General features: G+C 36.5%; 6 protein-coding genes and 1 pseudogene across 10 annotated transcripts; 2 read left to right on the top strand and 5 right to left on the bottom strand.

Moving 5' to 3' along the window:
- Positions 1-922: 922 nt before the first annotated feature.
- On the bottom strand, positions 923-4,958 carry LOC132186404 (pentatricopeptide repeat-containing protein At1g80270, mitochondrial-like; annotated as a pseudogene). The gene is made up of 3 exons (XR_015911514.1): positions 4,871-4,958; positions 3,642-4,222; positions 923-2,745 (listed from the first exon to the last, which is right to left on the bottom strand). The product of XR_015911514.1 is annotated as a pentatricopeptide repeat-containing protein At1g80270, mitochondrial-like (transcript).
- A 2,178-nt stretch (positions 4,959-7,136) lies between these two features.
- Positions 7,137-7,895, bottom strand: LOC132172794 (MIZU-KUSSEI-like protein (Protein of unknown function, DUF617)). Its single transcript, XM_059584367.2, has one exon. The coding sequence runs from the start codon at positions 7,893-7,895 to the stop codon at positions 7,137-7,139; it is 759 nt and encodes a 252-aa protein (XP_059440350.2).
- A 1,801-nt stretch (positions 7,896-9,696) lies between these two features.
- On the bottom strand, positions 9,697-15,144 carry LOC132182794 (protein LNK3). Its single transcript, XM_059596142.2, has 6 exons — positions 14,951-15,144; positions 13,307-13,684; positions 12,619-12,880; positions 11,084-11,200; positions 10,841-10,989; positions 9,697-10,457 (listed from the first exon to the last, which is right to left on the bottom strand). The coding sequence occupies exons 2-6, from the start codon at positions 13,672-13,674 to the stop codon at positions 10,160-10,162; spliced, it is 1,194 nt and encodes a 397-aa protein (XP_059452125.1). The 5' UTR covers positions 13,675-13,684; positions 14,951-15,144; the 3' UTR covers positions 9,697-10,159.
- Positions 15,145-16,611: 1,467 nt separating this feature from the next.
- Positions 16,612-19,859, top strand: BUG22 (cilia/flagella-associated protein). 2 transcript variants are annotated; one of them, XM_059601741.2, is made up of 6 exons: positions 16,612-16,720; positions 17,327-17,401; positions 17,482-17,513; positions 18,049-18,290; positions 19,270-19,509; positions 19,603-19,859. In XM_059601741.2, exons 2-6 carry the CDS (start codon positions 17,349-17,351, stop codon positions 19,609-19,611), a joined length of 576 nt encoding a protein of 191 aa, XP_059457724.1. In that variant the 5' UTR covers positions 16,612-16,720; positions 17,327-17,348; the 3' UTR covers positions 19,612-19,859. The 2 variants fall into 2 exon arrangements, with proteins under 2 accessions (XP_059457724.1, XP_088369618.1); XM_088513492.1 differs by lacking the exon at positions 19,603-19,859 and having other exon boundaries at positions 18,049-18,294; positions 19,270-19,418.
- Positions 19,860-27,165: 7,306 nt separating this feature from the next.
- THO1 (nuclear matrix protein-like protein) lies at positions 27,166-45,128 on the bottom strand. Of its 3 annotated transcripts, XR_015911575.1 has the most exons (23): positions 44,974-45,128; positions 44,380-44,475; positions 43,600-43,683; positions 42,754-42,828; positions 40,820-40,913; positions 40,023-40,168; positions 39,825-39,896; positions 38,362-38,434; positions 38,168-38,233; positions 38,018-38,064; positions 35,673-35,744; positions 35,427-35,552; positions 35,260-35,325; positions 35,117-35,158; positions 32,456-32,572; positions 32,268-32,350; positions 30,408-30,474; positions 29,641-29,712; positions 29,440-29,490; positions 29,096-29,155; positions 28,857-29,006; positions 27,876-28,214; positions 27,166-27,778 (listed from the first exon to the last, which is right to left on the bottom strand). XR_015911575.1 is itself a non-coding variant. In XM_059577734.2 (22 exons), exons 2-22 carry the CDS (start codon positions 44,380-44,382, stop codon positions 27,954-27,956), a joined length of 1,827 nt encoding a protein of 608 aa, XP_059433717.2. In that variant the 5' UTR covers positions 44,383-44,475; positions 44,974-45,128; the 3' UTR covers positions 27,166-27,953. The 3 variants fall into 3 exon arrangements, 2 of the variants coding, with proteins under 2 accessions (XP_059433717.2, XP_059433718.2); XM_059577734.2 differs by having other exon boundaries at positions 27,166-28,214; XM_059577735.2 differs by lacking the exon at positions 44,974-45,128 and adding an exon at positions 44,672-44,748 and having other exon boundaries at positions 27,166-28,214.
- A 1,827-nt stretch (positions 45,129-46,955) lies between these two features.
- Positions 46,956-52,353, bottom strand: PNT1 (mannosyltransferase family protein). Its single transcript, XM_059578040.2, has 5 exons — positions 51,673-52,353; positions 50,728-51,000; positions 49,456-49,638; positions 47,733-48,274; positions 46,956-47,442 (listed from the first exon to the last, which is right to left on the bottom strand). Exons 2-5 carry the CDS (start codon positions 50,996-50,998, stop codon positions 47,128-47,130), a joined length of 1,311 nt encoding a protein of 436 aa, XP_059434023.2. The 5' UTR covers positions 50,999-51,000; positions 51,673-52,353; the 3' UTR covers positions 46,956-47,127.
- A 406-nt stretch (positions 52,354-52,759) lies between these two features.
- RBR1 (retinoblastoma-related 1) lies at positions 52,760-60,629 on the top strand. Its single transcript, XM_059599483.2, has 19 exons — positions 52,760-52,950; positions 53,348-53,519; positions 53,663-53,767; positions 53,864-54,006; positions 54,120-54,216; positions 54,351-54,397; positions 55,174-55,369; positions 55,674-55,737; positions 55,945-56,124; positions 56,236-56,429; positions 56,550-57,429; positions 57,679-57,841; positions 57,992-58,064; positions 58,402-58,578; positions 58,664-58,783; positions 58,857-59,001; positions 59,105-59,217; positions 60,038-60,153; positions 60,257-60,629. Exons 2-19 carry the CDS (start codon positions 53,397-53,399, stop codon positions 60,405-60,407), a joined length of 3,087 nt encoding a protein of 1,028 aa, XP_059455466.1. The 5' UTR covers positions 52,760-52,950; positions 53,348-53,396; the 3' UTR covers positions 60,408-60,629.
- Positions 60,630-62,101: the final 1,472 nt, after the last annotated feature.

Genomic DNA, 62,101 nt, shown 5'->3' with positions numbered 1-62,101 from the left:
TAGAAAACAACTGGATTATCCATCAATTAGGATTTAGTGTCTGGTTATTTCTACTCAATTTTTTATTATATATGAATACAATTAGTGCCAAACTTTGGAACAAACAAATAACAAAAGACATAGTGCCCAACTCTTTGTCGCTTGATTGTTCATAATTACAATTTTGAGAGAGGACTAGTTTGTCATCTCAATAATGTGTTTGATAGGAATAAGATTATGGTGAGTAGTTGAGTTGGAATTTAGGATTATTTAAAATTAAGATTATGATTAATTAGGAGTTCTTACCAATTTGGGCATCATTCTTTTGTATTCTATTTAAAGACTTTTATGTTCTTAATAAGGGAAGCATTGAAAATATCAGTGAATTTGTGGTATTCTCTTGCCCTTAGTGAAGTTTTGTGGTCTCCCCTACTCGAAGTGGAAAAATCTGTCACCCAAATAATCCCTTTAACCTAGTGGTAGGTCGTTTACCCATAGCCTGCAAACCATCACAAAACCAACCAAACCACAATCACTGTAACACACATCAAAGCAAAGAAAAAACAAATCAGCCCAGCCTTATACATCACTAGCAACGAATACCCTACATGCCATTCACTTCTCTATGTTTAAGAAAAATTTCAGAAAAACCACAAAAACCTACTCACATCCGATTCCCTATAGTGTTTCCCATTGTGTAGGGAACTAAAAAGTGGTTCCATATACATTATTTTAATATAAACATTTATCTTTCTACTCTCCTCTTTCAACTTTTTGTCTTTAATTGGGGATTGTGTTGATATTTTGTGAAAAAAGTGAAGGTATGTAGAGAACTTGCATTTTGTAAATAAATAATATTTTAATAATATAGGAAAAGGTAAGGGAAGTTGTTGTGAAATATATTTTCATAAAGAAGGAAAAAATAGTTTTGCAATCTAAATTTAGAAAAAATCAAAGGAAACTACTAGTGCTCTTATACACTAGATTCCTCACCACACCAGCCATCTCAGCCAATGGCCATCTACGGCCATCTACGATGGTTTTGATTTGATCTTTGATAACAATAATTCTGCTAATTAAATAGCATATATGAATTGAATTATGCAAAAACCACCTCAGCAAAAGATTTTCCAAGAAGCATCCACCACTTACTGAGGAATTTTCCTGACCACATTTTAGAAAATTCTGATCCATTTCTTATATTGCTATACATGCCTCCTACAAACCTACTACATTGTTTACATAACTTAGAACTTGTTCAAGATAGCGTTAGGAAGCTTAAAAGTATTTTTAGTACCAAAAAAGCTGTGCCCAAACAAAGAGCTAGTTTGTTTAATAAAAATTTCCAATCGTACTTTTGACTTGTTTTTACTCTAAAAAAGGTCAAAACGCACTTTTGAGAAAAGCTTAAAGATGAAACTTTTTTCTAAAAAGCTCTTTTTGGTTTTAAAATTTATATTCTCCAACACAATGCCAAACAGGTTCTTAAACATCCTACAAGCCTACTAATATTGCAAGACCAGTAAAGCCAACCTTCATTAATCAAGCAAATCTGGTAGCCAATTCTTCTTCCTGAACGCATCTGCTTTTGCCAACTGTGCTGCAAATGCTTTGTTTAGGAATATGTTTTCTGCCTTCATCCTCTCTCGAAACCCATAAGCAGGAAATTTGGCAGTGATATACGCCTGGATCAGAATATCAAATGGCTTGAGTCGGTCGGTATACCCTAACTGCTTCATTCTGTGGAACAATTTCTCAGTATTATGTATATCACTCAGCTTTGCATACTGTTCCATGATCACCATGTACGTGTTGAACAGCGGTCTCGCCTGGCTCTGCTGAGCTGCCTTGTACAAAATGGAGTCGGCTTTTTTCACATCCCCCGATGCCAAATAGAGCCTCACTAGTGCATCCCAAGTGAAGGGGCCAATCCTGCACCCGCTATCTCCCATCTGCTTCACCAAATCCTTCCCCTTGGTCACAAGCTTATGGTTAACATAAACTTCCAGAAGTACAGAGTAATGCCTTGGAGACAGTTTCTTCCACTTTTGAAGCATCATTTCAAAGATTGCTTCTGCGTTTTCCACTTTACCCAGCTTGCCCCAAGCTTGTATACCAGTAGAGCACTCCCACAACGATGGATCCAATTCGCATTCCTTCCAAATTCTAGCCACATTATCAGAATGGCCAAGAGAAGCATGGAGAAGAAGCAATGCGCTGCGAGCCTCAATACTTTCCTTCAACTCTCCTTCTTCAATTTCCTTTAGGATAGTTAGAGCTTTATCTTTTAACCCCCCAGATATATAGTGTTTAGCCATTGTAGCCAGAACATTGATGTCAGGCAGCACTCCTTCAGCCTTCATAGTCTCAAACAATTGCTCCGTCCCTACAATGTCATTGGATGCACCTTTGATGTCTATTAGGAGCCTATATGTAAAAGAAGAGATGGCTTGACATTTTCTTTCCCCATTAACAACAAGATATTGGCTACCCTTTTCTTGTCAAGCTTCTTGTAGAGAATGATCATTTGATTGCAGGCATAAACAGTGATGGGAAACTCCAGATCCCTCATTTTCTTGAACAGGGCCTCTGCTTTCCTCATGTTACGAACATGGACAAAGCCAGCTAGGAGGGCTCCGTATACTAGTTCACCTCTAAAGGACTTTGGAATATCCTCAATGTACCTCTCTGCCCTTTGGATACCTTGCACTTTAACAATCAAATCAAGATGACAAGCATGGTGATGTTCAGTAAGGTCGATTTTAACTGCAGATCAAAATATTATTTGATTTAAAGTCTGAATTGCAATCAAACATTAATCCCATCTACATGGGACAGGGTCAGCTATATGAATCTTTTTCCACCATATCTGGCCATAAATTTCATGACACTGTTTGCGATGCAGATCATTGTTACCATCACTAAGCTAAAAGGTCAGGCACCGTGTAACAAACTGACACTAGGAAACGGCTATCCACGGCAAGAGATATGGTGTTGAAACGCTAAAAATTACAGAATGAAATTCACAAAATACAAAATTAGGAATTACATATAAGACTCGCCAATTCCTAGAATGGTGGTATCTATATTAGTGGTCCATTGGTAATGGTGTCATTCCCTAACACATTGTGAAATGTTTATATAGATTTGAATTCCCAGAAATAGAATTTAAATTATCTTGTAATAAATTCAGGGGCAAACCATTTTGGAATAAGAGTAATTTTTCATATGGACATGAGATACTCTCTCATATCATAAGTGCACTTAAGAAGGTGTATCTACAACTTCCGTGGTGCAATATATTTTACACCCAGGGTAATAACCCAACTCAAACTTTTCAAATGTGGGTCCAAATGATGATTGGATTAATGAAACAAATGCATGAGAGAAGACTATTTGCATCACATATAGGGACCAACAAGAGGGAGGCCTCACATTCATTACACAGTTTATAAAATATCTAATTTGAATCAATGCTAGCATACCACCTACCAAGTTGATAGACATCATTACGATAGACAATGACAAACTTATTAAAGACATCTTCATTTCAACTTTAGATGTACAAAATGTCACAGGCAAAGTGCAAGCAAACATATGCATTCTAACAAAATCGCGACACAAGCATTTACATAATCTATGTGAAAAAAAAGAAGTTAAACAGTGTAAATTTTTATTCGAGGAAATATTAAGAATAGGTACCTGTAATGCCTTGCCATACATCCGACGCTTCCGAAGGTTAATTATAATTCTAGAAACCATTAATTGATCCAAATCATTCCCTTCCTCAGCCCACTTATTAAGAACACTGGCAACAGAGTAGCTTGGAGCATCCATTATAGCCTTGCACAACCCTAAATCCTTTTCCTTGTCTGAATCTTTACCACCCACACCTTTCTCAGAATCAGATAAATCATCATCCAGAAATCCTGGTTCTGAAGCTACTTCTTCCCCATCTTCTTCCTCAGCATTATTTTCCTCAATTACATCAGATTCCAAAAACCCATACTCCACATCCGGGTTCTCACCACTACTTCTTGCATCTGCCTGTGAACAAAGACTACGACTAACCACAAAGCTTCTATCAATAACATTTGTGTGGTGAAACACATTAACTGAAAGGACTCTAGTAGATATTAATTCTGCAGGACAGCACATAATAGCTGTGTCTCCTCTCACATTACTCGAAGTGTCTGGTTTAACATAAAAACCCCTTGAAGCCTCAAGGCCATACCCTTGTTTCCTATGAATAAAGGAACGAGATTCAACAAATTTTGACAGCTAAAGAAGTAAAATTATCATGATAGAAGGTGCAACTGTATTAAAACTCTGAGGAATAACATGGGTATCAGTCAAAGCTACCACAAGCAGCATAACCAGCGATTGCTATATAAATTCAAAACCATATAAAAAATTTCTTTTATTTTAACATCTTTTATCAAGGGGTACACACACGCATATAAGGCATAACACAGATCGTTGGAAGCAAGCCCTAGTAGGCAAATAGGCACGCTTTGTTTGGTAGACGAAATTGAGAGAGAGAGGGGAAAGTAGCATACCCTATTCAGCAAATGACAATTCCAGAATTTGATCAAAATCCACCAAAGCAATGGGGGTTGTCTTACTTAACCCAATACGAAAATCAAATATACAAGCAAAAACCAGAAACAGGAAAACAAATTCAGAAAAACAAATGGGCAAGTACTGCAACAAAATGAGAAATTTAAGAACTTTTTCTAATGGGTGCTACAAGATACAAGTATTGAGCAGTAAGATTACATTTAAACAAATATCAAGTCTTCAAGTGAATGGCATACGAAAACCAATAGCTGGGCAGACAAATCCAAGTTATGTATGTTGCAGAGAGAGAGAGAGAGAGAGAGAGAGTTACTTGAAATGCTGACCCGCTCGACGGAGAGACCACATTCTGAAGGTGGGAGATAAACCTTGCATCGACAAGAAGCACTCACCACTGAGCCTAAAACCCTATAGAAATGCTTTATATCACAATATTATGTTATGTTATATTATATTATGCTGAAATTGTAATGCCAATTTTTTTTTGAAATATTTGTAATGCCAATTTACCATTAAATCAGTCTATTTGCAAATCTTATACATTTATCATTTAATTTGTAGATTCACGTAAATTTTACATAAATTTAATGGTAGATTCATCGGTTCACTATTCGGAAATAATTAAAAAATAGTTAAAAAAATAATTTTTATCATTTCTAATAAAATAGTGGTAAAATAGTTGTGTGATTTATAAGATTACTTTAATACCGAAGGTAACTTTATTTTAATTTCTCAAGTAGTAATTTATGTGAGTAGTAAAAATTCGTTAAATTTAATGGTTAATTACTTTTCTTTTCTTTTTTCTTCTTAAATTATCACTTATTCACGCATCGCATTGGAAAAAAAAAAAATACGCACGTTATTAGTCAAAATTGTTAAAAGGACATGAAATGACGAAAATATCTTAAGTTTTGAAACTATATTTACTCTAAATATCCTTTGAGTTAAAAAAGTTAAAAATTAATATATATATATATATATATATATATATAAGCCACAAAAGGTGAAGGGGGGAGTCACCCCCAAGTGATTTAGAGTAGTTGAACCACCCATCCCATCCATGTGATTCGAGGTGGCTCATTCACCCCTTATATGTTTAGAATGTAGCTGATCTACTTTCATGTACTTTAGGAATGGCTCGAAACCCCCTCCTCCATGTATTTGAGGGTGATCAATTTACCACCTTATGATTCTTATTACTAGTAATTCAAGAGTGGCCAAGCCTTCCTCAAAACAATGCTTGAGGGTGGTTGTTCAACTCTTAAATATATGCTTCGGATGGCTCTCTAAACCTGCCATCCCTAAACATTTAAGTTGCATGTGACCAATTTGACCAAATTGGTTCGAAAATACTCGCTTTGACCATTGAAAACTCATATTTGTCATTCATAACTATTAATCTAGTAAAATAAACAAACAAAATATGAAGATTGGGGTAGCCGAACCACTCCAATTTCTTTTGGAAAAATCTAAGATAAATCTTTGAGTCAAAGCATCAATTTAAATAATTACTCAAGTTTTGTTTTGTTTTCATTCAGTTTTAATGCCATAAGCCTTATGCAAATTCGAAATGGGTCATTCCATTAAATTTTTGGGCAATTTTGCAATGTATTTTGGTACCACGTCGCATTAAAATAATACTTGTTTACTTTCATTATAAAACAAAGGAGAACCCTTGGGGGCACCAACCATCGTTGGGTGCCTATTTACATTTAATTTTTTTTTTTTTTTTTTGACATGTTCGTACAAGAGGGGGAAAGAAATTAGAACTAGTGATCTCTACTTCATTAGCTGTGGTCCCAAACGATTGAGCTATAAAATGTATGTCCTTACTATTTAAATAGCGGACTGAAACCCTTTTTAGAATCATTCAAATTAAAGAAATGTTACACAAACTCGTTCTTTTACACTCTCAAGTACTTATTCCCTAATGTAACAGATGCCACATCAGTTTTCTACAACAATTTTTAATCTCATCTGCTTACTATTTTTCTATTGCCACATTAAAAAGCAAGCACTTAAAAGTGTAAAAGATGAAATTCGTGTAGCATTTTTCTAATTTAAATTATTCAAAAGAAGGTTCTAATCCACCATTTAAATAGTAAAAGCACACATTTCGTACCCCAAAAGTAACTCTTTACCATTGGGACACGAAATAAGTGATCATCCAGGTAGGTATATAATTCATAAAAGACATCTTTTATTATTATTCATTTTTCAGAATTGCTAAAATCATATATGCCAACTGGGGCATCTTTCAATTAGAGAAGTAACATCCTGCCTGCTTGGCCCCTAACACAACAACCAGCTTCAACATTGTACAAAGTAAGGGCTGCTTAATTTGCAAGCATCCATGGCCATGCATAGACCTACCCTAGTTAGGACAGAAATTTCCTACAACTCAAATTTTCGACAATACAATTTCTATAAAATGCCATGTATCCCTAGCTCAGGTTAATAACATGTGCTTCTCGTATTCTTTTTTAGTAGTATTACTCAAAAAAAAAAAAGCGTACTTCTCACGTGCGTTTAAAGAACACATGACATTTTTAGAAATTGGGTTGGACGAATTCTTCATGTCAAATCCTAACGAAAAAGATGCTTAGTTCCGGCCCGCTGTTGCCATCGGGGTTCATCATGTAGTAAGTCTCAGAGTCCTTAGATCCAACAACCCGCTCGAAATGCGCTCGCATGTACATCAACTCACCCCCGTGACCCTGATGATCATCCGACGTTACATCACTAGGAAGCACGCCTGCACCCATTGACACTGCATGCAGCATTTGCATGACACTCAAATCATCATCCGTAGGTTCCCTCTTCACAGCGTACCCTGATTTTCTGCCGTTGCAATACAAGGACCATATAGGCTCGTCGATGATCTTGGTCTTGTCGCTGGGATGCTTCTCACATTCCAGAGCAATCCTGACAAGTCCCATTCCCATGTCTTGTAGAAGTTTCCCTGTCGGAATTGCAAGCTCAAGGAGGAGAATAGGTAGAGATCTGGGGGTTTCTTGGATGGCAAGGTTCACCCGGGCCTTCCGGAACCCAAAAAGCGTGCCCGTCATTCGTTTCCCTCCGTGGATGTGGCCGTCATGGAGGCGGCTGCCGTGGAGCGAGATGGGGATTTTGCAAGACGGGATGTTTACTATTGGGAAGGACTGGAACACAGATCGAAACCGCCGGAGGAGCCGGCTGGATTTCGATGGATTGTGTTTATGTGAAGGTTGGAGGGAGATTGGCGGCCGCCGAGCAGGAGTCTGTGGAGACGCTTCCAGTTGAGGCGATGGTGGTGGCCGTGACCGTGGTGATGATTCTGGCTGTTGTGGCACCACCATATGGTTCCTATAGAGGCTGGTCTACGATGAGATATGTGGTGTATGGTATATATGAAGAGGAAGTAGTTGTGGGATGCACGTAGGTTCATGGTCTTGGTGGTTTTTTATTAGGGTGGAGAAATATTAATATATTTCTTGTTTTAATACTGACTTATGGTTAGGCTTTAGTGTAGTTACCTTAATTACCTAAATATAGGTAAATGAAAGGGATGTTATTAGTTTTAGCTGTTTCATATTATTACCTTGTATATCTAATATCTTCTAGACTTTCAGGTTTAAAGCCCACTTGAAGCTTTGTTGTAGCCTTGCATATATAGTATTGGGTGACATGGCTCATTTAGTCATTTCAATCTGGCAACTTGACAATTGGACTCGTCTGTCCGAACAGGTCAAGATATGCAAAATTCACTTATCCAAACACAGGTGGATACAGTAATTATGCAACCCAATAACAGGAAATCCAATCGTTGTAAAGTAACTTCTTCTCGCTCCAAAAAGTATCTTAAAATATTGTCATGTTCTTCTGCAATATTCCGGAGTTGGAAAAATTAAGGTTGATTTGAACGGTTCTGACTAGCCGCCCTAGATAAGATAAACATACCGAGCGTGATACAATTGACAAGAATCCAATTGTTTATTTGTTCAAGTCAACGTCATACAAGTAGATGAATATAATCCAATTGTTTATTATTTGATTAAGTCAACGTCATATATATATATAGGGTGCATCTTCGAAGGTGTACATGTCATTGTGCCGCCGGCGGAGGTTTTTGTGGATAGGCACTAAACCAGCCTCAAACTGCAAGCTAACGTCAACCAGTGGGGCCATGATGCTGCCGGCGGAGACTTCATTTTCCCTCTTTTTATATATATTTTTTCATTTTAAAGATTATTCTAAGATATAAATATTCCGATTTGTTGGGAATGGTATATAATGATGTAACGTGTAAAAAATAAAATAAAAAATATATTTATTTTTTATGTAGCAGTTATCATGTACACTGCTGGTTAAGTATGCCAAGGGTGGTATAAAGTAGCTTAGTAGCAGCACAATTTGTTGCTACTAAAACAAAATCTTGGCAGTGAAATAAACTCTTCTCTATTTTACTTAAAATGTAACCCGTAATAGACTAGGTTGAAAAAATTTATTTGTACTCCGTTCAGAAGAAAACTTTATCCTAATCAAAATGCGGACTAATAGAGGAAGGAATAGGTTGTGTTCCCTTTTTTCTCTTATGAAACAAAGGCCAGAAACATAGCAACTCAAATAAGATACAATAACTTACTTTCAATCCAGAAATTTTTTTTATGCAATTTTGTCCAATATCACACAAAAGAGGATGTTTACAAGAATATTATTATTCAAGCAATTCAAAATAATTCTATAATTTTTTTTTTTTTTTTTTTTTCTAAACCCCTCCATGGCAGGTCTATTTCGTATACCTATCATTGTCGGGTAAACCTCAAACCCGTGCAAAATGCTCTTTCCAGACAAATCAGGTAATACTATAACTTTGCCGGCAGACTTGCCCCAAAGAATTATGTACACCCAATGGAATTCGAATATTATACCTTATGAAAATGCCACCAAAACTAAGACCTTTATTACTTGAGTCAACCTCTTAGAGTTACAATTCAAAAGAATTCTAACCCCAATAGACAAGGACCGATTCAATTATTAATTAAGATTGCCATGTCACCATTGTACAATAGTTGTAATATAAAAATATAATTTCTAGCATTACTCGATTAATAAACCATCCAAATTAACACCTGTCCAAGTTTTCAGCTAATTCAAAAGTAGTACTCCAACTTCCAAAGTAGCATAACCATTTCATAAACAATATATATCCTTACTCCTTCCTCAGTAACGTGGGATAACATCAACAAAACCCGAAGATTTTCTTTTCTTGCCAAGTAAATATAAAGGAAGAAAAGACCTATACAATAAGACCTATAATGTATCGAGTCAGTTTAACTAGCTTGCATACTAACTACCAGCTTGTGAAATAAATAGAAGGGGTATATACATGCAAATAGCAAAAGGCATTTCAGAAAATTGTTTCATGCTCTTTTGGTAGATAAAGCTCTGGTTTCATGGATCCTTGTCTTCATGACAATCTTCAGGGAAGATCACCTTCACCTACTATGTCATAGAACCAAACTCCAGTACGAAAGATATCCTCCTCTCTGCAGCACATCTTTAGTAGTAGTTTTTATTTATTTTCAGTGTTCTCTATAGTGTTCCTTGAGAAACTTTTTGCCTACGGATCTCTTTGAGCAAGGGTTGGAACTTCAGCATCATCTGGTAAAATTGTTTGGTGTGAGACTTGTTGGATTTTGGGTTCATTCAAGCTGAAGTTCAGTTGTCCAGTAGATTTGACAACTTTTGGCTTGGATTTTACTGGTGGTCGCGTGTCTCCACTAACTTCTTCATTGGAGTTTATTGATGCTGCATTGGAAAATTCTCTTCCACTAAAGTCAATTTCATTGAACATGAGGTTTGCAACGGCTCGGTCAACAACATTTGTCTCTGATTCCATTGCTTTCTTACTTTCAGACCTGAATACGAAATTTATGTTGTTATCAAGAGCGGTCAACCGCAAATGCAACCAGGACAAGGACACACATATTTCATATAAATTGGATGGAGAGTCGTAGCAGGAAATGGGGCGTAACAACCGCGTGTTAATGTATCTAGCATTGCAATGATACACAAACACAGAAATTGTCCTAACAATGTGGTTAATTTTAACCAATGTGGAAGTAGGGAAAAAAATAAAAAATCTAAAACACAAACTTAAGTGGGGATTAGTCCTATTGCCACAGATGATGCCTCTGGTTTGTAATTTGATTGTTGGAACATGAATGAACTGAATAGCTCAAATGGAAATTCTTGAACAACTTCAACATAATAATAAAGAACTAGTGAATTTATAGTGTACCTCATTGTTGTATCAGGAGCTGTCCATGGAGGGGCCTTTTCCATTGCAAGATATCCATCTTCATTGTGTGTTGCCAGGAGGTGTTGTTTTGAGTTCTTAGCAAGGCGGTACAAGGCATCCCGAAAGCAAATCCGGGTTTTCTCTGTTAACTACAGAACAGTCAAAAGGGAGGAACTTAGATAAGCAATAATGATATTTCCCATACAAATGCATCTAAAAAACTGTTTTGAGTTTTTGGTTCACCTGTGTCATCACCATTTCAAGCTCTTGCAATACAGATTCTTCAGCTGATGTTTCCTGACCCAAATCTCCATTTGTGCTAATCTGCTCAGAAGAGACCGTGTCTTCTCCAAAGTGCCCCTTAAAGAAAATTAAGGTCATTGCCTAACCTTGTGTGAAGTATTAAAAAAATCGACTTTTGCAGTAAAAGTAAAAAGGGTAATAGTGGAGAGAACAGGTAATTCTAGAATATCATTTCCTAGCAGAAATACTCAGACAGCATTTAGCTTTCTGCAAGTATATTGCCACATGCTCTATAAAAGGAACCTAGCACATCACCCTGATTATACAAAACCCGGTAGACTCATTTCAAGTTCATGTCAAATATTTCTGCTGAAATATAGAATACAGTGTAGCTTAATGCCTATCAACTATTTTAACATTTGTGTCACATTAAGAAATTCCACCTTAGAGCAAATCTAAGAACAAGCACTCATTTTCGAATAAATGAAAAGTAAAATAAATATAAGGAAATTTGAAGTTTCACAAATTTAAGGACTGAAATGAAGAATCGTCAACCCAAAGAAGAATCCAACCAAGAGGCAAGGAGAACTTAAAGCTCAATTTTGTTCCTATGAAAATATGGACTTTTGAATAGAACTTTAAACAATAGAGCATCATCAATCCCAGTATTTGAAAGTGCATCCTACATGGATACCAGTTTCTTGAAAGGGTGCCGTCATAACAATATTAGGAGAAAAGCACAACACTGTCTGAATTGATGTTGGAAGCATATATGCTAATGAGCCTTCACCATCAAAAAGTGCTCCAAAAAGCATGATGAATGCAAACTAAACCTCCAAAATAGAAATCAGATTTATGTTCCCTACAGTCACTAAATTAACTTAGCCAACCCAAGGTAGTTGGATCAACTAGTTTCGTTGGGATTTTATAATGTCTAACTGACTTCCACAATCTTAAGTGATGGTATTGAGCTTCTACAATGAGATATCAAATTGGTTACTGGTATTTGAAAAAGAGAAAAGTAACTAAAATTTTGAAGATGTTCTTTAACCTTCTCATCAATTTGCAGTAAAGTAGGTTAAAGTTTTTAAAACGGTAATCGATATAACAAAACATTTGATCATTAAATGTATAAGATTCATTTTCATGCAAATAACACCCTGAAAAACAAGATCTTGAACCAAAGGGCAAGATGCTAATGTAAACTCTCAGAATATCAAAAAGGGAAAAGAATCAACATAAGATAAGAATAAACCCGCCAATGCATGCATGAAACAAGAACAGTAAACCAATACCTGAGCAATGCCAGAAGCAGAACTAATGCTATCTATGAAGTACATTCAGATATTGATGTTCAAATTACAAATGCATAAAAATCTTTCATTAATAAGGCTTGTCTAGAGACCAGCAGTCCATGCCTGGAACCAGACCACTAGATAGTTCCAATGATTCAACTACGCATGCTGGTCCAGATTTTGTACCACAAACGTTAACAATTAAATTAGCACTCCACACAGCAGATGGAAAAATCTAACCTTTATTGGTGGGTGATCAATTTGCTCCAAGTTGCATGGAATAAACTGCACAGCAGTCAAATCTCCATTATCCCACTCCACTAATGGAGACAAGGCATGTCTTTTGAGATACTTTGAGTTTCTTGTAGTATTGTTTACATCATTCCACATACTCTGTGAATCTAGATTGTCAATTGGCATCATGCCACATTGGGATTCAGGAGAAAAGTAAAATGACCCATCTAGAGATTCTGCCTCTGGCAGATCTTCAAGTAAGGAACTCCTGCATTAAGGGAAGACCAGAAGAGGTTAAGTCCTAAAACAAGAAGAATACATCATTTAAATACACCAAAAGTGCAGGGCTTTGGACATCTCATGGACATTGAATGGCTCTATTGCATGGCAAATGGTATGTACGTGACATATAAATGTATCTTTCAAAGTCAGACCATTAAAGAGCACTGGAGCCCTTGCCACAACCGATGGTAGGAATTCCAGTTTTTCAAATATAAATGATCATATTGATGATGTCATGGTTTGAAATGGTCCAAATTCTAATTGATCTGTGCAGTATAAGAAATAAGCACAATCAATTGCCATTGAGCTTCCTAAAATGCCATTGAATATTGTGTCAAGTTAAATCAGGTGAGAAATTACATCAATTTCTAAATGAAATAAATCAAGGTAATCCCAGAAGTTACGCTTGTACAAGAAAATGTCATTCAGATGTTCAAATCCTGCTAAGTCATTGAGCTGGCAGTCTGGCCGATCACGGGAAACTGCTCTCTGGTGAAAAGACTCCTCTGACAATCCCTCACATACGCTCGAACCACAGGAATGCTCTTTATCATGGAAAGCATCATACTCAACTTCATTATGCATGCGTTTACCATTATGGTTGAGTTGTTGTTGAGCCAAATTTGCATCCATGAAAAAGCATTTGTTAGATGACCTGAAACCGTCGGATTCACTTATCCCCCATTTTGACCAGCTATCTGGTGATGGAAGCCTATCCGATAATTCTTGATATTTGGGGACCACAAGCTCATCGATTCCACTCCCAAAATACCAATCCATGAGATATGATCTGAGATTTAAAAAATAATAATAAGAAAAATGGGAAAGGAGCATAAGATTAAATAGCCATAGCAATCAGAAATGTATCATATTCTCAAATATTCCCAATTAGTTGCCATTACAGAAAAGAAAACGATTTTTTGTTCATGCATAAGAACAGAAAATACAATACTTGAGAAACCATGTATTAAGGGTGCTAAAAAATAATCTATTATCAGATGGTAATTCTAAATATGGAAGCTTGATTTCTTCTCTTTCCCTACCCTTTCTCAGCTATCAAACAAACCTTAGTTTAACTAAAAAAAAATTATAGCACTGCATCATCAAATAAATTAAGAAAAAGAATTCCAACAAAATCAGACTCTGAAAAGGATCAAAATTCTGCCAAAAACAGTATCATGGTAGTGCAAGGGTGGCTACAATCTCTTCATCTCGAAGTTCTATGGTCCTCTTATCATCTCTAAACTACATAATTCTCTGTTACACTCGGTTTTTAAATTTGTTTTGTGATACCTTTAACACATGATTTTTAAATTTGTTTAGCATAAGATTAAATAGCCATAGCAATCAGAAATGTATCATATTCTCAATTAGTTGCCATTACAGAAAAGAAAACGATTTTTTGTTCTTGAATAGGAACAAAATATACAAAACTTAAGAAACCATGTATTAAAGGTGCTCAAGCAGACTCTCAATTGGTAACCCAACTAAAATCAGGCAACACTTAAACAACTACTAACGAGGAGAACCCTAGAAAATGAGCCTAAAGAACGGAGTTTAAACCTATTTCTAGAACCAGATAGAAAAAGAAGAGCTACATGAAGTAGCCATCGGTAAGAAATCTTAATATTCAAGGAAATCAAGAAGAAAAATACTATATTTTATGCTTTGAGTTCCATTATTTTCCAAACCACAAATTGAATAGCTTACCTCTCCTAGGCCAAGCATTTGTATTCCGGTCAGTTGAGTGAAGGATAAAAAATAATCTATTATCAGATGGTAATTCTAAATCTGGAAGCTTAATTTCTTCTCTTTCCCTACCCTTTCTCAGCTATCAAACAGACCTTAGTTTAACTAACAAAAATTATAGCACAGCAAGCACTGCATCATCAAATAATTTAAGAGGAAGAATTCCAACAAAATCAGACTCTGAAAAGGATCAAAATTCTGCCAAAAACAGTATCATGGTACAAGGTAACAAGAATCATATATACAATCATGCACATGAACATAAATATTACAGCAACCTACAAAGAAGTTGATGAACAGCACACACCTTTTGAAGCTTGTTTTGAGAAATTGGGTAACGCCCAGTTCCTGATTCAGAGAAAGAACACAACCCAGATGAAGATAACTGAGAGAAATGAGTGAATCTGTGATGGGTTTTTCTTGGTGTACGAGCTTAACAGTGCTTTCAGCTGAAAAAATAAAAACAGAGGCGGCTGAATTTTGGAGGCCAAGTTTATATTTTTAATACAGAAATGAGTCAAATGAAGAGAGAGAGACTAGTAGATGTGGTTTGTGGCTGAGGAGTAAGGATGAGAGTAGTGGCTGAGAACCCCCCATCTAAAACTGTACTATCATTGGCCCACGTGGCAGTATCGGGTCCCACTTGATTGAAATCAGGATCATTTGGATTTTGGCATATTGTGCCGAGACCATGTCGGCTTGCATCGTATAACTTTTATGCCCTAAAATACCCTGGATTTACATTTAATTGGTCCACCACCTGTGCAAGCCACGCGGTTATTTTGGTCATTTCGAGGTGACACCTAGAGCTTTCTACTGCATTTACGTGTCGATTATCGGCTCCATACACGTAAACCCCTGGTAGACACGTGGGTGAAATTTGGGAGTGTAGGACGGCGAAGTTAGCCGGGCAGATGAGAAGGGCAAACAGTGGGGAGAGACAAAAAGGTGGTACTTGGCTAATATGAGTTTTAAAGATAAGAGGAGTCACCAGACAAGTACAGCTGTACAGAGTACTAGAAGAAGATAGCCACAAGATTTGTAACACATGTGGACCCACATCACATTAGATGGATGTATGCCACATACGCATTTTACTATTCGTATTCCAATAACATAGACGCCACGTTTAGCAAATTAGCAGACAGAAATACAAATAGTTTTTTTTTTTTTAATAGTTATTTCTTCTTGTTTGATTTGTTTATTGTTTTTAGGCATAACGAATGACAATTCTTCTTTTTTTTTTTTTTTTTTTGAAAAAAAGGTATTCTCTTATAAAATGAATCAAATGATTTACCTGACACTTTTATTTTATTTTAATATTAAAAAAAAAATTATTTTAGGGGTGGCCAACCACCTCCACCGAGTAACACGAGAGTGGTTGTGGCCGCCTATTGAGCATCGAGAGGTTTCTACAATCACTCCTAATAGTATAAGGGTAGTTGTGCCACCCGAGAGTCTCTTTCAGTCTCTTACATTACATTTAGGAGAACACAACTTCTAACATTGTTCATGTACCAAATATACTGATATTAGATGAGGATTATCAAACTCTTGCTCTCTTTGGAGGATTATACTGATTTTAATATATATATATATATATATATATATATATATCAAAACACTTTTCAAATCATTAGGAAAGATACTGCAATGAATCAGATTATCAAACGGATCAGGATCTCTTACAATTGGAGAATCCTTTTATTACCCGCCCGACTCTGATCATTGGGTTGGGTAAGGACTATGAGAGAGAGAGTCTCTTGCCCAAATAGGAGGTCAACAGTCCAAGTAGGTTGCTCAGGCAATTTTCCAAGCCCATCATTGTTGAGTTGAGAATTATAGGGAATCTAATCCTTACCAAAATTAACCGCTCATTAATTTCACTGGGCCCAAAAGCCAGGGAAGCCCAACCCATGATGACCCAAGAAAAGTTAAAGCGCAGATGCCCTTTCAAATCCTGTTTCTTTCTGAGACTCCGGCGAAGTCCGCCACAAGCAGAACCCCAACTGCCCTTTTTCTTTTTCCCGCGACACCCTTTTTCCGGGAAATCTTTTACCGAGAAACAAACTAGCTGGTATGAGATCCCACTTAACAGCTATATTATCATTATTTTTTATTTCTTTTTCTTCTTTCGCTTTTTTGCATCTTATCTTATGCCTTGCATATCAACTGTTTGCATATAGCAACTAGGGTTTCCTTTGATGGATTGATGAAAACTTGGGTCTGAGTAAACAAGTTCTGTCTCTCTCTAAAATAAATTTTTCTACAACTTTCAACTATCTTTTCAAAAGCTCAAAATTTTCGCCTTCAGTTTTGAAATTATGGTATTTAATGTAATCCAATTGGAACAACAACAATTCACTCACTTTTTTTTTTTTTGGGTGCTGAGTAAGTTTGGATGATTTTATTTTGTTAAGACATTTGTTAGGAACTTCTGGGTCGCTGGATTTTTATTTTTTTATTTTTGTTTTGTTTACGTTTTATTTCTTCTCATTCCCTGCAAACTTTGGAATTTTTACACGTTTGTGTAATTGAACCCATTCTGTCATTATTTTATAGCTCAGTTTTTTATTGAGCAACATCGCAGAAGAAAATATGTGCTGTATTTCATTCAATGAAATTCTTAAATTAGTATTTGTGATGTGTATATGAAGTTTTATTTGGTTCTGATTTCATGCAGCTCAAGTTTAAGAGGGCTGAAAATGTTCAAGAACACTTTCCAGTCTGGATTTTTGTCCATCTTATACAGCCTTGGGTATGTTGTTTTATTATTTATTTATTTGAATTCACACTACAATTTTCATACTGAAGCACTGCCTTTGTTTGATATTATAGGAGCAAACCTTTGCAGATATGGGATAAGGAAGGTGAGTGGGTTTTCTAGGTGCTGGTGTATTATATTTAGAGCTTTTTTACGGGTTGCAAGTTGCTAGCAAACAGTATGGTATAAGATGTAGCTTTGCTTCATGTAAATCGTAGTGCAAACAATGCTGCTCATTGTCTAGCTAAGCATGCTTTTTCATTAGATTCAGATCAGTTGTGGTTGGATGGTTATCCCAGCTGCATCCATGACCTTGTATTGTTTGAGAAACATTTGGTTTGATCTATGATATGTTGGTCTTTTATTCAAAAAAGATGTAGCTTTGCTTGATAAATTTCCTTGTATCAATCCGAATACATCATTGTATCTGTTTGGAGATTGGTCTGCATTATTGTTTCCTTGAAAATTTCTTGTGTATCTTAATGAGTTTGATGTGGTATTCGAGTTTTATGTTTTCTATGAAGTTCTCTGTTTGGGAGGTCCTTTTTTTGAGTCCTTGGAACACTTGTCATCTGCAGCTTGGCCCTCTTTTTCAAGTTTAATATTATAAAATTGTACCATTCGTGTCACACTTTTTGCAGTTGTCAATGGCCATGTAAAGCGACCACAGGATGAAGACATACAATCCAACGTCCTTGAAATAGTTGGATCAAATATTCAGTCCACATACATTACTTGCCCGGCTGACCCATCTGCAACACTTGGTATAAAACTACCATTTTTGGTCGTGATTGTGAAGAATCTAAAGAAATATTTTACATTTGAGATTCAAGTCCTGGACGATAAGAATGTCAGGCGGCGTTTCCGAGCTTCTAATTTTCAAGTGTGTAAGTTTGCCCATGTTTTTTCTGTTCAAACGATTCTTGAAATAGCCCAACCCTTCCCCTTTTCTTTCTTTGTGTGTACTTGTATGAATGTCTTTTTGGAGAATATTCTGGTAAGAGTGACCACTTTCATTTTTGATAGTTCTTAAGAAATAGCTTGAGAACTATTACCAGTAAATGTTTTGTTGGCTGAATAGTATACTAAAGAAGACAAGTGATCAGTAATCTGAGATCTAGATGTAGAAAATGTGGTTTTTTTCCCACTATGAATTGATTTTGCTGGTCGTGTTGAGAACTTTTGTAAAAGTTCGACTTCAATTCATATAAGATACTTTAGTTTAAACCCGGAGGCCTGTGGATTATTTGAGAGGGTCATGGAATTGGCAATGTAATATTTTGTTTCTTCATCTCTAAGTTCTATGGTTCTCTTATCTTCTCTAAACTACATAATTCTCTGTTACACTCGGTTTTTAAATTTATTTGGTGATACCTGAAATGTCAAGCTTTAGCTTGAGGTTGGACCGTTGGACAGGCTATGCATGTTAGATTTGTCATTAGACAGTTGAGTGAGGAATGATAAGATTGATGTGTGGATTATCATGTAGCTAAACCATTTTTGTTTTTCTTTTAGTTGGAGATTTCCTACTGGGATTAGTGCATTCGCCCACATAGTGCAGAAAGAATTTTAATAAGATTATTTTGGATGGTGTTCTGAAGTTATGTCACCTGTGATCCAATGACAAAATGTCCTCCATATCAGTGTCCGACACCTATCATATAGGAAGCTTAGACATTATTGATAAAGAGGATGTGCAGATTTTTTTCAATGTAGTGTTAAATAATTTGACAGTGATTGCTAATTGCAACACTGTGGCTTTGTGATGCAGAGTTTTCCTCTGTAATAAAGTAAGTATATGTGACACTAGAATTCTACAAGGTAGGTGTTGAAACTGACTATTTTTTCTTTTATTTTTGTAGGCTGTCACTCGAGTGAAACCATATATCTGCACCATGCCACTGAGGATGGATGAGGGCTGGAATCAAATTCAACTAAATCTAGCTGATCTTACCAGGAGAGCTTATGGGACCAACTATGTTGAGACATTGCGCGTTCAGGTTCATGCGAACTGCCGTCTGAGGAGGATATATTTCTCTGACCGCCTGTACTCAGAGGAGGAGCTTCCACCGGAGTTTAAATTGTACCTTCCAATGCAGCAGGTAAGATTGAATCAATTATGTGCTCTCACTAATTTTGGATTCTTACATTTTCCGTTTTCTCATTGCTTGTATAAATTGATGTTTTTATTGCAGAAAGCATGACAAATTTCATGAAAGGGCTCCACAGCCATTATATCTGACAGAGTAGGGTTTTGAGATCTATATTTTTCTACCATCCTCTCTGCCAATTTAACTGTTCTATCTTTTATCTTCTTTGTAGTCTTATACATACAATGTAACAAAAGATCCTGGGACTGAACCACCAGGGTATGTGCTCCATTGGAGCTTGGGATTTAGCACGACCAGACGTGATTTCGTTATGCTGTTGAAACTCTTTTGATCTTTGTTAATGTCCTAGTGGCATTTTGATATGTGTATCCAACCGAATGATTATGGTTAATTAAGATATGATTTTTGAAATTGTAGTTAAAATCGTGGATTTAACTTAAAATTATACAAATTGAAATGCGCTCCTTTGCTGCAGCTTGAATTTCAACCGTCATTTTTTTTATAGTCATTTTTTGATACGCACTCTCACAAGTGACATTTTTAGCTACTATGTTTGAAAACGCTCGTTTGACGTGTGAAATTGCAATCCTAGTTTCATATAGCGTAAAACATCAAGTCAAAGCTCAAGCCAGTTTTGGTGAGCTTTGCTCGATTGAGCTACTTGAAAATTTTGCCAGAAGAAAGTGAGAGGCTTGTCTGAAATGATTTAACTCCTGAAGATGAATGTCTCTCACTACAGGGGCTGAAATCAAATATTTTCAAGTTGCTTTTTGTCCAAAACCCATGCATGATACCAAGTTTCCAGATACATTGCGCTCGGATTGAGGCTGCCATTTAGCCCTGAGACTGAGCGGAATTCCAAAAGAACCGCTTGGTACTAAAATCGTCTCCTGGCTGGGAATACTTGCATTAGATGCAAAACAATGTTAGGGGCATAGATTACTCAATGTGCCCAGCCATTTTTGTAGTGTCAGAAAAATACAATACTCACTAGCTTCTAAATTAGACATTTAACACTTGACTAGCATTTTCTTATGTGCAACCAAGAACCTCCATCAGCTATAAATCAACTTCTGCATCAGTCTTTCCGTCTATAACTCTTGCCTCAACCTCAGCATCAACTTCTAACTGACCTGCCTCTTGAGCAACATCGGTGTCGGAGCTTTGCTTTTGATGTTCATCTGGTGTTGCCAGTTGCCGTGGCATCAACATCCATTTGTGCTGCTGAGGATTCAAAATCAGCTCTAATTCCTTTGACATCAATTTCACTTGTAGGTGTTATTCACATGAAGTGCATTGTGATGAAAAACGACATGAAATGAGTGCCTTCAAAAACAGTATTAATTCTCATGTTAATGCTCCAAATTATTTCCACCGACCACACAGAAGCAATATGATTGAGCGCACACAAGGCTCTATATGCACATTTGAATTACCACAAATAGCTATTCTCAATTATTGCCAGTTGAGATCTCAAACAAATTCAAAAAGAAATGTGAGATCTCAACCAACTCTTACTTAAGACATCAACTAAGAATATCAGTGCAAACTACTAACATCTAATGCACACTTAACCAACCACTAGGACTTAATGAAACACATTCTTCAATAGAATCATATATTAGCTATAACTAATCAATAAAATTTCAAGTCATACCGGTAGTAAGAGCTTGCATGCATATTACCTCATAGTAGAAATATTATCCCCATTTTTACATGACGAACAAATTCCAGTTTTCAGCTTATGGTTATAATATCCTAACAAACCGCATTGTCTGCAAACCTATACCAAAAAGAAAATTTGATTAGCTATATCAAAATGCAAAAAGAATAAAATATTAAACACATAAAATCTCAAGAATCGAAGTACTGGCATGAGATGAATTATCCTTAATTCTATAGAAGACAAACAATATGTAGGGCTAGCATAACAAAAAAAATGTTAAAGGACAACAACAACAGGCATGAAGGCACCATCTTCCACACAGTAGCACTCTCAAGTGCTGCTGGCGATCCACAAGCATACAAGTGTCGAATTCTTGGTATTCCCTAGAAGTTCTAAGAGCAATAAGAAGATTTCAAACATATATTCTCAATGGGAAGCTGCAGGTAGGTTTTGTAGATGCTAAAAAAAGCTCAGGAGGCATACTAAGGAGAGAAAAGAAAACTTTCCTTTATGTTATTCTACATTTTTTGTTATTGTGTTCATAAAATTGTCCTTTTTCTTAATTCCTAGGATCTATGATCGATATGAATGTGTCAATTGAGCATAAATTTTACTAATATTCTGTATTAAGATCTTATTCTTGTATGGCATTTTCTTTCACAATTATGTGTAATTAACAGTGAAGATTATGCTTGATTGCAAGTAGGATCCAACATTCAAAGAATTTTTTTTTAGCAAAAATTAAATTTGGTTCTACAAATATTAAGCCTCGGACGTATATGTTTCAAATTTGGATCATCACTAACTCCCACCAAAAGCAAGGAGTAGCGTGAAAAGAAAAAAAAAAAAAAAAAAAGTGGTACACACTCAGCAAACATTTACCATGGAGTAGCATAAGCGTGAGCTCATACCTGAGCCTCAAAAAGATCACTAGAGATCATCAGGCGCTTAAAAATTAACATGCTAGCACCATAAGCAATCAAACAATCATGTTCCATTTCTCCTACCCATAGTCCTGTGAAATGAATAGTTAGCAGAAAATTAGAACTCCATAAGGTAAATTTAATTCTGATATATGTCCAAGAATGAGAAATTAAGAATCTCCATTTCGAGCTCTCCCTTCTATTGGTTGTCTTGTTAGCATGACACAGGCTCACTGTCTCGAGCGTGGATTTTATCTAGGACTTGGTCCTTATGAAAGTATTGGTTACCATAGAAATGGATAACTAAAATACAAATTTACAAGCTAAATCGACGAGGCATGCTTTATGTAATTAAGAGAAAAAATGTGATACATAAAAAATATTACTAGGCCATATTATGTGGAACTACAACCAAATAAACGCATTTCTATCACACAGTTATTCGTTGAAGGAAAAAACAATCAGTAAAAGAGTAATAAACTAATCTGAATCAACCAAAAAAGTCACTACTCATTTCTATCCCACAGTTATTCGTTGAAGGATGTTCTCAATTATTGCCAGTTGAGATCTCTAACAAATCCAAAAAGAAATGTGAGATCTCAACCAACTCTTACATAAGACATCAACCAAGAATATAAGTGCAAACTACTAATATCTAATTCACACTTAACCAACCACTAGAACTTAATGAAACACATTCTTCAATAGAATCATATATCAGCTATAACTAATCAATAAAATTTCAAGTCATACCTGGAGTAAGAGCTTGCATGCATATGGTAGCTTCATGGTAGAAACATTATCCCCATTTTTACATGACGAACAAATTCCAGTTTTCAAAAAAAATTGTTGCTTTCGACTTCAACGAAGAGGTGTTTCGTACCACTCCACTTTCTGACGGTTTCCATTATAATGATTTCTACCCTGTCAATTTCACAATCTTCAATGGGTTCGTTGCTATAATGGGTTTTCCAAAGGAAAGGTAATCACTGGTTCTCCTGTGTATAGACTCTGGGAAAGAACCTCTCAATCTTTGGGTATATGAGTTTTGTTTGAATTTGGTGTCAAGGATTCCTGGACTAAACTCATTGATATTCCACTCTCATCAGACTTTCCGGAAAGGCCGTTGAGGTTTTGGGGAAATCGTGAGTTATTTTATCTAGAATGTAGAGGGAAAGTTGGTGTTGTCTGATCTGTTAAGTCATTCAAAGAAAGATGTTCTTCAAGTTCATAGGAATAGAGTTGGTGGAGATAAAATTGATCATGGCGATGAGATTTTGAATTTGGATTATATTGATGCGGATAACCTAGCGTTACAGGTTTTTCCCTACGTGTGTTCGAGCTTGATTAATTTGAACTTGTAGTTATCGTAGCACACACACCACTTGCATTACAATGTTGAGGTATGGCTACATTCCATGTCTTTTTGTTTGTTTTGTGTATGTTTTTCTCATAAGTATATGCCCTCTATAATTTCAATATATATTTACTCATATTTTTCACAAGTCTATTCATGAAATCTAATTCCTGGTCCAGACAAAGATGAAGACTAAAAGAAACTTTTTATTTTTGTCCCTTTTGTAAGTAAGTATAAAACTTCGACAAGTCAGGGCCTTTCGGACCCGTGCACCGCACTCTCAGAAGTTTTCCTACACGGATGAGGGTAAATCGCATGCTTTTTATACCTTGGGCCCTAAGGGGCTACACCTACGAAGTCTTGAACTTGAGATATAAGGAAAATGTGTTTCATGAAGATCTTGCGAATATTTATACTTTTTTAGAGTATATATATATATTGCACGTTGGCATTGCGATTTCGCAAACAAAGAGTTTAATTTCAAAAAGGATAATAGTCTTTATGAAAATCCTTATAATATTTCTAAGGAAAAAATCTACTTTACCCCCCTGAAGCTTCAGAGGTTTTTCAATTTGAACCCCAAAGTTTAAAAATTGGCAATGTACCCACCTAATATTTCAAAAATTTGATATTTTAAACCTTTCTTTATTAATTTCTGTCAAATTTGACAGAAATCTATGAAATTATGTAATTACCCTTTGGCTTTTATTTTATTTTTATTTTTTTAATTTCCGTCCAATTTAACGGAAATTAGTAACGGAAGGTTTAAATTGAAAATTTTTGAGACATTAGGGGGGTACATTGCCAATTTTTAAATTTTGGGGTTCAAATTGAAAAACCCTTAAAACTTTAGGGGTAAAGTGAATTTTCCCTATTTCTAATGATGACCTTCATTCACTAACTTGGCATCCTTTGTTCAACAGGTGCGTGAGGAATCTTGACAGGAGATATTGCTATTAGCTTGGTTATTTGGACATGCAAGAGAATTGAACTGGCCTACATGTGACACTCACAAACTAAAGTTTGTACGATTTGGATTTCCTATTGATGACTTAATTATAAGTTTCAATTTTGTATAGCGTTAGAGAATTTAATTATAAGGATCAAGAATGAAAGTGATCCTTCCTTCAGTTCCTTGTAATCATTTTCTCATTCAATTAAAAAAAAATGATCATAAATAAGTTTAGTAAACAAAGGAATATTGAACAAAGTTTTCTTTCAAATGAGTTGGAGGAATTTTTTATATTCCAGTCTCTTAAATTAATGTGTCCAAAATGCATTTTATTTTCACATACATTTTTACACGAAAAACTAAAATTCCAACCATCAATAGCAATCACATACAAATTGAACGGGAAGTATATTGAGGAGAGAAAGAAGAAAACTTTCCTTTATGGTATTCTATGTTTTATTGTGTTCATAAAGTTTTCCTTTTCTTAATTCCTAGGATCTATGTTCCATATATATATATATATATATATATATATATATATATATATATATATATATATATCAAAATTAATAAAACAGAAATTTCACTGATATTCTGTATTAAGATATTATTCTTGTATTGCATTTTCTTTCACAATTTTGTCTAATTAACTGTGAAGGCTATGCTTGATTGCAAGTAGGATCCAACATTCAAAGTTTTTTGTTTTGTTTTTTTTGTTCTTTTTGTTTTGTTTTGTTTTGTTTTGTTTTGTTTTTTTTTTTTTTTTGTTTTTTTTTTTTTTAAATTATACAAATACTAAGCCCCTGACATATATGGCTCAAATTTGGATCAACATTCCATTTTTTGTTTTTGTCAAAAACACTTTCCGTTCTGGATTTTTGTCCATCTTATACAGCCTTGGGTATGTTGTTTTATTATTTCTTTATTTGAATTCATACTACAATTTTCATACTGAAGCACTGCCTTTGTTTGATATTATAGAAGCAAACCTTTGCAGATATGGGATAAGGAAGGTGAGTGGGTTTTCTAGGTGCTGGTGTATTATATTTAGAGCTTTTTTACGGGTTGCAAGTTGCTAGCAAACAATATGGTATAAGATGTAGCTTTGTTTGATATATTTCCTTGTATCAATCCGAATGCATCATTGTATCTGTCTGCATTGTAGTTTCTTTGAAAACTTTTTTGTATGATATTTGTCTGAAGAATGTTATTTTCTTGTGTATCTTAATGAGTTTGATGTGGTATTTCGAGTTTTTTATTTTTTTATTTTTTTTTTTTTTTTTTTATAGATAAAACAAGAGAACAACTAACAATAACAAATGATTGGGCAATCCAACAGTAAGCCCCAAAACTCATTCCATCAGAATGAGTAAACAGAAAAAAAGAGGCAATGCATCAAATAAATGACGCGGGCCTATGCTTTCTTGGTACGAAGACCAAGAAAATTGACCACCAATTAAGATGGTTTGTACAGATGCACCATAAATGATGCACCCAAAAGAACCGTTGCAACACACCGGAAGGATAGTCACAACAAAAACAAAAACACTGATGGAGAACGATTCAAAGCCTATCAGTACAGAGACACAACAAAAAACAACAAAAAACAAAACCCAGACCAAACTAGACACAAGATGCATCGAACGGCGGAGGTGCACCAGAGGTGGAGACGGAGGTCGATAAGGCGAAGCACTGGAGGTGCAGCACCTGAGAGGGTGGCGCGTGAACTGCACGCGCCTGCGACACCCAGGAACACAGTGGAGGGGCGCGTGTATGGCGATGGCATCCTGAAAAGGATAGATCTGATTTTGAAAAAATCAAACCCAAAATTTCCAAGAAGGGAGCCGATTCGTCGCTGGAAGCCGCCGATGAACGGTGGATTTACAGTGGAGGAGTGAGCGATGCGATTATTGGAAGAAGAAAAAACAACTAAAGTGTAAGATAGGGCCTTCGAAAAGGCAGATAGGGCCTCCAAAGAGACAGATTTGGCCTCAAAAGAGGCGAGAAGGATAGGAAGGGGAAGAGGAAGAGGGCGGAAGGGGAAGGAGGAGGAGGAGGAAGGAGCCAAGGCTCCCTCCTCCCATGTGGCCCGGAGGAGGTAAACTATGGGTTTTTTTTTTTTAGGAGAGAGAACAGAGAGACTTCGACTTTTTGTTTGTTTTTGGTTTTTTCGAGTTTTATGTTTTCTATGAAGTTCTCTGCTCGGGAGGTCCCTTTTTTGAGTCCTTGGAACACTTGTCATCTGCAGCTTGGCCCTCTTTTTTCAAGTTTAATATTATAAAATTGTACCATTCGTGTCACGCTTTTGCAGTTGTCAATGGCCATGTAAAGCGACCACAGGATGAGGACATTCAATCCAACGTCCTTGAAATAGTTGGATCAAATATTCAGTCCACATACATTACTTGCCAGTTTTGGTGAGCCTTGCTCGATTGGATTTGGGCGACTTGAAAACTTTGCCAGAGGAAAGTGAGAGGCTTGTTTGCTCTATATTCAGAACTCTTTGACTGTTCATCAGAAGTTTAGCAGTGTACTTGGACAGCCACGGAATGTTTTGATCACGTTGATGGGCATTTCGGGAAATTTTAAGGCGCGTGTACTCATCAAAGAGCTATAACTATAAGCATGTAGTTTGGCTTGTTCATTATAGATCTCTTGTAAAAAAATAAACAGTAGAGATGGGATGATTGGGAAAGGCAATTTTAACTATTTATTTTTTCACTGGAGGCAAGAAACTCAGTTGTCAATTAAATCAAATGAAGTTTTAATTTGAACTCGGAAGATAAAAGCAGGTGGCAATTAATTGCTGGTCAATCTGAACAAGATCCTACTCCTACTGTTCGATACAAAATTTGGGTACCATGTCAAGACAAATTAGAGCAGTGCCCTAGCAGAGATTTCATGGTGCATTACACCAAGCCCCAAGGGAAGCTACAAAAGATTAGAGTACATAATGGTATACCTTTTCTCCAGATATCCTCCAAACCGTCTGGGATATTGCTCTAGCCTCTGGATGTTTGTTTCCCTGGAGTGAAAACAGCTGGTTCTGTAGTTTTGGAATACTGCAGATCCCAAGCACTCAATACCAATCGTCGCATATAGGCATACCGTATAGGTGTATAGGATACATAAAGTAAAGCAGGTCAGAAGAATTGTCTGAAATGATTAACTCCTGAAGATGAATGTCTCTCACTACAGGGGCTGAAATCAAATATTTTCAAGTTGCCTTTTGTCCAAAACCCATGCATGATACCAAGTTTCCAGATACATTGCACTTCTGCTCGGATTGAGGCTGCCATTCAGCCCTGAGATGGAGCGGAATTCCAAAAGAAGCGCTTGGTACTGAAATCGGCTCCTACAGGCTGGGAATACTTGCATTAGATGCAAAACAATGTTGGGGGCATAGATTACTCAATGTGCCCTGCCATTTTTGTGGCGTCAGAAAAATACAATACTCACTAGCTTCTAAATTATAGATTTAACACTTGACTAGCATTTTGTTATGTGCAACCAAGAACCTCCATCAGCTCTAGCATATCAGCCAACAGCATCTAAATCAACTTCTGCATCAGTCTCTCCATCTATCATTCCGGCTTCAACCTCAGCATCAGCTTCTAACTGACCTGTCTCTTGAGCAACATCAGTGTCGGAGCTTTGCTTCTGATGTTCATCCGGTGTTGGAGTGCCACCTTGGGATATATTGCCAGTTGCCGTGGCATCAACATCCATTTGTGCTGCTGAGGATTCAAAATCAGCTCTGATTCCTTCGCCATCAACTTCACTTGCAGGTGTAGCAATCTTCACCCAAAAAAAAGGAAGAGATTATTTCGGAAGAAAAACTAGAATAATGCAAAAGGTGGTTCATCCAAGAGAGTTTTATAGGAATATTTCACACTGAATCATGAGCATAAAGGATCAAACTAGACCAAATCTGAAGATCACTGGCCATCTTATGTTTCCCAACATCTAAAATTTCTGCAGTTGTCTCTAGTCTACAAATACACAGTATAAAATGCTCAAAGAGAATTTCCATTCTTTGCTTCTAATTTGAGCATCTAAAATATTTTATTGCAATCTATTTTATTTTTGAGTTGATAACAATATCCACATCAATATCTCTATATTTATTCTTGGATTCGATGTAGTTATCTCTGCCCAGCGCCACCCCCCCCCCCCCCCCCCCCCCCCTGTTTTCCTTTCTCAAAACCAGAATCCCATAAACCCATCCTCTATGCTTCATATAATCATCTTAAAACTTTTTTTTGCATTTTACAAGTCACTCCGATATTTGGCAAGCAAAATGCTTCACCTTACAGCTCGCCTTTAAAATCTAGGCACGCCTAAGCCTTAATTCATATCAATTTCATGATCCAATATTTACTGAAATAGTGATCCCAGCAGAAAACAAAATACTGCAAAGGTAACTATTGAGAAAGACACCTGATTTTCCTCAACTTGTGGTGCAGCACCCTTTGTGTCATCCTTCTTAGCACGCTTAGACTTGTCATTTGGTTTTGCTTGGTATTTGGACCGAACATCAGGTGGCAAAAGTTCTAGCGGCACAACCCCTTCTATACCATGATCGGTGAACTGCAACCAAATTTGCACGACATAATTTTTTAAGCGATTGTTTAACCACATAAAAGTTAAGAATGTGTTAATTGTAAAATTGAACATACTCTAGAAAATCCATCCAAGTCCTGACGAGCAGAAAATCGAAGACCCTTCCAACAATAAACCTGCAGAAGAAAATGATAAACCATTCAGAACAAAATACACTTAAATATTAAGTTGAAGACCGATGGTCAACACAAAATACACTTAAAATTTAAAATGCATGTTCCATGGCATACATCCAAACAAATGGCAAAGTCTTTGAAAGGATTCATTACTTTGATTAGCAGATCATATTAAATTCATTGTTATTAATAGTAGAAACATACATAACACGTCCGAGTGCAGGACCATCTTCAGAGTAACATCAAACTAAATTAAATGTGAATTTCTAAAAAATAAAACTTACCCGACTATTTTTGTGGTGATATTCAGCTTCTATTCCAGCTGATGCGTCCATCTGAAATTCCAAGAAAAAATGACTTAATTCTGATACTTGACAGATGAAATTGAGGCTCAAATACAAAGAAGAAACATTCATGATAACATAGTGATATGAAAGGGACAAAAATTATCTGTAATTTGAACTTCATGAGGCAAGGGTGCTTACATCTTCAGCCAAAGGTTTCCAGTATTCCATGATGGCAGGAGTTCGGACACGTTGAGGATCGGTCAAAGCATTCTGGACATGTTAATAAGCCCTTAAGCATAAAAAAAATAGCCCAAAAGTGTTTAACTAATTCTATGACATAAAGTACATTGACATCAAACAAAATATATCATCCTTTAATTTGGGAGGAAGAGTGGCCCTCTACAACCAAAGAGGTCATTGAGAGAGTGATCGGAGAGAGGATCCCTACTTAAAAAGATTAACATTGGGACTTTTTTTTCGTTTGGTCTTTTTGCGAGAAGGAAATCCTATTGAAAGAAGAAAAAAAACAGAGCCTCAGTACATGGTGGTATCCAAAGACCCTAATCATTGCAAGCGATATTAACGCCTAAATTGGAAACCTTCTAAAAAGTCACAAAAGAGTTTCAAAACTTGGATGAAGCAAAAGCCTAGAGAAGAATGTTTAAAAGTTCAGTGATGAAAACTTCCACGGAAATCACTGCACATGTCATAAATACTCCATCATGGTCCCCCATAGTATAGCCTAGTAATAACCACTTTCCAATGGTAATTGTCAAAATATGACAACAAAAGGTGATTACTGAATGATTAAATCACTACAATCAACATATTGCTAGAGATTAACTTGTAGGTTGCCACAGCACAACATATGGATGGTTTTGAAGTATGCTTGCACAAAGAGTTTTTTAAGGTTCGTTTGTTGCCTACTAAAAACTAACAGAATTATTCAGTAAAAGAATACAAACCGGATTCTGATCCGCCCATTTCCACAACTGAGAGAGTTCTTTATTTCCCAGTCTCCACCTTGGTCTACTGCATCATTACAAGTACTCAATTTATAAGTAAATCTAGATTGACCGTTAAACATATCCACCATTTAAAATATAAATTACAACATTTGAATGACTAAGAACAAAATAAAGGCCACAGAAAAGTTAGGAATTTCTTAATTTTGAATTTAAGCATGAGGTACAAGAACAAAATAATGGCATGCAGCAAAAACATAATGGTTGGATTGGTTTGTACTAAACAATAATATAAGTGGACAGAAAACCCTAAGAAACCATTCTCTCAAGAGCCAAATCAACACTCACATTGGTGGAGATAACAATAAGTTAATAACTAAAGCCCACAGCCAAAGCCTTCTACACGGTGCCAAACCAGAATACTAGTTGGACAAGAAATGGCAACTTCTACTCCCACAACAAAACCCCCCGAAAAGCTTCTTTAATAATCACTCCATAAAAAATAAAAAGAAGAGAAATTCTAACAAAGTATATAGACAAGATGTCAATTCTGTTGTTTAAGAATAATCAACAGTACAGAACTTGTGGACAATTAACAAGCTTTTCCATTTTTTCTTTGCTACCTTGGAAGTCATCATCACAACAATACATTTAGCTTCCCCAAAAAGAAATAAAAGACTTTCTAGTTTTTTTTTTTAAAAAAAAAGAAAACAAAGAGATTTTTAATAAGTCGTTTTTCAATTGGTATATTAACTAAATCCATATCCAATTTACTAATATATTTCCAATATTCTGCTTGAACAACATGGATATAGAGACCAATATCTTACCCTTGGTCATTCAAAACATAGTAAATATAGTTAACTTTTCTGTTTGTACTGCCATATTAAAATATAAGGATGGCCTTCTATGTCGTAAATTAAACGCCTCATGAAGTACACAAATAGCCATGAAGGATTTGCAACAAAGAATTTTCGACTCTACAGAAAGTTGACTAAGAGATCTCAAAGGCCCCAAAGTAACACTAGAAAGTCTCCTAATCAAATTCTTTGATCCTTTCGCCCACATGTGACAAGAGAATCCATGCATTGGCATAATCTGCAGCAGTAGACACAGCATAACAACATCTCAGACAAGGTTTTGGGCACCCCATCCATGTTGCATTTAGTTTTCTTTTGAAGTTACTTGACAGTCCAAAATAAAGAATATTAATCCCAGACTGTTGACCCTTTGTTTACCAAAGAATATATTAGATGGAGAAAATACAAGTTTCCTTAACCATCCTAAGTATTCATATTGTCCTCTCCTAAAATACCTAATACCCTAAGATATTTGCCAAAGTTGTAATATTCTCAAATACCTCAAATCTTGCCAAAACAAATTAAATCTTCGAAATCTTCCTAAATCTATCAGAGCTATGCGCTGTATTTATCTACAATATAACGTACAACCTTATGGTCCTTGAATAGATCAGAAACAATCAAACAAATAGAAATTACATGCTCATATTAAAGATAACCTGTACACCTTCATTACCTGTGGATTTAAAATTCAGAATTAATTTAAAATTTAGCAATCAACAAAGTAAAAAGCATGAAAACAATATTCGAAAAAGTTGAGATATCAGTGTTTTCAGCTGATTGATTCCACTACCGATGTGAAGGACCCTCCACAAAACCTCCTGCTGTCTCATAGACTCATACTGACTATTGGGGTAAGGAACCATGGATTAAAAAGAAATTATTGATGTTCCTCTCTATCCTTCTAAGTATTTCTCTTATAAAAAAATCAAATTCTAACAGCATCTATTATCATTGAAAAAATAAAGCAATAAAGAACCAGAGACAATCACTCACATACCGTTTTTTAGTTCCATCTTGTACTGTTTTCTTCTCTAATGGTTGCTTTTCAAATGGTGGGCAACCATCGCGTTTCCACCACACCTAAGTGCAAAGAGATTTGACACAAATTAAGCTAGACAGCAACCATTGTGATTTCCATAGAATATTTTAAAAGAAAGACACACACAGATTAAAAAGCACACTCACCCAATTCTTCTCACGTTCTAATATATGCTCAATTTTACGAAGAAAATCCTTCCCTTTAGGTGGAGTCATTTCAAGTAGTTTTTTCACACGCTCCTCGCATGATTTTATTTCCTCTTTCTGGAATCAACAAGAGAACATCATTAAAAAAATTAAAGTATTATAAATACATATTTACACATCTCAACATGTCTTCAGTAATATACAATTCTGAAGTATACATGCTGAAGTACTACACAAATCAGGACGTTGATGTACAAAAACAGTAGAACTTATCACCCATTTTTCAACCATCCCCATATAGCGAATGAGTGAATCTATCATTGAATTTTTGTGAGACCCATTATAGCTATTCCGTTGTTTGGTCTCCTTATTATTCTCTCCCTCTACATTTTTTAGGTTAGCAAGATAGTTTTCTGACCTAGCGGCGGCGCTGTTTAGGCGCTGTGCGCTAGGCTCTGGTCAGCCGCTATGGAACAGCGCTTGTCCATAGAAGCAAAATCCTTTTGCCTGTCAGCGAAGGAAGGGTGTCCTGATCTTCGATTGGAGGAAAAGAGAAAAGGGTTCGTAGGGGTAATTTTCGTGAGCCAACCTTGTGCTTCATGGTTGGTGGATATGGTCGAGGAGAAGAGTCAATCTCTGTTGAAGGTTGATATCGCCAAGTCATACCATGAGGGCAACAAGGCTTTGATGGTGCATGGGGGTGTTAATAAGGCAGGTAGTTTCCTGGAGGTGGCCGTCTTTGCTGAGGGAGGTCGTAAAGGAATCATTTGGCTACCTGCGGGCCGAGGAGGGAGGGGATGGCGTCGGTTTGCAAATGAATTGCGGAGGTTGTTGGGTCCAACAGCCTCTACGCACCATGTTCCGGGGACGCAGCTCAAGCTTGGTTTGGGAGAATCCATCTCTAGATGTCACCCTGGGGACTCCTTTGCAAAGGTTCTTCGACTGGCAGCTGGTTCTGAGGAGCCTTCCGTTGGGAGGAGGGTTAGATCTTCGCAACTCATTGATCTCTTCCCAGTGAAGGACTCTTTCGAGCCCGGGTACGGTGAGTATGAGTCGCGGGTGATGGTGGACTGGTTGGAGTTGGAGTCGCCAGATCCTGCTAATCTGGCTACATGTTTTACCCCGACGGCGGATCATATGAAGAAGAAGAAGAAGAATAAGACGTTACTAGGTCTTTTATGTTCTGTTTTGGGCCGGGTCCTAGCTGGGTTAGTTAAAGGACTTTTAGTTGGGTTGGGTGTTCGCGAGTTTGGGTCTTTCCTTAAGCCCAAACACGCTTGGTATTTCAAGACAGCTTGGCGCAGGGGTTTGAAGCATCGTGTTAAGTATTTGCCCAAATCGCAACAATGTGGTTCTGCCTCGCCGGGAGAGATGGATGTTCCGGCCGATCATAGGGAGGCGTGCGTATCTGAGGTATTTGCGCCGGTCGCCGGTGGTATCGCCGGGGTTTCTAGCGATGATTCCGAGCTTGCGTTGGTGGGGCTGTCGTTGGCGGAGGCGCATCCGGAGTCTCAACTGGTTTGTGCGGCGGGGTCTGTGTCTCTTGGAACGGCGACGGTCCCTGTTTTTCCGACGAAGGCTGCTCTGTTGCCGGAGAATACCCAGAACTGGTTGTTGACTCCGGTGAGTACCCATGTCTCTCCTTTGTCTCCGGTGGTGGTCTCTGCTCCTCCGGTGGGAGCTGGTGCTGTTCCGGCGAAGGAGTTTGAACCCGTTAAGACTGCTCCGGCGAAAGGGTTGCTACGTCGGGGGTTTTTAAGGTCTAGAAATGTTTCCTCTTCCTCTCTGCCTGGGATGAAGGAGGCTTCATCGTCGGTAAAGGGCTCTAAGGTTGTAGTCGAAGATTCACTGACTTGTTCTACTTCGGGAAAGCATGCGGCTGAGCTGGGTTCGAGATTAAGCGAACCTTTTCCTCGAATGTTGGAGAGTGGTGCTCCGATTTATTCCTCTGTTTCCAAATCTCAAATAGGGTATGCCCGGAGGGTGAAGGAGAATCTTGCCAAGCAGTTGCAGAAAAACAAGGAGCTGTTTGCCGACGTTGTAGCGGAACCCTCCGAGAAGGGGGTGGGGAACTATTCGGAGGAGGTTATAGATGCGGTGAATTTCGCCTCCAGTGTGGGACTGTCTAATGGTGAAGGAGGTGATGAGAAGAGTCTTTTGAATCTCTTTTCGAATATTGAAGAGGAGCGGGAGCCCTTTACCTCTAAGGCAAAAGGGAAGCGGGAAATCAAGAATTTAGAATGCTCCATCAACTATGAGGTTAGAGAGAGACTTTCTCCGAAGCGGTACTATCGCCGTCGGGGTTGTGTTGGAACCAAAAATGCATTCTCCTTTCCTCCAGAGGTGCATTAGGGTTCTGGTATTTTTTTAGGGCTGGTGGTGGGTTTGTGGGCTTCTGTGTTTGGGTTTTTTGGGTTCTTGCTTTGGTTTTTTCGTTTGGTGGTGGTTATAGTTGGGTCGGGTTTCTTTGGGGTCTGTTTTTTGGGTTTTTTTGGGCTACCTATGTATACTCTCTTGTGTACTTAGAGGTGCATTGCGCTTTTTTTTGTTATATACAATTTACTTATCAAAAAAAAAAACTTATCACCCATTAGTACGAAGATTCCATTGTTTACTAATGAATTTGATAAGAAGTAGACAAAGATATGAAAAAGCACTGACCATGCTTTCAGATGGCAAATCTTTCTCGTTCTTCCCTGGGGCCTACAAGAAAATAGGAGCTGCTAAATTATATATTACATCGATACCAAAATACAGAAGCACACACATAAGAATTTAAATTAAAACCTTCAGATTATCATTACCCTCAGATAATCAAACAATATGAGGCACTGCACAAGAACATGGCGTCGAAAACTTGGATCCTTCAACTGTGGCCCAAAAAATATTTAAATGAATATATGCCTTTTAAATCAAGATTCAAGCTATTCTTCAATTCTTACATGAATCATTATTTCTAGTCACTGCTTACCTCTAAACCCATCAGTTTACTGCTTGTAAGATATTTTATGCTGAAATTTGATGCCTCTTCCTCCAAGTTATTAGCATCCCCTTCTTCATCACTTAATGGTTGAGCTTCAAAGGTATTCAAGACAATCTATACATTTCAAAATCCAGGGAAAAAATTGAGGTAACTAGTGAAATAGGAAAAACCAAAAAAAAAAAAAAAACCAAGACGAAGTATATCAGATAACCTATCGACAGATGAAAGGTTTACCATTAAGCTGGATGTAAATTTCTGCCATTTAGCAGTAGTAGGAGTTAGAGAAGCAGGGTTGCAAAAGTATTCCTGAAAACCCATGCAGACAATCATCAGCAAATTCAGCTTATATATGAAAACATCACATATATCATCTACCTAAGCTGTCCAACTGAAACAATTTTCAATTAAGGCTATGAACCTCCATGCAACACAGATTATTTTGGTTAGTGGAAATCATACAAGCAGATTCACAGCTCTGACATATGGATCCATGAATATAATGTGCAGCTGGAAGTCATCATAAAACTGATGGAGCAAAAGGTGCCCAACATTATTTTACTTTATAATTATTCACAAACTACAAAAAAGCTCAGCTCATCACAATCAAGTTGAACAGCACCAATAGTTTGGGAAATTCGTGGAATGTTTTGAGTTTTCAATTCAGTTACATATGGAAATCAATCCAGAGCTGGAAATAATATTGAACATTCACTGAATTCAAGAGCATTGCATGCATGGGTCAGACATTTGTTTTACAAAGTTAGTTCATCCATCATAGAGTGTATTAAGTGGGAATATGCAATGGTTGAACAATCCCCTATCTCCTTCTCTTTCTTTCAAGCCAAGCAGTAACAGAAACAAAGAAATAGGAAAGGAGAATGATTTTGAAGATCTAAAGATTTACATTGCCATTTCAATAGAGGCAGGTCTACTAGCCTCAGTTACTCAAGTTGAACTTACATTTAACCTAACTGTACCTTGTGTTAAGTCAATCTTACTAAGAAATTGTAATTGGCAAAGGATGTTACTCCTAATCAATCGTCTCAACAAAAATTGTTACCACTAATCTAACCAGCTTCTGTTTCCCCCAATAGAATAAGTTCAAAACATATATTCATCCATATATGTCTAGTAAGCCTTTCCAATCTTGCAGATTGACAGCCAAACCCCAGATTGAAATCTTACAATATATGTTCACAAAGTTTCATCATGAATGCAGAATTTCCTTTTCCATTTTTTTTGCAAGTAATATTCATCATCAATAGAAAATTTCTAGAAGCTACTACCAAATGCACATTAAGATTCACTTACACGAAAAAAAGTGCACACAAACACCTCTCCCCCACCACTCGAACAATTTTGCAAGGAAAAAACAAAGAATTACAAAATCCTCCACATTCTATTATGCATGTAACCACATAGGTTTCTTTCCTTATCCTTCGGGCATCTTATGCAAATTCAATTATACTTATAGAATCACCTAAGTACAAACTTTATTTCCTTATTCTTCTGCTCACAAAGCCCCAAAAACTCTGCAGTCCAAGAAGAAACCCCCAGGGAGAAAGTATCAATGTCCTGTGAACAACCAAGTATTTAGCACTTTTAAATTATGTCCACTTTACGCACAACATGACCAAATAAGACTGCTTCTATCAATTTACATCTCAACTTCACCAACTCCAAACACCAATCTAACCCACTTTACTCCAAACATCCTAAAGGTCAAATTCCACAAGTCTCGCAATATCATAGTGAAAAAGGAGGTGATCAGAAGTTTCCCCCACTCTTTTTGAACATACAACACCAATCTATCACTATGATGTGCAGCTCCCAGAGATTATCCATCGTAAGAATTTTTCTAAAGATGTTGTCCACGTAAAGAAAGCTACCCTCAAAGTAGCCTTGGACCTCTGGAGGCTCTTCCAAGGGAAAGAATAGTCAACATTGGAGAGGAGAGCTTTGAAAGAAGTTCTAACCTCAAAAGATTGTCTTTTGGAAGGAACCCAACAACATTTATCTTCATCTCGCTGACTCCTAACAGAATATAGAGCATTGAGAAAGGAAGATGCAGTATCCACCTCCCAATCATGCACCAATTTGCTAAAGCCACATCCCAATGCACCTCGTCATTGTGAGTAAACATGTGATCAGCCACCAAAGCATCCCTATTCCTTGCAATGCAAAAAAGCTCCAAAAGGATTTCTTTTTAGAGGACGATCCCCACACCAAGTGTCGTGCCAAAACCAGGTCTGAAAGCCATCACCCACCACAATAGTAACAAAACTAGAGAAGGCACCTCATCCCCTCCTAATATGCTTCCATAGACTCGTCCCATAAGGCCCAGTAACAGCTTTAGAGCACCATCCGCCCACCAGACTTCCATAATTTTCAGTCGCAAGATATTATTAATTAGCTACTTGTACTTTAAGTTCATGATTTGTTATCACAAAAGAGTAGTTCTGGCATTATTTTATATGCACTAGGTACAAAGACTCTTCTCAATAGCATGGCAGCAAGATACGTGGGAGAAATGACTTTTCTTTAACTAAATAATCATGCTTCCAAAAGAGAAAGTTCACCTGTAAACTCCAAAAAGTCTTATAAAAGTTGAAATCAATAGAAAGGCCTGAAAAAACAAGGAAACTGATCAGTGTATAAGCACAAGGAAGAACCCTGTACACAGTAAATACAAACCAGGAATAGATTGACACTGTTTAGCACGGATGTACCATCAGGAGGGTCTTTCTCATATTTTGTTTCATTTGATGTGTTGAAAACTCCTTTTATATTCACAGCTGCAAGAATTAAATGAAATCAGCAAACTTCCAAGAATTAAATGAAATCAGCAAACTAACATGAATAGGGCAGAAAAAGTAAAAAAGCAATCAAAATAAACGAGAAAATCAGGGTTGACTACAAGTACCTGAGCGTTCAGACAATGGAAAAAAATGTGCCAAAAACATGAGAATTCTTCCACAAAACACCACATCATTCGCCTACAAATGTAAATACAAAAACATTAAAAAGAAAGGTCAGATCCACAATTACATTTCTCAATTGAAGTTCCTTTCTAATATGAAGATAAATATAACAATCCTGATTCTTGAATGACAATAGTGTTAAAAGATTTGGCTGTCAGTAATATAATTAAAATAATAATAAGATATCAGCTGTTCTTTTTAGTTCAAAAAAAATGTCAAAGTGACTAGAATTACATATTCTTGTTGTTAAACATGTCCCTCTTGTCAACAGAAGCACAAATATTACGGCTTTTGCTTGGTTGGTGACATAGTTCATATAATCAACTTGCTTCAAAATAGGTTAAAAAGATGCTCCCCTTGTATATGTGTGAAAGGTCTAACAAGTAGCAAGACAGTAAACTACCTTCCACCCATCACTCTGCATCTTCCACATACATGGTAAGGAGAAGCTGAACATTGATGACTGCTCTTCAAGAAATCTACACAACTGGAATCTAGATACCAGAGACCACCTTTAATGTATTATGGTCTCTCCTGTTGGCTTTGGAGATTGTTTTAAGGCCAAGGTTCTAAGTCCAACTTAGGAATAGATCTGGACATTGGGAAACTCCAGAGTGAAACCATCATCCTTATTTAAATACTCTTTTCTTCTTTCCTTCAAAACTTCAAACGAAGTTTTTTAACTGGAAATCACTTATTCTGTGGTGCAAATGCAACAGTGATATAGAATGTAAATAAAATAGAGAGGGTTTGAATGAAATTGGCAGAGATGATGGTGGCGGTGTCGCCATGTCAGTTGTACCAATAATTCGCTATTGTGACAGATAGTAACAACCATTTCATCCGACATGCATATATTTTATTTTCCAATAGATTTACATATTTCATAATGGAATTTTTTTGATGCAGTGAGTAAAAGCTCTGGTTGATTGCTGTTAAAGAATTCTTGTTTAGGCAGCTCATATCTACATCAAGAATTCAAGTATTGTATATGTCATTTGGCAATCTCAGATGTGTTCATATATCTGTTGGCTAAAAGGAGGCACAACCTTGGGAAACCTAGACTCATTGCGAGCCTTTCCTTTTCTGATCTTTGGATGGGGGCGCACGTTGGAAATATGATAATATATGTTGAAATCACACTATCATGGGGAATACTAATCTACATCGCATCAATTCCTATGAAACGGTAAATTGATTCATATTAATTCAAAAAGGGGTGAGACACTGTTCATCATTGCAAACTACAACACTACATGTGCATCAATAGAATGATATTCAAACACATTACAATATCAGCACAAATCTCGATATAAAAAAAAAAAAAAAATCAAAAACAAAATAAGTAAAAAAAAATGGTGAAGAAAAAAGGCAAACAACAAGAATGATGGCCCTCTATATAAACCTTTGATAGACGACGAAGAAGTTGATTGCACGTTCTCAGCATCACAAGTTTCCCACGAGCGAAAAGCTCTTGCTGTTTGTAATGCAGCCAAATATATTTAAAACAAATATAAGTCAAGGTAAGGATTACAGAGATTAATGAATCCAGAAAAATAAATACAGGAAAATAAATAAATATATCCATTGAAAACACAGTTACCTTCCCTAAAATATCTTGTTTACTCTCTATATAACCAAAAATATCTTTGCAGTTTCTCATTGTAGACATTTCTGTCAAGTCTTCCAACAGTTGAAATATCATGCCACCTTCAACATGTTCTCTCTCACAAAGATACAGCACAATGTCTGACCGGAAAAATAACATTAGAGAGTGTGACTATTAGATTTCAAAATTTTAAAGGTAGTATTAACTCAATTATGTGCCTAAAGAACGTCAAAGTCATATCAAAATGTCAAAAGATACACCCCCAAAAAGTCACAGCACAGATACAGACAATTAGAGATTTTCAAGACCTATGGAAGTCCAAAATAAGAAGCCTTCAAATCCAAATATACAGAAACACCAACACCAGCAAGCGGGATGGCTGATTACACACTAAAGAGATGTCCTACTGGTAAGTTTCAAACATATTTCACCTCATAATTATCAAAAAGATTTCCCATTTTATCTCGTTCCAAGGGGACCAAAATTAAGTAGATGAATTTCAAGAAAATTTCTTGTTATTGATTCCGCATCTTTTGTATATCAGTCCACCAATGCCTGCAATGATTGGGGCATTTCACAAGACAATAATGACATGATATGGCAATGAGTAGAACAATTCGACTCAAAATTATCTTGAGTCCATAATATAACTAATTTATCACTAGCTAAGGTTACCATTGAAAACTCTACCAATGTTGAACTAAAGCAATACATATCCAATCCATACAGCATTAGAAACAGATGATGGAACACCTCATATAAAGTTGCAGCAAGAAGAAACATGTACAGACCAAGAAGACGAGGAATATGACCCTGGGTTGTTTCCCCATCATCAATTGATTGCCCATACATCATTATTTGCTCCCCTGACTGTACTGAAGATGACTGTACCAAATACAAGCAAAACTTAAGTCAATCAAAGAAAAATCTAGCTAGTAACAAAAGTGAACTGCAATATGAATAAAAATATAATACATGTCCAGCTGATGAAGAAAACATATATTCTTTTTTTTCCTGTGGGTTTTTACTGTGCTAAACAAAGGCGAAGAAATCTGTACAGCCTACTTTAAACTACAATGGACACAGCATATTACTATATTAGCCTAATTTAATTGAAGTAAAGTAACTCAGTTTAATTGTTAGTTTAAAATTAAATGATAAATGAGTCTAGCCTCTAAATGTGCAAACACCAACCAATCAGATCACCTAATTGAAAATGCTTCCTGAATCTACTAGCGCACATAGATTGATCATTTTTACAACATCTGCATCTTTTTCATAAACAAAATTAACAAGGAAAGAAAGAAAGTACAGGAGAAAATTTAAAAGGTAACTAAATAATTTTTTTATATATATATAAGTAAATCAATCTCATTAAAAGTGCGGACGGGCACAACCCTAGCATACAAAAAGTATACATGAGCAACTCCCTATTAAGGAAAAATAGAAGAACAAAAATCCAAAAAATTAGAAAAAAGAGGACTATTATACGCCACTATGGCACTATCCATGTATAAAGAGATTTGAACATGACATGCTTTAGCTCTTCCAACAAAATTTAGTGATCATCAAAGCACCTTGCATTCCGCTCTCTCCATATGCAACACATTAAGCTCAGAGGTGACATCCTCTAGGCTTCTAAAATGTTACGACTTCCCAACTACCCTCTCCAACATGCCAATAACTCTATTACCCTTCTAGGCATGACCCATTCTACACCAAATAGGCAAAAAATCAAAGCCAATAATTCTCTTGCAATTTCACAGTAAAGAAGAAGATGATCTATGCACTCCCCACTCCTTTCACACATACAACACCACTCCACCACTATGACTTTCCTCTTCCTCAAATTATCTAAAGTCAATATATTCCCTACCACCATCGTCCACTCAAAGAATGCCACTCTCGAAGGAGCCTTAACTCTCCAGATACTCTTCCAAAGAAATGGGGAACCAACTTAACCAATAAAAGTACATTTGCCACTGAGTTTATATCTTGGAGACCATAGAAGAAGGGCATAATGAATTGGCTAAGTAAATTATTGTCAATAAAATGAATAGGTGTCCATTGTTTTTTTTTTTTTGTTGATAAGTAGGTGTCCATTGTAAATTAGGGGCTTCCCTGCCCTCCAAAAAAATAGCAAAAAAGAAGGAACATAGTGGGGAAACTTATATTAAATATATTCTCATGATGTTTTACCATATTTGAACAAGAAGAAAGTAAATATTTTTCCAGGACCAACTAAAGGTACCCATTAATCTTCTGTCTGAATTTGAAATATAATAATAATAATAATTAAAAAACAAAAAAGATAAATTTGTGCTGTCTTTTTTTTTTTTTTTTTCTATATAAGTACAGGAAATTTATTAAAAGTGCAAGGGGCGAAACCCAAGTGCACAAGAAAAACACCCAGCAATCAAGAGTGAGAAAAAAGAGAACAAAAAGAGCATACATAGAGACATAGAAAATGGTGGTAGCAAAGATCCACTAAGATAGAGATTTAGGAAAACAAGTTCATAGATCTGAGAGCTCGTTCTCACTCGATCGTCAAATTTTCAATTGTTCCTTTCTCTCCAAATGCACCACATTAAAAAGCACGCAATTTCATATGGGGAAAAAACAACCAATCAGACCCTCCATTGATCATGCACAAAAGGATATGGATAATATACAGTCCACAAGTATAACCACACAAATCATTAAAGTTCTTGAACAAGCAACATACCACCAGTTCCTGAAGCAATGTCCGAAGAATATTTTCTAACAATTGATTCTCATCTTGGGCTAGTTTTGTTTGTTTCTGTCAAGAGAAAAAATTTCACCTGTTAAGACTTCAAAAAACCAACTCTTAACAATAAAATATAAGCATGCAGTCCACTGATAGACTAACTATGTCTGACAGTTGTGATCATCTCATATGAAACACGCAGAAGCACTAGTTAAATATTAACTTGTCAAGAAGCTAATCCTATCAGGACGCCACCTAGGAACAAGCATTGAACCCAGTTGAAACAAGGGTTCTTTCATGTAGGAGACATGACAATGCAACCTAATAAAGGTTTGAAGTTTTTATTTGTCTTTCTTTTTTCTTTTTTTGTGGATAAGTAAAGCTCAAAGAAGGTTTGCACACACCACTTTTTCACAACTCCGAATGCTCAAACCAACTACTAAGGTAGGGCTCATGCTTGAAATTCGGGACTCAAATAGGAAAAGGTCACTATATCGATCAACCAAATTGAGAAAACAGAGAACCAAGAAGACATAAAAATGAAGGTTCTAATTAATTCCATACAAAGCCATATCCCCCAGATATGCATTGCCCTTCATATCATAATTCTCTCTCAAACGTCATTACATTGTTCAATTTTACACAATAATAATACCCAGATAGGCATATCTTATATATAACTAAAATTTAGAATGAAGAGTGCAAAGAAGGGAATTCGTATATTATATTTATGTTTAAATAACCATAGCAACATCAGAATGTAAATGGAAACTTTATCTCGTCAATGTCCTTTGTCCTGTATAGAGGAAGTCTTTGAATAGGAGACGTATATATATTAATTACCTGAGGTTTTACAACTTCCTGAACTGTCTGTAGTGCAAAACTTTCAGGTGGCCCAGGTTGTAGTATGGCCCTCTTGAACACTTCCTGAGAGCATTAAACAACAGATGGCATAACTATATATTGACACAGAAACCAAGATTACGAAGTAGCAGAACAATAACAACAAAGATGAAAAACTAATTATGATAGTTAATTTTGGGACCTTAGAAACAAGTATAATCTAAAAGATCAATTCCAGAGCTATAAGTATGAAACAGGAGATTAAAGACAAATATAGAAACCAAAGTTTCATCTTCCAACTTTAGGTGCAACTTCAAGGTCTAAAAGTTCAACAATAGCTTTTTCCTTCCCCAAAATGGGATATAGCCCAAATTGCGCTTCCACTCCCTTAAACTGGCGTGGTGGGTAAAAGGTCGTGGGTTCAAATCTCACACAGTGCGTGACAGCATGAGTTAAATTTCAAACCAGAATTAAAGGAAAAAAAAAAATTACTAAAGCTACTATACCTCTTAAAACAATCTAGTGGCCATGTGCTACTGTACAATTTGACAATAATTAGGTTCATATCTTGCAACTAGGTCATCCCTACAAGTGTTTTAAGACCCAAACAGAATAAAACTAGGATGGATTTGGGGAAATAATCAAGTGGTAAACCAAAAACAATTCATGAAAAAGGAATACTGCTTCTCTTCTATTCAATTTCATCAAGACTCACCTGGCTAAAGATTTTAAGCTACTAATCATAACCAGCAAGTAAAATAACCAACTAAGAAGGCTTACCATATTCAAGATTCAACCGAAAAAGCCCTGGTAAAGCACCACCAACTCTCGAACCAACTATGCTACAATTTGGAAAATGAAGCCCGCCTCTGGATTCTGGTTTTTCAGGTGCAAAATAGACATGAGATATAAATATAAATTTTGAAGAAAAAAGTAAACTTATCTTTTCTTATAATTGCTGAAATTTTGAGAATTTTTTTTACTCACAAATACTGAACAAGCATTGCTTACTCCAAAAACAGTTTCAAATTTTGGGAACAAAATCAATTAATTTTTAAAGAAAGAGGCTCACTCGAACAGCTAAAATCGATTCCAGTACAATGTAACGAAACACAATATTCAACAACAAACTTCAGGAATCAATTCTAACACTCTCTCTGGTTTCCGGGAAGGCCAAGGAAAAAGAAAAATCATTCATTTCACAAGCTCGTATACCGGAAAGACCATAAAAGACCGGAATCCGAGTCTTTTCTCGGCAGCCAAACAAAGCATAACTCGAAACAACAAGAAGAAGAAAAGTAGGGTTTTCGTGGCGCAAAATCGAAGGAAGAGAGAAAAAATGGAAGCACGGAGACAAATTGGATCGGTAGTTACCGTTCAGTGATGTTGCTGCGGTTCGTACAGTTCAAGCACACCCGATTGCAAGCAATCCAAGAGAGAGAGAGAGAGAGAGAGAGCAGTAGAGTCAGTCTCTCGGCTCTTTGATAGAATCATATAAAATTGAAAATTCAGTTAAAGGGTAAAAATTTAGAGCATTCGAGGACTGAATTTAGTTACAAAAAAAAAACTGAATTTAGAAAAATTGTTTGATATATCATATATATAATATTTTGTTAATATTTAAATCTAAAGATTATTGTAGGAAATTTTTTCTGAATTGGGTTCTATGAATTTTCTCTTTCTCTCGTTATTAGAAGATATAATTCTTACAATTATTTTTAAATAATAATGTTATTTAGTAAATTATTATACAAATGAATAATATAACAATAAAATTCAATCAGTTTAACAATAAAAATCAATCATTTGATTGTCACTTAAAAAAATAAAAATTAATAACTAATTTTTATCGATGCAACATTATTTATGTATGACCGTCGTATAACAATCTACTAAATAGCATTACATATTTTTAAAAAGTAATAATATTAAAAACTATATCCCTATCTTTTTATTGGCTGATGTGACAATATACATAAACTCTTGAATTTTTTTTTTTTTTTTAACAATGTCTTATTAAAAGTTGATGAATACTGTCACATTACTTTAGTGAGATGAAAATAAAACATAGTATATTATTTAGCATTAATCTCATAGAAGTAATAAGACAAGGTCCTAGATTTTTATCATAAATTTGTATCACCTCTGTACAAGTGATATTAATCCCAATATATATATATATTTTTCTTTTAATGATAAATGCTAGGTTTTTCAAAAATAAATTCAAATTTTTGGTTATAAAATATTGTGTTATCAACCTATACGATCTATTATTTTAGTAAGTAATGGGATGGTGACCCTTTATTTTTATTTTATTTTATTTTTTTAAAAAAAAACCTAACATTTATCCTCCTCACTATGCAACATAGGGTTCTTATGGATGCATCCATGCTACCCATGGATGAGGGATACATTTCACACATGGCTCCCATGGACAACAGGACAAGAGTAAAGGCTATGAGCATCACTTAAATTGTCAGAAAATTACACTTATCCCACCTAATCTACCATGCAATTTATAATATTTTTCAAATATTTTAAGGAGATTATTCTACTAGTTGTGAGTGCACTTATAAGTGTCGAGTCTCACATTGAAAAAATATAAAAGAAAATAGTACTTAATATACCTAAGTAAACTTTAGCCCATTAGCTTAGACTTTTGGACTAGATTTATGTTTAACTATTTATATTAATGTACTATATTGATAAAAACTTCATAACCGCTTTATCTCTCAATACAACCATTGAGGTTGCAGCGTCTTTATTCCGCTCTCAAAATAACAAAAATATTATTAAAAGTTTCTAAAAGAAAACCAAAAAATTTAGACCAAAACATTAAAAATGATATTTTATATTTTATATTTTGTTATCTTATGCCTTGTTTTTATTTTTATTTTTTCCTGTGGGAGGGGGAGATTATTTAGACCTCATGTGTGAGAATTGGCTACATTTGATGCTGTTTGTGAAGCATTGCATCACACCCTGCCTCTTCTTCTATTTAAAAGCCATGTCCATCCCAATGACATTCTTATCATCTTAAAAGGGGCACAATTCAAGTATACAAAAAATATACAAAGACACCAATCAAGAGAACTTGATTGCCGATTTCTTTTTATTTTTCATTTATTTTAAATGGTCTTTTACATGTTTCATCATATTAATCCCAATGGCATGCTTGATTCACCAATAATCAATCGACCATGCTAGTTGCCCCAATCAAGAATGCATGAATGGGGTTGGATCAAGTATATGTCCCATAAGGTAGCCCAATCAATTAGGAACACGCCTACTAATTTGAATCTCCTGTTTTTCCTCCTCGTAGGGCCAATTACTTATCTAAGAAGAAAAAAGTATACTATCCCATAAATACCTCTTGGGACATATATGATAAAACATTGTTTACAAATTCCCAAAGCAAAAATAGCAAAGAAATTGCTCAACACCACAGAGTTTCCAAAATAACATGACAATGGCAAAACCGTGATGAAGAAAGCTCCTCAAGTTTCATCACTCATGGGGCTATGTTCCTCACTCAAGTTTTATTGCATTTTTGGAACTTGTATGCTCTACCCCTTTAAACACCGGAGAGTGTCGGTGACGGCGGATAATCATGATGAGAACAAAAGTATTGGCAGCCAGAAACACCAAGCTTGCCATCCAAAGCTGTAGGAAGACATTCTTGCCTCTGAATTCAAGCATATAGCCCCACATCAACCAATGGATTTGAGCTCCCATCCATACAAATATGCAGCATATGCCTTCCCATTTAAGCTTCATATTGCTCCATGGCAGTATCAGAGGCAACAAGCAAAAGAACCACACAAAGTACTGTGCTGTAATTACCTGTAAAAGAAATATATTCAACAAATGTATGAAAGATCATATATGAGACTTGAAGTCTTGAAGGAGCTCTCTTTTAGATGATAGAAAGGTAAGTTTTCAGAAACCAAATAAACGGCACATAGATAGGTAGAGTAGTTGTAGTCTGCAACTTTATCATGCTTATATATCCTTGAAAGATTATTTTCAGGCAAGGCAAATACTAGGTGGCCTCGGCAATTCCAAAAGTATAGATAAAAAAGTACTGTAGGTTCCACCAAAAAATTGAAACATTTAGTTAGAAAGTAACATACCTTATTGAATGCTACAAATGCCACTGTCTGCACAAAAAAACAGAATGGGAGGTCCTGCGCAAAGCAGAAAATAAGAACCAGCTGCACCATGAACTGAGGCAAAAAAGAGATAAGCTTTTCTACCACTGAAATCTTCTGTTCATAATGGAGATATATGTGATAGAAATAGATAGAGAAGTTGTGTCTTGGATCTGTACGAGTAAGATGGTACAGCAGTGCCTCGTGTAAGAATGCCCGCCCATATAAGTAGAAGAAAAAACCAGTAAAAGAGAGGAAAACAATGCCAGATACCAAGCCAAACATAATTCTCTGTCTTGTAAATATTTTCCTCAATACAGTCCACATAGTGCAGTGATAAGTCACATCTGTACTACTTTGTGTTGTCTTTCCTTGACCAGCAGTCCAATAACTAAGGACTGGCTTCTGACCAGATTGGAAGATGTGTGGATCAAGAACCAAGATAATAGGAAGTGCATAGATGATAGGATAAATTCGAAAATGGACAACAAGCCCATACCAAAATGCAGCTTGTAACACGTTACCTGTAAACCAGAAAACGTTGGACCATCAAGAGTAAGATGGAAATGTATAGAACCACGTAGGTACATGAAGATAAAACTTTATTTGATCCATAAATTAAACAAAATGCCAAATAACTATTTAGAGGACTTATACTCATTCTGATATAAAGAAAAAGAATCCGGGTAGAATGAAGCTTCCCCACTTTAACCACCCCCACACTAACAATATGTATGGTTACAAAAGGGGAAAGGGAAGAGAAAGAAAAGGGGTAAGGGATAAGGGAAAGGAAAGGAAAAGGGAAGAAAATGGCAGGGAAATGTTTATTTCTTTTGTTTGGTTCCTAAGAGAAGAGAAAAGAAAGAACAGCATTTCAAGTTTATTCACTTGTACAACATGCATGTGTGTTTAAGAAATAGAAAAGCTATAGGTTAAAAGTAATTGCAGCCAATGATGACTCTTTCCTACCTTCCGTCCAATCAGGAGGGAAACAAAATTGTCAGCCCAGGTGGAAAGTAACTCTGTTTACATCCTATCTCTTCCCTCCAGTCAACCAAACGGTAGAAAGAGCTTTTCCTCCCTTACTTTTCCCTTCTCCTCCTTCCTTTCCACCCTCTTTCCTCCCAACCAAAGATACTACAAGTTTTCAAACAATTATGCACATTAAGGCTTTTGAGATTCAAGTAGGCTCTCCATCAGAAATTCTTGCTGAACAGAAAAGGGCCACTTCTCATCCTAAACACTCAAGCAACTAAAGGAGGTTAATCCTAGCAGTCTCCAAAAATATCTAATGGGTCCTAAATCTTAAATTGACTAATTAGAATCCGAGAAGCAGTAACTACATGCATGGCTAACTTCAGTTTACAAGCTTAAAACTGCTAATTCTCTAAATGGTGTTTAGCGAAACAAAATGGAAAGAAAAGGGGGGGAGTCTAAGAGATGTTTAAGCATTTAAACCAGACAACTTTTTTCAGAGACCAATTTCTCATTCTAGGACATATTGAGATAACTTGTTTCTTGCAATTGACAGCCTTTTATTTGGTCATATTTTGGTGACAAACAGAGAAGTAAGTGGAGATCTTCATAGACCCACTTTTCAGCTGTCAACACAAATAAATTAAGAAAGTGAACAGTCAGGCATATTTGAAGTAAAAAAAATGCAATCCTGTCTATTTAAAAAGCTAACATGGAAGTAGAAATATACCATTCATAAGACAGATAATGATCCACAAAATCATGGCACAAACAATGGGCTCACAGTTCCCACGGGTTCCAATGGTGAAGGTAAATGGATTGAGGAGCCATACCATTACAGAAAAGGTGCATAGTTTGTCAGGCACCCTACGTAGCTTTAAAATAGATTGGATAAACAAGCCCACAAGTAAATCTGCAATGTGACCATAGTAAACATATAGGTTAGTATGAAATTCAAAAACGCCCTTTCACCAGTCTCTATTTCATACAATACCGGGACAAACAAATCAGTGAGTAATACCACACTAATATCTAAAAGACAAAAAATTCAAAACCAACAAAAGGGCATTTGCGCACATAACATATGTTCTAAGCATACTTTTTTTTAGGAAAAAAAAATCAGTGTTGCTCCACGCCACCTAACAGTGATAACTCATGAAATGGGACCTGAACATCCTAAGAACTAATGACTATCAAGCAACCACAAAATAGTAGAGGTGAATTTAATTATTTAACTAATATTCTGACACACCCAATTATGTGATACCTAGAGATAACTTAATGCATATATTTTGCATGGAACATGTCACTTGATTTGGATGTTTGGTTATCACGTGTATATTTTTTGCATGGAACATTAGACCAGCCCAATCTGTTTTTCCCTTCTTTTTTCCTCGTTTTTTCTTTTTCCTTCTCTTGTCAACAGAAATACAAACTATGATTATGCTCCTGCTTTTCCTTATTTTATTTTCCTTTTCACTCTGTGGCCAAAATTATATGATTCCAAAGAGGGATGACAGAGTGGTGTTGAAATGCATTTTGATAGTACATGAACTTTCAATGGAAGATATTTTCTCAAGTAACAATGTGAAGGAGAGCATGTAAATGAGACAAACAGAATAAAGAAATTCCCTTACGGATGTAATGAATAACCCCATAATTTCATCTTACATACATTTTCTTATAGATGGAAACAAACATCAAGGAACATTCAGAACAAACACGTAAGTGCCACTACAAATCAATACTCTCTAACAACAACTTATATATAATTCTAGTAATGCTAGAAGTCCTCCTTATATCCCTCTTGTGTCCCTCTAAAACTGATGTAGCTTTAAAATCACCATTGAATTTGTGATAGATGATTATTGAATTTTGATCCAATTATGATTTTAAAAGCCACATCAATTTTGGAGGGAAACAAGAGGAACATGAGAAGCATTACTCAACCAAAAAACAAAAATACCATAAGGAGATTATATGTATGAAAAATGTTCCAAACCTGAAGCTGAGAAGAGAAATTTCCCCCATGAGCGATGAATGATTGAATTTGGAATCAGCAGAAAAGCGAGCAAGGGAGAGTACCGATATGTTGTTCTTTTATAAGGAGAATCCCCCAAAGCCATTAAAGAAGCAGCATCAGAAAAGACGACGTAATCAACATCCGTGTATCTAACCTCCATATGGCTATCTTGCCATTCTCCATATACAATCAGAATGACACGAAAAAGTGCAGAGAATAGAAGCAGTGAACGAACGCCTACTGAAGTCATTGCTGAGAGAAAACAAATATAGAATAAATTTAGCTCAAAAATATTATGTAAAAGGTTCAATATCATACAAGCTGTTAGAATCACTTAAAAATTAAAATCAGTTCTTGGATATCTGGTAATTTAACTTAATATCATAGCAAAAGGTCCAAACTTCAAACCCTGACTTTACATTATACTTCCCATTCAAATAAAATTATTCCATATGTTGGGTTCCATATATTAAGAAATAATCTAAACCCATTTCAAAAGAGTACTAAAATATTAATTAAATGAATAAATTCATCATTTCCTATTAATTTAAATTTTGAGTTAACACAAGTGACTGATATTTGACGGGAAATTCACACTCCCTTCAGTCATTAGTTAATATCATGTGGCATTGAATAGATTATAATCATTTCCAAAACGATATAAAGCTCCGTGACAATTACATCTATTCAGGCACTTCACAGTTTAGGAAACATATCAACTTATTTAAGCCATTTCATAATCACCATGTCTGTAAATTTCATAATTTCCCAAAACGAATGCTTTATATCGAAAAAATGTTCATAAATTATATAATATACAGAAACCTAAAAAGGACAAAAAAAAAAAAAAAAAAAAAACAGAAAGAGCTGTTTGGTTACTAAGAAAACTGAAAAGATGAGAGACAGAAAGAAACAGAAACTCACAGATCTGGTCGCATGTGACCGTTGGTAGTTGGAGTCTGTTGTTTGATTAAGCTCCAGGCAGTGAAGCGGAGTACGACGGAGGAGAGCTGCTTCTGTGAGGTTGTGGCACAAACCCACACTTTTGTGCCCTCCAATAGATAACAAACACCTAAGCTTATCTCACCAAACCAAAAGAAAACGAAAACACTGAATTATTTTTCGTTCTTCTCAAAACCAGTCGACAAAGACGCTTTCGCCATTCAAGAGAAATCCCACCCCATTGCTGCTCCGACGGCACAGCCGCTGCTTCTCCAGAAAAATACGCAAAACAATCTACTCCAAAACCACGAAGTGGCAATAAACCGAAAGATTTCCGAAAGCTACATATTTTCTGATACCTCAACTAAAATTCCAACTAACAAAAAATCAAATGCAAATTAATTTTCCAAACGCCACAATATTTTCAAGATTCACGCCCTAAGATCGAACACAGTAAAAAAAAACCACAAAATTACTCACAAAAGAAAAAAACTATCCAAGCCCATTAAATTCCTATAATGAAAACGTAAAAACCAACAAAATTATGTTTATGGGAATCAAAATCACAAAGACCATCGGTGGTGGAGCAATGGCGGAACCAGTGGAGGCGACTCAGCTTCGAGTGAAACCAAAAAGGTAAAGTAAAAAGAGTTTTTATTTATTTATTTATTTTTTAATTTCTTCAGATTTGGTTATGTTTATTTTTCCAAATCACAACTCTTTACACCCCCGAACAAAACGACAAATGGCCGCGGATAAAGACACCAATCCAGTGGGCCCAAAGCTCTCTCTCACACACGTGTGGGCTGGGCCCAGATTTTCATTTACCGAGGCCGAAAGAGGTTGACGGCCTTCCGTCAGTGTACCGTTAATCGGCACTAACGTCCGGCTTCGTATCAGCGAAATCCGTAACGGCAGGAGATTTTGGCGGTAAAAAAAGAACCTACCCTCTACGACGTGTCGCACCCCGATTGGCCCTCCATGCATGTATATGCGTACGGCATGGCCATGATGATGGTTATATGCACATGCCCATGCTGTTTTTCCCGCGCGACCACACGGAGGGTTTTCCCCCAAAAAGAGAGTCCCAATAGAAGAGTGTTTGAGAGAGAGAGAGAGAAACATAGGGTTGAGAGCTCAAAAGGTTTCTGCGATTTCGTTTTCGATCTGACGAAAACACCGTCGTTTCGTGGGGTTTCTTCTTGGCTGGATCTGTAGGGTTATTGTGTTGAGATCAGGAAGAGAGATCTAACAAAAGTCGTAAGCTTTTTTCTTTTTTCTTTTTATTTTTCAATCTTTATTTAATTTTTTTTAGTGTTTTTGAGATATCAGTTTGGTATTTTGTCGGTGTTCGCTTCGCTAATTGCTCGTTAATGTGAATTATTTGAAGAAATCATGCCCTAATTGCTATTTTTTTTTTTAATAATTTGGAAGTGAAATTCTCTTTATTTTTTTTTTCTTGGGTGGAGAAAGCAAAAAAAAGTGCTTTCTATATGCTAATTCAACCGTACCTTAGTTCTTTTTTCAGAAATTGTTTTGTGAGTTTGAGTTTCAGGGTTTTGGGGTTCAGATTGATTCAAAGAAATTTAATCTTGTGTTCTAAAAATCTATGTTTGCGGCAACTGTAAACTGAAATGAGCAATTCTTTGTTTTTTAGGTTTGATTTTAGTGCATCATTGGCTTAGATTTGATCTCCTAGGGTTTGGATGAGTCCATCTTCACTGGTGAAGATGGAAGATGCTAATCCTATGGATGCAACAACCGACAATTCCCATCTCGGTAGCTTCAGTGTGGACTCACCTGAAGCTCGATTCAATGAGTTCTGCAAGGTTTTGTTTTTTATCCTTTTGCTCCTTATTATCAATGTTATTTAAATTTTTATTAATTGTTCTTAGTTCTAGTGCACATTTTTGGTTTGTCTTATTTTCCAAAAGACGGGTTTCTGTGAATTAAATGTGGGTTTTGATGACAGAATGGATTGTCATTGGATGAGAACACTTGTTCAAAAGCTATGAAGCTGTTCAATGATACTAAACACCTTCTACTGACAAATATTTCGGCTATTGGAAATGGAGTGGTACATTTTGTTGCTCTCTTTTCTCCTGTTCATGTGGAAATTGGGAGAAAGAAAGACTGTTATGTGAGCTAATCAAATGGTGTATGTCTGTTGCAGCCTGATGAAGCATTTAGGTTTTGGTTTGCGTTTGTTCTATATTCTGTGAAAAGGCTAAGCGAGAAGAATGGAGATAGTGAGCAGCAAGGGTGTGATGAGAATGGGGTTACCTTGTGCCAGATATTGAGAGTTGCAAAGCTGAAGTATGTTTCCAGTCTTGCAGATTTCCTTTTTCACTTTTTAATTATTTTTCCCGGTGATTGATTGCTTTCTTTCTTTTCTGTTTATTATTGTCTTCTTATTTTGTGTTTTGCAGCCTTGTGGAGTTCTTCAAGGAGCTTCCACAGTTTCTTGTTAAGGCTGGTCCAATTTTGAGTGATCTATATGGTGCAGATTGGGAGAACAGACTTGAGGTATTAATGTGACAGAGAATTATGTTTATATTTTAAGAGGGCTGTTTCAATATGCGTCTATTTCTGTACAGTTTCTTTTTTTTTTTTTTTTTTTAGTTTGTTTCATGGTTTTGCATTCATTGTTCTCCAATCAGGCTAAGGAGTTGCAGGCCAATTTTGTGCACATGAGTCTTCTTAGCAAGTGAGTGTCCTTTCTTTCATATCTTTTTTTTAAAGACGTCTTTAGTATTTGATGCATTATCAACTATTTGAGGAAAAACAAATGGTATCTTCCATTGAGTACATTACATAATCTTTTTTTAAGGGAAAAAAAAGGTGTGTGCTGAAGTAGTGTGGAGGGAACTAGATAGCTCTGGATATAGTTTTTGATTTGTATTATGATTCGAAATTTCTTGCAAATATTAGGGTTGGTGGTATAATCTTGTTTTGCCATGTGAGCTTGTCAAATGCTATATTTTCAGTTCAGTGATTGGATTTTTATTTATTTATTTATTTTTATTAATATTAAGATATTTCTGTCACTCCTAGTCAATGTGTCATAGATTACTAAAATCTATCTGAGGTAAATGCGGGGTGGTGAAGACCGGTTGTTATTATGAGAGCTCTAGACATTCTATGGAGGGGACTAGATAGCTCTTTAGTTGTGGTGTTTTATTCTTAATGTGATTCAATGGAGAAGGTTATATTGACGTTGCTCAAGCAAGGGGGATCTGCATTTTTAGACTAAATAGAATGTATATTATAGTCCATATTATTTATCATATCTACTGATCAATGTGATTATACTTGTAAAAAAAATTTACCATATGATTCTGATGTCACATTTGAATTTTCATTGTGTATATAGTGAAACTTTCTTATGTTGCTGTAAGCAACTGCATTTTCATTACTTTCTCTCGATTATTTTTCTAGTTTTTATATAAATGGCATCATAATCTTATACATTAATGGTACAAGGTACTACTTACGTGCATACCGGGAGTTCTTCTTGACAAGTGATGCAAAAACTGATAATCAGTTGGCTGTTGCTACTGCTGGTTATGTCTCAGACTACCATCGGTTTGGATGGTTGCTGTTTTTGGCACTTCGTGCACATGTATTCAGCCGTTTTATGGACTTGGTTACTTGCACAAATGGTTTGGTTTCCATATTGGTGAGTTCCATTCCTGCATTACTCAATTCCATTGCCTAATAAAGCACTGGGATGGTGGTCTGGTTGTGTTTTTCATCTTTTTTAAATGAATAGGAATGTTCATTGCCGCAAGTGTAGAATTTGTAGAATAAACTGAAAACTTGAAGAATTGTTATATCATGCCGCATTGATAATGTTCTTTCGGCTACACTTTTTCCTTTGTCCTTTTAGAAAATTGTGTAGTAGTAAAGTGAAGAACAAGGTTGCGCCCCTCTACGCGTTTTGATAAGAATGTTTTCTTACTGCTTACTGAAATCTGTGACAGGCTATCTTAATTATTCATGTTCCTGTTCGCTTCAGAAATTTCAAGCTCCATGAGTCTCGCTTTGGTAAATTTCTTTTGCTATTTTTCTAGATTTTATTAGAATATTTCTTCTTTTTCTTCCCAGGAAAAGGAGGTACTTTTTTTGTTTTTTTTCAATTACTCATTGCCTTCTGCAATTTGATCCCTTCTTTATTCCTTCTTAAAATTTCTGGGAAGGGGTTAGATTTTGGCGTTCTTCATTCTGCACTGATTTTTTTGAGTTATGGTTCAGTTATGAAAGAAGGGAAATGTATGGACATCCTTGCATCACTTTGCAACATGCATAACACCTCAGAAGATGAGTTGAGGGAAACAATGGAAAAGGCGAATAATTTAATAGCAGATATTTTGAAGAAAACGCCACACCCAGCATCTGAGTGTAGGGGTGAAAACATGGAGAACATCGATGCAGGTTATTGAAAATTTTCCTACACATAACGTATATGTTTATAGCTATGGATTTTGTAATTTAGGGTATAGAGGTTCATTTAGTTACACTTCTGAAATTCTGATACTCATGCAGATGGTTTGACATATTTTGAAGATCTACTGGAGGACTCATCTTTGTCATCCAGTTTAGATATTTTGGAAAAGGATTATGGTGATGCAATTCGTAGCAAGGGTGAGCTGGATGAGAGGGTGTTCATTAATGATGAGGACAGCATACTTGGTTCAGAAAGCTTGTCTGGAGGTGCTCTGAACACAACTGGTGTCAAGGTATGTTTTCAATGGACTACGTTGTTTAAAATTAATGTAGTTGTGCATATATTTTTCACTGCTTCTCTTTTGTGTAGAGGAAAAATAGTTCAGTAGTGATATTTCTTCTGTTTTCTACAGAGGAAATTTGATTCGATAGCATCACCAGCTAAGACAATTACAAGTCCACTCTCTCCCCAGCGCTCTCCTGCATCTCATGCAAATGGAATTCTTGGTGGTTCTAATTCAAAGGTGGCAGCTACACCTGTGAGCACCGCAATGACAACTGCAAAGTGGCTTCGGACTGTCATTTCTCCACTTCCATCAAAACCCTCAGCAGAGCTGGAGCGTTTCCTGGCATCATGTGATAGGGATGTAACTGATGATGTAATACGCAGGGCACATATAATACTGCAGGCTATATTTCCAAATAGTGGTCTTGGAGAACGTTGTGTGACTGGAAATTTGCAAAATGCAAACCTTAAGGACAACATCTGGGCAGAACAACGAAAACTTGAAGCACTCAAGTTATATTATAGGGTATTGGAAGCAATGTGTAGAGCAGAGGCCCAAATATTGCATGCAACTAATTTGACCTCTTTGTTAACTAATGAGAGGTTCCACAGATGTATGCTTGCCTGTTCTGCCGAACTAGTTCTGGCAACACATAAGACTGTCACAATGTTGTTTCCCGCGGTGTTAGAGAGGACTGGCATTACAGCTTTTGATCTTAGCAAGGTCATAGAGAGTTTCATTAGACATGAGGAATCTCTCCCGAGAGAATTGAGGCGACATCTGAATTCATTGGAAGAACGACTTTTGGAGAGCATGGTATGGGAAAAGGGTTCCTCTATGTATAATTCTTTGATAGTTGCAAGGCCTACTCTCTCTGCAGAAATAAATCGTCTTGGATTACTGGCAGAACCAATGCCATCTTTAGATGCAATTGCCACACACATTAAATTTTCTTGTGGAGGGGTGCCCCCCGTGCCTTCTTTGCAGAAGCATGAGACTTCACCAGGTAGTGGTTTCTTTGCTTTTGTCTAAAACTTTTATCATTGCTTTCGTCTAAAAGTTTTATCGAGTGTGCAAAGTAGTTGCAAATCTAGCTTTAAACTCTTTGCAGTGCATAATGTTTATGCCTTACTTCCAATCTAAACTATGTCTGGGCATTCATTGAAGAAGTTGGAATACCTTCATTTTGTTTAAATAAAATATTAGTTTGATTTTTAATTAACATATATACTGTATTTTTACTATTATTATTCAGGTCAGAATGGGGATATCAAGTCTCCAAAGAGACTCTGCACAGATTATCGAAGTGTATTGGTAGAGAGGAATTCCTTTGCATCACCAGTCAAGGATCGCCTCCTGGCCTTCAGTAACCTTAAATCAAAGCTGCCGCCACCTCCTTTGCAGTCTGCGTTTGCTAGGTACTATTTGATGTAGATGTGAGCAGGAAATGGTGAATTTTTTTGTCTTTTCTTGTAGGAAGTGGTGAATGTACTTTTTGGTCTTTACGTCAGTTTATTCTATGGCTATTCTATAACTAGGGGTTCTGCATTTGATATTCATGTGTGCAGCCCAACTCGGCCAAATCCGGGTGGTGGAGGAGAGACATGTGCAGAAACTGGAATCAATATATTCTTTAGCAAGGTATTAGGCACACTTACGATGAAAATTGTCACTTGATATTAACTCAAGAGTCTAAGAGAACTTTCCTGTTGGGTGTATCATGGATATGTCCAAGGTTTTGGAGGCAATTTGTCTCCCTGTCCTGTAGAGACACTCTAAAGGCGGAATGTATCCTGTAATGCTATTGTGCTATTGAACAAACGAAGTAAAACAGTAATCATCTGTTCCTGTCATGAGTCGTACTTGTGGATTTGCCACCTGGCCTCACTTTCTGTATTTAGTTAAGAATCAATTCCTCGACTGTAGTTTGTCTTTTTAGTTTCATTAACAGTACTTATCTTGTACTTGTGCTTCCTAGATTACCAAGTTGGCTGCTGTCAGAATCAGTGGTATGGTTGAAAGGCTACAACTATCTCAGCAGATTAGGGAGAATGTCTACTGTCTTTGTCAACAAATACTAAGTCAGCGGACGTCTCTATTTTTTAACCGCCACATTGACCAAATCATCCTTTGTTGTTTCTATGGAGTTGCAAAGGTTTGCTTCGATCAACTTGTGAGAGTTTTTGGGCTGCTTTTCAATCATTTTCCTTTTTTCTTACTCGCTATGTTCTGGCCTGCAGATATCTCAACTAACCCTGACCTTTAGGGAAATTATTTACAATTATAGGAAGCAACCACAATGTAAACCACAAGTTTTCCGCAGTGTGTTTGTTGATTGGCCATCAGCACGGCGCAATGGAGTATGTCGCCTAATCTCTGTTTAACTGTTGGTTTTCTAGATAAGTTTTAACGCTCTGAATGTTTTGGAAACAGAGAACAGCACAGGAACATGTTGATATCATTACATTTTACAATGTAATATTTATTCCTGCTGTAAAGTCACTGCTGGTTGAGCTCGGCCCTGCTGGAACAACTATAAAAACTAACCGAGTTCCTGAAGTCAACAATAATAATGATGGTATGTTATTGTTTCAAATTTATATGTAATTTGGAGTCCTTTGCAATTGCCGTCCTGCTAGCCATTACCTGATATGCTTCTTTTGTCTTTCCGGGCTGGTTAGCTCAATGTCCTGGATCACCTAAAATATCTCCTTTTCCAAGTCTCCCCGATATGTCGCCAAAGAAAGTATCAGCAGCACACAATGTATACGTCTCTCCGTTGCGATCATCTAAGGTACTTGTATATTTCTTTAGTATTTGTATTTGGACGCTTTGCTCCTTTGTTTTGTTCTCTTCTTTTTCAAATTAGTCGACCTCGCATGTTGACAAGCCTGCTAGAGCAAAGGACGAAAGGCATATGAAGAAAGTATTATTCTTCATGTTGCTGCCTTGTGACCTTAGCCCCTTCAAAGGGCATAATTTACTTTTAAATTATTGATCCTTGATCAATTTGTGCTGTGTGAAGAAATGAGCATTGCTCTTTTACTGCATTTTTCCTCGACCATATATGCTTAGGTTCTGGAGCTGTCTGTATCTGTTTAGTGAAGTTTTGTTTTCGTAGTGCATGTGGTATCCTGGATTGGGCCCTCTCGAGGTTTCCCTGTTTCAGTGTTGTCCCCTCAAAAAGAGAGTATGGTTTCTTTCAGGGGTAGGCCATAAGTAATTGTGAATCATTCAGGAACATGGTTGCTTCTGTAGCCCTGCATTTCCCCATTTGAAGAAGACCATGTTACTGTTTCTTAATAGACCATGGTCAATTGGGCCTCATTTTATTTGACCTTCACTGTTCTTTGCATGCAACTTGGTATGCTAACAGGGATAACTTCACTTATTTCTTTTGGTTCAATATGATCTCCAACTTCCTTTTGGTGATTGTGATGATGATTCTTACCCAAAAAGGATTATGATTATAATGATGTAGTGAATGTGATCTCAACGCATAAACTTGACATCAAAGGAAGTTGAATTGCTGAAGTGCTCTGTTCTTAGTAGCTATGCATCCTTGGACTTATCAGTTCCATATATTGAGATTAAAATTTGAATTACATCTACAGATGGATGCTTTAATCTCACATAGCTCAAAAAGCTACTATGCTTGCGTTGGAGAGAGTACTCATGCATATCAGAGCCCTTCAAAAGACCTGAGCGCCATCAATAACCGCTTGAATGGGTATGCTTTTTCTATATGCCTTCCAACTTCTTAGGTTTGAGGAAAACCTTATCCTTCTGTGCTACATCAACCATATGCTCATCTGCATTCCTTTTTTCTTCAGTACCCGAAAGCTCAGAGGAACGTTAAACTTTGATGATGTTGACGTTGGCTTGGTTAGTGATTCTATGGTGGCCAATAGCCTCTACCTTCAAAATGGGAGTTGTGCATCCTCATCAGGTGCACCAGTGAAGTCTGAGCAACCAGACTCATAATTCCACGGGCAGTGTCCCTGCATGTAAATTCTAATTACTCTGATTCTCCACATTTAAATCTATACTTGTTAAGCTTGTGACAAAGGGGTCTTGTACGTGCGGTTGTTTAGTATAGAATGCCGCCACAAACCCCCGTGTGCTTATGTAAGTTAGGTACGGAGCTCGGAAAAAAAATGTAGTTGCTTCTGATTCACTAATCTAATAAAATTTGTTTTTAGCTTATTGTAGTATTCTTCAGTCACTTCGTCAATTACTCGGCAGTTAACCATCAAGGGCTATGGTGACGCTCAGGTGGAATAGCCATAATTGGTCTTTTCAGCTTATCTTTTTCTTATAATAATAATAATGATCAAGGGCTGCTCACACCGTAATCTTGAGCCTGGTTGGACTCTTTTTCTTTCGCTTCACAATTTTCAATTATGAACAACCTTTTCAATTAAAGCCATTCCATTTCAAGTGAAATGGAGACTAAAAAATTTAGGTTGAGATAGAGACTAAAATTTTGCTGAATAAGAACCATTCCATTTCGAATGAAATTAAGAAGAATAACAGCATCTAGCAGTGAACAGGGTGTCACTTTTTTTCCTGAACATCCTCAAGACCTTTAGTTGCTTATCACGCTAGAAGCAAAAAACTTTTCCCTTTGCGAGGACAAGGTTTGTTAAACCCAACATGGATTTTCATGTTGAATATCCAAGCGTCATTTGAGACAAGTAGCGGACATCCCTTAGGAGTGGTCTACACGTACTAATGCATTTAATGAGGGATGGTACTCAATGTCAAAAGGCGCGCTTAATTCGCAATGAAAGAAATTTGAAATGAGTAAAACGAATTTCAAGGTCATTAAATTCTCGCGTCCTATCCTTCTTAACAAGAAGCAAACGAATGAGAGAATTAAGGGGGTAACTATTGGGTCAAGGTTTGGCTCCGGCCTAGTAACCGCCGAACCTAGCCACCTCCAAGCAAGCATAGGTCTCGGGTACGCGTGTCAAATGCTCCCAAAGGCCCATAACCAAGGCCCGCGTTGGAGCTATCAAAGCGGTCTAGTGGCTTGTAAATATCAGTCCCGAAACTTCAAAGCTACACATGTCAAATCCCTCGAACAAGCTACGTCCCCGATGCACATCCTCTCCCAGAACAAACCTTCGAAATCAAGGTCCATCAACGACGGTTAAATCAGCAAGTACAATGAGTTTGATTCCCCCTGGCCCGTACGCTACGAGTCCCTCAACAAAGTCCATCGTTACCTTCAGGTCCGCAAGTAAAGTCCACAAGTCCTCAGTACAAGTGAAAGCGGGTGTCCAATCAAGAAAAATAAGCTGTCACCTCACAGTAGGATTCTGTCAAATTTCCACCCCGTTATTTATTATCAACATGAGAGCCATGCCAACGGTACGAAGGACAAATGGAATTATTCAAGACCGTCCCTTTCCCAATCTCTATAAGACACGTGTCAATGTCCTAAAAAAGAGGGATCTGAATCTCAAGGATTAGAGGTAGGAAGGGAATATAAGGAAAAAGAGGAGAGAGAGAGGGGGGGGGGGGGGACTTTTGATCATTGAAATTGCCTTGAACACATTGTAACAAAGAAGAGATTTTTTTTTTTAAAAAAAAAAAAAAAATTGTAAAAGAAAAGAGATATAATGAAAGATTTCATTGGCTCCCCTTCTTAAATTGAATCGAATTCCCTTTCC

The sequence above is a fragment of the Corylus avellana genome, chromosome 2 (genome assembly GCF_965113065.1).
Source record: "Corylus avellana chromosome 2, dhCorAvel1.hap1.2, whole genome shotgun sequence".
NCBI lineage: Eukaryota > Viridiplantae > Streptophyta > Magnoliopsida > Fagales > Betulaceae > Corylus > Corylus avellana.
Note: the sequence above shows the minus strand (reverse complement) of the source record. Positions and strands in the feature narration are given on the sequence as shown.

Bases quoted from the DNA above. Each gene is read 5' to 3' on its own strand.
- LOC132172794 (XM_059584367.2), bottom strand. From the start codon at position 7,895: ATGGTGGTGCCACAACAGCCAGAATCATCACCACGGTCACGGCCACCA.
- LOC132182794 (XM_059596142.2), bottom strand. From the start codon at position 13,674: ATGGATTGGTATTTTGGGAGTGGAATCGATGAGCTTGTGGTCCCCAAA. The intron at 11,201-12,618 runs GTTAGATTTTTC...ATTTTCTTTAAG, and splicing joins TTGATCACCCACCAATAAAG to GGGCACTTTGGAGAAGACAC. The intron at 10,990-11,083 runs GTGAACCAAAAA...ACTGTTCTGTAG, and splicing joins TTGAAATGGTGATGACACAG to TTAACAGAGAAAACCCGGAT.
- BUG22 (XM_059601741.2), top strand. From the start codon at position 17,349: ATGTTCAAGAACACTTTCCAGTCTGGATTTTTGTCCATCTTATACAGC. The intron at 17,402-17,481 runs GTATGTTGTTTT...TTGATATTATAG, and splicing joins TCCATCTTATACAGCCTTGG to GAGCAAACCTTTGCAGATAT. The intron at 17,514-18,048 runs GTGAGTGGGTTT...CACTTTTTGCAG, and splicing joins GCAGATATGGGATAAGGAAG to TTGTCAATGGCCATGTAAAG.
- THO1 (XM_059577734.2), bottom strand. The intron at 40,914-42,753 runs GTATGTTGCTTG...TATTTGGTACAG, and splicing joins CATTGCTTCAGGAACTGGTG to TCATCTTCAGTACAGTCAGG. The intron at 30,475-32,267 runs GTATGTGAGTGA...GTAATGATGCAG, and splicing joins CAAGATGGAACTAAAAAACG to TAGACCAAGGTGGAGACTGG.
- PNT1 (XM_059578040.2), bottom strand. From the start codon at position 50,998: ATGACTTCAGTAGGCGTTCGTTCACTGCTTCTATTCTCTGCACTTTTT. The intron at 49,639-50,727 runs GTTTGGAACATT...GTCACATTGCAG, and splicing joins ATTTCTCTTCTCAGCTTCAG to ATTTACTTGTGGGCTTGTTT. The intron at 47,443-47,732 runs GTATGTTACTTT...TTTCTTTTACAG, and splicing joins CATTTGTAGCATTCAATAAG to GTAATTACAGCACAGTACTT.
- RBR1 (XM_059599483.2), top strand. From the start codon at position 53,397: ATGAGTCCATCTTCACTGGTGAAGATGGAAGATGCTAATCCTATGGAT. The intron at 54,398-55,173 runs GTGAGTGTCCTT...TAATGGTACAAG, and splicing joins CACATGAGTCTTCTTAGCAA to GTACTACTTACGTGCATACC. The intron at 56,125-56,235 runs GTTATTGAAAAT...ATACTCATGCAG, and splicing joins CATGGAGAACATCGATGCAG to ATGGTTTGACATATTTTGAA.